This window comes from Capsicum annuum, chromosome 6 (assembly GCF_002878395.1).
Source record: "Capsicum annuum cultivar UCD-10X-F1 chromosome 6, UCD10Xv1.1, whole genome shotgun sequence".
NCBI classification, from domain to species: Eukaryota; Viridiplantae; Streptophyta; class Magnoliopsida; order Solanales; family Solanaceae; genus Capsicum; species Capsicum annuum.
This window is the reverse complement of record NC_061116.1, coordinates 105,433,595-105,505,683: the sequence shown is the minus strand read 5'-3', so window position 1 is coordinate 105,505,683 and position 72,089 is coordinate 105,433,595. Positions and strand designations below refer to the sequence as shown.

At 35.4% G+C, this 72,089-nt stretch overlaps 1 protein-coding gene and 2 long non-coding RNA genes across 18 annotated transcripts; 2 read left to right on the top strand and 1 right to left on the bottom strand.

The window, feature by feature from the left end:
- Nucleotides 1-22,295: 22,295 nt before the first annotated feature.
- Nucleotides 22,296-33,595, top strand: LOC107873268 (AP3-complex subunit beta-A). Of its 3 annotated transcripts, XR_007057097.1 has the most exons (12): nt 22,310-22,657; nt 22,738-22,814; nt 22,891-23,140; nt 23,631-24,257; nt 25,428-25,601; nt 25,966-26,092; nt 26,215-26,315; nt 28,331-28,531; nt 30,452-31,458; nt 32,126-32,395; nt 32,652-32,864; nt 33,037-33,179. XR_007057097.1 is itself a non-coding variant. In XM_016720037.2 (11 exons), exons 1-11 carry the CDS (start codon nt 22,442-22,444, stop codon nt 33,392-33,394), a joined length of 3,408 nt encoding a protein of 1,135 aa, XP_016575523.1. In that variant the 5' UTR covers nt 22,296-22,441; the 3' UTR covers nt 33,395-33,595. The 3 variants fall into 3 exon arrangements, 2 of the variants coding, with proteins under 2 accessions (XP_016575523.1, XP_016575524.1); XM_016720037.2 differs by lacking the exon at nt 32,652-32,864 and having other exon boundaries at nt 22,296-22,657; nt 33,037-33,595; XM_016720038.2 differs by lacking the exons at nt 28,331-28,531; nt 32,652-32,864 and having other exon boundaries at nt 22,296-22,657; nt 33,037-33,595.
- A 1,604-nt stretch (nt 33,596-35,199) lies between these two features.
- Nucleotides 35,200-39,984, bottom strand: LOC107873267. 2 transcript variants are annotated; one of them, XR_007057111.1, is made up of 4 exons: nt 39,638-39,984; nt 38,887-38,934; nt 36,434-36,537; nt 35,200-36,330 (listed from the first exon to the last, which is right to left on the bottom strand). It is a non-coding gene; the product is annotated as an uncharacterized LOC107873267 (long non-coding RNA). The 2 variants fall into 2 exon arrangements; XR_007057112.1 differs by having other exon boundaries at nt 39,503-39,950.
- A 293-nt stretch (nt 39,985-40,277) lies between these two features.
- LOC107873265 lies at nt 40,278-48,345 on the top strand. 13 transcript variants are annotated; one of them, XR_007057110.1, is made up of 7 exons: nt 40,299-40,692; nt 41,652-43,444; nt 43,529-43,588; nt 43,673-44,158; nt 44,604-44,800; nt 44,935-44,996; nt 46,745-47,197. It is a non-coding gene; the product is annotated as an uncharacterized LOC107873265 (long non-coding RNA). The 13 variants fall into 13 exon arrangements; XR_007057109.1 differs by having other exon boundaries at nt 40,305-40,692; nt 44,604-44,657; nt 44,738-44,800; nt 44,935-47,197; XR_007057106.1 differs by adding an exon at nt 48,331-48,345 and having other exon boundaries at nt 40,278-40,692; nt 44,604-48,014.
- The last annotated feature ends 23,744 nt before the right edge of the window (nt 48,346-72,089 follow it).

The window sequence follows — 72,089 nt, the reverse complement described above, 5'->3', positions numbered from 1 at the left end:
TCTATTTTATTTTACATGTTGTTTCTGTTGTCATTTCGGGTAACCTTTTAGTAATTAGAATTCCCATAAGATTTGAAATTTATATTTCATTCTTTATGGATTTGACTCAAATACAAGTTGGACTATTGATAACGACTGCCTCACCCTTCAAATATAGGAGTGAGTTAAGCGTTATCAAAATGGCATCGTTGTTGGGGATTGGAATATAGATTTACTTGTGCGGTGTGATTATTACTTGGGAATAATCGGGGTAAATCAATAGTGTCATATTTGTGAATTGTTAATCAAAAATCGTTACAAACCAATCCCAAACTAATTCCCTCTATTTTATTTTACATGTTGTTTCTGTTGTCATTTCGGGTAACCTTTTAGTAATTAGAATTCCCATAAGATTTGAAATTTATATTTCATTCTTTATGGATTTGACTCAAATACAAGTTGGACTATTGATAACGACTGCCTCACCCTTCAAATATAGGAGTGAGTTAAGCGTTATCAAAATGGCATCGTTGTTGGGGATTGGAATATAGATTTACTTGTGCGGTGTGATTATTACTTGGGAATAATCGGGGTGGTATAATTTACTTTATTTGTTGTTTTTGAATTTTTTAAGGTGATCGAAGTGTTAACAGAATAATGAGTGATAATGCAAGAAACATGGGGCCCTTTGATGGTCCCCTAGATGATGAGGGCCAACTAAATAAAGCAGGGCAAACAATAACAATCCGTATCCCACCAACTAATGGGAACGAAGCCTTCCATGTGACTGATGGTGGGTGTATTTATGCATTCTAGCATTACTATTCTAGCTTTTTAGCCTTGTTTTAAGGATAATTCTTATGCTATATGTTTTGACAATAGTATAAATGAGCATTCATGTGTCCAAGTATGTTCTTACAATGTTTAATGGTGTTTCCACATGAGTTTTGATTCAATTTGAGCATTTAGAGTTTAACCAAGAAAACTACTGTGACTAGCTTGAGCAAGGTGTTTGTCAAGACTATTGTGTTGGGTTATAATTTGTTTTAATGAGTTACTAAGGTCGTTATTATCTATTTATATGTGAAACAACTTATTTATAATGTTCAAGGGTCAATTGGATCAAGAAAACATTCAAAACAAAGAGCTGAAAATCAAAGTAAAATTAGCCTATGGTTAGCTCGTGTTTTGAGTTCACAGTCTTGGATGTTGTGTTGTTCTGATCTATAATTTGTGGTTTTTAATGATTTAAGATGCTTTTTTAATGGATCATGATGATATATTAAGGATATAAAAGCTTCAAATCAAGTAGAAACAACTCAATAAGGCTCGAAATGGCTCAACAAAACCGAAATACAGAAATTGACTCCATTAGGAGTCCTGAAATGTATTGGACCGTGAAGGGCACGTGAGAAGTCCGATGGACTTATTTAAAACACCACTGTATTTGTAAAATTATTTAGTTTAATACCCATTTCCACGTGTAGATATTTATGGAGGGTACGGAGGCTCCATGATGCGGTGAAATCGTAGTGAAATTCTGGAAATTGACTCACTGATGGTCAAAATGGTGGACCACCAGTCTTACGACTGACCACCAGTTCGACCACCAAGTTATCATTATCATTATCTTTGTTTCATCCTTTATCATAGACTCTATACTTGAAACTCTCTGTAAGGTAGTATTTTTTTGAATTAAGCAAATCTTGTGGATCTAATCATTCCATCTCTATTGAAGATTCAAGAACAAATTCTTGTAACCTTTGTAAGTAAATCTTGAATTTATTTATGAATAATACAAAGATGATTTCTATTTCTTCTATGGATATGTGTGGCTAAGCTCTCATAACTAGGGTTATGGGAGCCTTGATATGAAAAATAGATTTTGGGTTGTGAATCCAATTGAGTTCTATGAGTAATGGATATTGTATAAACCTTTCTTCACTTTAATGACTTTTCTTGATTGTAAACTTGAAGAGTGAGCCCTTAAACATCACTTGTCCGAAAAGGAAAGTGTGTGTTGGGAAAAGAAAAGGTTTACATGAATTCTCAAGGCTCTAAACCTTAGATTAACGATGAATGCCTTAGCAGGATTGATCTACATGAGAAAATAGTTGAATAAATAATATATCCCTTGAGTTTGAGAGAATTGAGGGATAAATTACCCAATCAAGTTGAGAAACTAATGGGTAAATAATAGGAATCAACTACTCTTACAATGGAAATTGTTAATTGGAACTCATAAGTGATTCACAATCCGAATTGTTTAAGCATCTTGGTAACCATAACTCTATTTTGTTCTATATCATTGAATTACTACTTACAAAATGAATCAATAGTTTGAATACTCTTGTTTCAATTAATTAGGACATAATTCACAAATTAAAAAACCTCATTTTATCTTTTCGTATCATTTATTTGAATTCAACTTGTAGCTATAGTTTCAAATTAGTTTAATAGCCACTCATATTGTTTCCTGTGGATTCGACCCCGACTCCAAAGTTGGGTAAATATATTGACGACGACCGCCTTGCACTAAATTATCATGTAAGTTGAGCGTTATTATAAAATGGCGCCGTTGTCGGGGGAACAATTTGGCGTATTGAGTTGGTTTGGAATTTTAGCTTACTTGATTGAATTTAAACTTGTAAAAAATTATTTACTTTAATTTTTTATTTTATTTTATTTTATTTTTATTGTTCTTACACCTTTTTGCAATGTCAACCTGGATAGATGGTTTTTGGAGTGTGACGATTCGTGTGACGATTCTTGTGATTATTGTGGGGGACCACATTATGAGGCTTACTATTCATATTTTGATGGAACTGTAACTTGGTGTTTAAATTGTGGTCAAAGTGATCATTCTAAAGATATGTGTGCTGCCACGATTCAAGCGGACAAATTAATAAAACAAATTTTAGAGAATCAAGCACAATCGTGGGAAGAGCTAAAGGAGTTACCACTCCCACCATGTTTACAGTGGCTAAACAAAGAAGAATATGAGGAGGACATTAGCCAATTTAAGGATAAATCTCAAGAATTACAGTCACTTGATTGCCATCTTCATCTTGAGACTGACATTAAGAAGGTAAATAAAAGTGAGTGTGTAGTAGATAGTGTAAATTTTGAAGTAGAATTAGTTGGGCCTCACTCAAAGCATTTTTCCACATTATGTATAGATGATATCTTGTCTGTGGAATCATCTAAAATATTGGAAGAATGTGAAGATGAGGAAAAAGCATCCTATATTCTTTATTTTACACTTGATAAGCAACATAAAAATGCACCTCACTTTAAGATCGAGTTGTTTACCAAGCATCATCCATTACTCGGCTTCTTAATCTTTGTACCACCCCCTTATGAGCGAGGGAAAAAGATGGATGATAAGTTGAGTGTGAAATTTATATCCTCACGGTGGAGAAAAAAGTTGATTTGGGTCGAGCCGCGACACTAAATTAGGCGCTTCTTGAGAGGCAACCCAAGCTAAGGTATTTTTTTCAGTTTTGTGTTAGTTTTTATTTCACGTAGTTTTTGTTTTTGGTTGAGTCACAGGTTAATTTGAAGTCTGAGTACCATAAACTTGATCTAAGGAGCATGGCATCAAATAAGTGTGGAGTCATAAGGATCTCTTCGATGTGAAAATGCATCTAGCTAGGCCTAGAGGCCTCAGGGAGTATTCCTATCACTTCATTTAATAATTCACTCTGAGGACAAAGTAGGTTTTTAAGTGTGGGGTGGGGAAATTCCCAAATTTTGGCTCAACTTAAAAATTTTAGGTTGGGAATAAGTGAGATATTCTTGTTGGTGCTATTTTTGATTAGATGATGCAAGTGAGTTTGTTTGTAAAAACATGTTGAATTGTGTGAATTGCTATTTTTGAGACTCTTAGGCTCATGATGTGACTCTTGTATTTGTTGGCTTAAAAATTAAATTCATGTTGTTGTTTGGTTGAGAGTCTATGATGATCCTATTGAGTTGAACATGTGCCATGTGCGTGTAAGTTTTTTGTATATTCCTTGTTACATGTGAAGTCTAGAACTTGCCCGGTGTATGTGTTAAGCAAAATAAAGAATGTGAGTTTAGGAGATGATTTAGGCATTTCTTTGATAGCCTTGTTTTATACCTTCTTTTGCCTACACTTGTGCATTATCTTAGTTAACCCCATTGAGACTTTAGCCTTTTCTTGGAAACCCCATATGTAGCCTAATCCCTTTATTGATAGACCATAATTTGATCCAAAAAAAAAAAGCTCCTAAGTGTTTTAATTAAAAAAAATTAAATTAGCAAGGAGTTTGTGAAATTGAGGAAGGTGAAAGTGAAATTCTAAAGAAGTGTTCATTGTGTGTCCAAATTGTTATGGTTAGGAGCTATAGAAAATATGAAGGCAATTTTAGTTTTTGGTTGCCTAATTTTTGTTGCAATGAACATGTTTTGGCCCTGGTCCATTTAGGACAATGTGCACCTCAACCAAAGAGAACAGCTTTAGTTGAGGGTGGCTACTATAGGGGTGCGTAACAACAACTGTGTATGAAGATGAGCTGGGAATTGATTTATGATATAAAAGGAATGTACTCCTACCATAGTTTTTGTTAATGCATTGAACAAAATTGAGGTGAAATGATTGATGTTTGAAAGTAATGATTTGGGTTGATAGAAGGTGATTTTGAGAGGTTTGTCATGTATTAAAGCGCTTCGGAGAGGTTAGTCACTATTTTTGGCCAAAATAGTTCCTACTCGTTCCTTAGCCTACGTTTCAACCAGGAAAAGACCTAATTGATCATAAGCTTTACATTCGACTATTAGTAGAGCATTATACTAAGGGCAAGCCTATGGTTCATTATGTGTAACTTGTGAATTCTTCGCAAGAGTGAGCATAATTTGATTCTTGCCATTATTATAAATTGCATTATTTTGAGTGTTTATGGGTACCTCTCTTGTTGTGAGGGGCACATGTTTGATAAATATGGGTGATTTGTAAGATGTATTTTACTGAAAAATGAGCATGACATTGCCAACAAGGAGAGTAAATTATTGAGGCTAGGATGTCTTGGAAATAGGATTCATGAGCTTTCCATTATGTTTGTGACTTGCTAAGTGTAGAAACTTGCATTTTATGTAGTTATTGTAGTACTAGATAAATGTCTTTCATATAGTATAAGAGTAGATTTCCCAACTCGTGATACTTAGAGTGAAGAGTTGTTCGAGGATGAACAAGGTTTTAAGTGTGGGGTGTTGATGTTGGGTGTATTTATACATTCTAGCATTACTATTCTAGCCTTTTTGGCCTTATTTTAAGGATAATTCTTATTCTATATGTGTTGATAATAATATAAATGAGCATTCATGTGTCCAAGTATGTTCTTACAATGTTTAATGGTGTTTTCACATGATTTTTGATTCAGTTTGAGCATTTAGAGTTTAACCAAGAAAACTAGTGTGACTAGCTTGAGCTAGGTGTTTGTCTAGTCTATTGTGTTTGGTTATAATGTGTTTTAATGAGTTATTAAGGTTGTTATTATATATTTATATGTGAAACAACTTATTTATAATGTTCAAGGGTCAATTGGATCAAGAAAACATTCAAAACAAAGAGCTGAAAATCAAAGTAAAATTAGCCTATGCTTAGCTCGTGTTTTGAGTTCACCGTCTTGGATGTTGTGTTATTTTGAACTCTAATTTGTGGTTTTTAATGATTTAGGATGCTTTATTAATGGATCGTGATGATATATGAAGGATATACAATCTTCAAATCAAGTAGAAACAACTCAATAAGGCTTGAAATGGCTCAACGAAATCGAAATGCAGAAATTGACTCCATTTGGAGTCCTGAAATGTATTGGACCATGAAGGACGTGTGATAAGTTCAATGGATTTATGTAAAATATCAATGGATTTGTAAAAGTATGTATTTTAATACCCATTGGCATGTGTAGATATTTATGGAGGGTACGGAGGCTCCATGATGCGGTGAAATCGCAGTGAAATTCTGGAAATTGACTCACTGGTGGTCAAAATGGTGGACCACCAGTCTTGCGACTGATCACTAGTTCGACCACCAAGTTAAAACAGAACTCAGTATTTCAGTAAACTCAGTGAAGGTCAAAATGGTGAACCAGCAGCTTTGCGACTGACCACCAAACTGACCACCAGATTTAAGATTTCAGAAAACTCACTATTGGCCAAAATGGTGGACCACCAGTTTTGCGACTGACCACCAGACCTAAAATAGAAGTCCAGATTTTAGCGTATCTAGTGAAGGTCAAAATGGTGGACCACCAGTTTTGCGGTGGACCACCAACTTGGACGAAATTTTTCTGAATGCAAATTTTATTTCTTTTTTACTTGGGAACATATAAATACTAGTTTTAGGTTTTATTAGATTATCATTATCATTATCTTTGTTTCATCCTTTATCATAGCCTCTATACTTGAAACTCTCTGTAAGGTAGTATTTTTTTGAATTAAGCAAATCTTGTGGATCTAATCATTCCATCTCTATTGAAGATTCAAGAACAAATTCTTGTAACCTTTGTAAGTAAATTTTGAATTTATTTATGAATAATACAAAGATGATTTCTATTTCTTCTATGGATATGTGTGGCTAAGCTCCCATAACTAGGGTTATGGGAGCCTTGATGTGAAAAATGGATTTTGGGTTGTGAATCCAATTGAGTTCTATGAGTAATGGACATTGTATAAACCTTTCTTCACTTTAATGACTTTTCTTTGTTGCAAACTTGAAGAGTGATCCCTTAAACATCACTTGTCCGAAAAGGAAAGTGTGTGTTGGGAGAAGAAAAGGTTTACATGAATTCTCAAGGCTCTAAACCTTAGATTAACGATAAATGCCTTAGCAGGATTGATCTACATGAGAAAATAGTTGAATAAATAATATATCTTTTGAGTTTGAGAGAATTGAGGGATAAATTACCCAATCAAGTTGAGAAACTAATGGGTAAATAATAGGAATCAACTACTCTTACAATGGAAATTGTTAATTGGAACTCATAAGTGATTCACAACCCTAATTGTTTAAGCATCTTGGTAACCATAACTCTGGTTTGTTCAATATCATTGAATTACTACTTACAAAATGAATCAATCGTTGGAATACTCTTGTTACAATTAATTAGGACATAATTCACAAATTAAAAAACCCCATTTTATCTTCTTGTATCATTTATTTGAATTCAACTTGTAGCTATAGTTTCAAATTAGTTTAATCGCCACTCACATTGTTCCCTGTGGATTTGACCCCGACTCCAAAGTTGGGTAAATATATTGACGATGACTGCCTTGCACTAAATTGACATGTAAGTTGAGCGTTATCAGTGACTAGCATCATAATTCACATGTTGCAACTGAAAGGATTGTACGAGGGTCAATCCTTTGAGGACCCAAATATGCATTTGAGGAATTTTGTGGAAGTATGTGCGCCATTTAATATAGCACACATTACTTAAAAATCCATTCAGCTTCGCCTGTTCCTATTCTCACTAACGGGTGAGGCGGTTTTATGGCTCTGCTCACTTCCACCCGGCTCAATTACAGCTTGGGACGAGCTTACTATGGTGTTTCTTGATAGATACTTCCCTCCATCTAAAATGCTTCAAAAATGAGATGAGATTGTGAATATTCAGCAAATGAATGGAGAGTTATTGTTTGAAGCTTGGGAATGATTTAATGGAAAATTAGCCCAATATCAAAATCATGAAGTCCCAGAGAAGATGGTTCTTGAGGTTTTCTATCGTGACCTTGATCCATTAAACAAAATGGTGGTGGATAATGCGGCGGGTGGCTCCATAGTGAAGATGCACCACCATGCCGTCTTTTTATTGATAGAAGAAGTGTCCAAGCAAAATTGGGTTTGGCATACTCGAGATACCAAAGTTCCCAATATCCCTTCCACTACTTCTATGGTAATGAACAAATAAAGCGGAATGAAGAGAAAGACGAGACCATGGCAAAAATGATGACCCAACTTGAACTCTTGACAAAGTATATTGTGGGTGCAACTGTGAAAGCGGTAATCACCATAGCATCAAAATCTTATGAAGATGATGAAGAAACATAGAAGTCGGATGAGGAAATCCGATATTTCGCTAACTACTCGGGGGGTCCCACCGCACCTATCAAAGGCAATGTAGGAATCAAGGTTGGATGAACCGCCAGCAGGATAGAGACTGGAGAGATAGGGAGCGTGATAATGACAATTATGTTCCCCCTCATGATTGAGCTAATACCAAGGAGTCAAGTGCCACTGACTCCAAAAAATTCAAGATCGAGGATGTGTCAACAAGAATATTGAATAGAGTGGAAGATATGGACAAAAGGTCCATGATTTGAAAGGTGACTTCTGTCAACTATCTCAAACCGTGGTGTATCAGTCCACCGCTATCAAGTAATTGGAAACCCAAATTAGGATAATCTCCATGCAATTAGATGTTTGGTCTAGAGGTGGATCCCTAGAGACACGATTGCTAATCCAAAAGAATGAGCCTCAAGTTCTAGCAATTATCACAAGGAGTGGAAAGAAACTTAATGAACCCTCTAAAGGAGACTTGAGTAAGAAAATGCCCAAAGCTAAAGCAAAGAAAGAATTACCTTAAAGTCAAGAAGAAACTGGTGAGAAGGAAATTGATGAAAGTGATGAAAAAGTGAATGAGGTTAAAAATCCACAAAGTAATGCAAGGCCCACAATCCAAGTTATTCCCCCATTCCCTCAATGATCGCATAAAAAAAGAGGAAGGTGACAAATTGAGGAAGTTCATGGCAAAACTTAGAAATCTATCAATAAACATCCTATTGCTTGAGGCAATCAAAGAGATCCTGGGATACGCTAAGCTAATGAAAAAGTTGATGTCCAAAAATAAAATTGTTGAAGGTGACACCATTGTGGTTACTCATGGGTGTAGTGAAATCATGGATAGTAAGGTTGTGGAAATAAAAGATGACCCCAGAGTGTTCACCATTCCTTGCACAATCAGGATGCATGAGTTTACAAAATCTCTGTTTGACCTTGGTGCGAGCATTAACTTAATACCTTTTATCATCTACAATAAGATTGGATTGGATGCCCCTACACCGACCTCTTTACAACTCTTAATGGCAACCGGTCCATTAAAAGGCTGGTGGGAATTTTGTTTGATGTTCTTGTTAAAGTGGACAAGTTTATACTCCCAACGGATTTTGTGGTGTTGGATTATGAAATGGACCAAGAGGTACCTATCATCCTTAGTTGTCCTTTCTTGGCCATCGGAAGAGCCATCATTGATTTGGAGATGGGGTAAATGAAGTTTAGGATACAAGAGGATGAGGTCTCTTTCAAAAAATATAAGATAAAGAAGCAAACCGCGAAGCTCCAAGTTGTTTTCGTGGTGGATGTGGAGAGTAAGAGGGTGAATGAGGAGGGTCTTGAGGACCCAAATTGAATATGGATATAGAATAGGAGAGCAGAACTGCTCTCAGTTATCGCAATCACGATCCCCAAGCGCGATTTTGGTCACCTGCATATCTGTGTTGTGGTCACCTGACCGTGGTCCAGTCATTTCACACACTCCCTTTCAAGTTTCTCTCTAATTGGGCTAAATTCTGGCAAAATTATGAGCTCTCCAATAGCATCCTTGCATCCCTCTTGCATCATAAAACAGGTATGTATCATAAATCCATTCTCTTGTTTTTGTAAATATGCCCTAGAATACATTATTCAGAGAGGACCTAAAGTTGTAACGCCTCTAAATCTCATCTCGAGACGTCACACGGTGCTTAAGGCTACAAGTAGCTCTAAGTTAACCCTTTGAGCCTGTTACTAATTCTAACACCTGCTTTAGGATAAATTAGCTAAACAATGATGACTTACTGTGCCAACTATAATCCAAAATAACTGGAAACAATGCTGGATAGCAAAAATACTGATAGTCTAGAGCACAACTTCAACTGATAATCTAGTCTGACAAAGCCTCTACTACTCAACTGAAGAGACATTGGGACAGACCCCCAACTAACTTGTAATTATCTAAAAGTAAAACTCAAAACACTATAAAAATGGGAAAGTTACAAATATAGGTCCTCGAACCATGAGGACTCACCAACTGTGGCATGTAAGTAAAGGCACTCAGAAATCGCGATCACTGCTATGATTGAGCACCTGAACCTACATTATAAGACAATGTAGCACACAGACGTATATGTGGATCAGCACTTTGGGAATGTACTGAGTATATAGAGGTGCATGCATTTACATAAAATAATATCAATACTCTTTAGTAAGATCATGCATGCAAATAGGAATGACTCACATAGCTTGAATATGTCTAAAATGCAAAACTCATGAATCATGAACAGTGAAGTATGTAACACAAATCTCATGAGTCATTATACTTAACTTTAAAATCTATACTCTCATCTTATTCTCAGTACTTGAAGGCTAAAGGAATCTTTAAACAATACTTTCAAACTCATGCTTTTATCTCATGGAGACTAAAACTTCTTTAAAACTTAAGGACTCAGAACTTTTAGGAATTTTTAGCACTTGGGAACTCTAGAACTCCTTTAGACTTAGGACACTTGGAACTCGAGAGTTTCTTCTAATCGACATAAACCATGTGAGATACATGGAGTGTCCACATTAGGGAGAGTTATTCTATCCTTTCCATCGGAGTAGAACCTCATCTTTAGTGATCACTACTCAGCCTTGGGACCATAAATCTCGAACTTACAGTGGCACATAGTTCTGGGGTATGAGACCTTAGAATCAAACCCAACTTGATGCCAAATACTACTTCCATACTTAGCTCAGAACTCTTAGGAAATCCACCTCAAAATAACTCAAGGGTCTATAATGAAGACCAAAATGTATTTCTATTAGCTTTAAATCATAATCAATGTGGATTTCAATTCTACTATGACCAAAAGACCAAATCTTTCTCAACAATATCAAAGTACTCAATTCATGGGTGCATATAGCACAAAAGTTCATAAAATTGCAAATCTCAAGTAAGGCTTAATGACCCATAATCAAATCTCAAGTTAAGACTCATCAAAATGCATACTAGATGTCATAAAGATTCATAAATCATATAGAAAATCTGGAATTTTCAACATTTTGCCCTAAAATCTCAACATACTCATTTACTTCAATTTCTAGAACCTTGGAACTATTAAAATCTCAAGGAGTAACATAGGGTATAATACCATACTTCAATTTCATAAGAAACATAGAAAATTATATATTCTCTTAATAAAAATAACTTTTGGGCACAAGGACGAAAGAAGTGTCCTTCTTCAAACCCTACATACCTTTGATTATGACTTGGATGAACAAACTTATTTAAGACTCTTCTTTTTACTCTTAAGAGAGGGTTCTTGAAGCCTTTGACTTGGGAACCTTGAATCTTAACTCAATTTATAAAACCTATGGTAGGATCTTGTAGTCCTTAGAGAAGGAATTTGTTTTTGTTCTTGATGGAGAAACCCTAGCTTTGAGATGTTTGGATGAATAATAAATCCCTTAGCTTCGTTCTGGATATATCTGAGTGTTAAAGGGGTGTGAAAAGACCAAAAAGTCCTTTTTAAAGATGACTTAAAATCACTAGACAGGATATACGATGGTGGGGTGCGACGGTCCATCATTGGGTCGAAGGTCTGTCGGTCCTGACCGTCGCACCTAGGCCTGATTTGGACTTTCTGCCTTGCCTTTGACGGTTGGGTTGATGGTCTGTCGCTGGATCGATGGTCCATCGTCCTTACCATTGTGCCTTACCAGAATAAGGTCTCACTACATCCTCTGCGATAGTTTGGGTGATGATCCATCGCAAGCTCGACGGTCCATCGACCCTATCCATCGCACTTGGGCGATTTTACTACTTTCTGTAAAATAGCCATATATTTCTCTTTCGATGATGAATTTTGACAAAATGGGTATCGTTGGAAAGATAATTTAATTTTCCACACAATAAAAAGTCATTTTTAGGAAAATTCAACAAGGTTAAAACACTTAATCACTTTGGAAGTCACTCCTTAATCTTTTAGGGCCGGAATTACACTAAACTTGACATTCTCTAAAGGCTCAAACTATGAGGGAACTTTGCAGGGTCTTACAAAAGTCTTGATTGTTATGCTTTCCATGTTGTCATACTTGGTATTAGTGTGGTAATGTCTACTTGAGTAAGGTATGCACACAAGTCAGACAATCTTGAGTGCCCAAAAATATGTGAAAATATAGAAAAATAAGGTGTGCCTACCAAGTGTTTGACACATTACCCAAAGGAACTTTCAATTATGATATTTGTATTTTAAAGGGCACATTCAGACACTTATTAGCATTGTTCAATTGGTGTTCATGTGAATCCATATTGTAGATCATGCTAGTGGCTTATAAATTTGGAAGAAATTTAAACACAGAGAGATAGCATGAAACCAGCCTCAAGTATCATAATCGTGGTAATGCGATCGCGGTCATGGCTCGTGATCGTGGTAATCGGGGCCAATTTCCTGCCATGCGAAAAATGTTGCACTTCAAATTTTTATCCTAACACTACCAAGCGCCCATTCCAATGAGCTTTAGTGAATAATAAGGTATAATTTGCATGATAAGATGTCATTGATTGATATAATGTGTGCCTAGTGATTTTAGGACAACTTCTTGAACAAGAACGATCACATTCGATTCATGGCACTCGAGTACCACACTCACTACTACAGTGATCTTCTAAGGATAAAGTTGCTCCCAAAAATTGGTATTTGCTTGGAGAATGTGCTGGAGAAACTATTGGCATTTCATGAAAAAGCTGAAGCCACATGGTGAATGTGCTTTACCCCAGATCCCTTTATTTTAAATGAATAATGGTTTCGTGAATTTTATGCTAACATTAGTGAAATGTCCTTCTAGAACCCATTCAATGTGACTATTAAGATTCGGGGCAAATCGGTAAAAATTGGGGCTAAGCAAATCAATGATGTTATGGTCTCCAATATGCTGACATGGGTAAATTCAAAGAAAAGGGGTGTAAATCGGGGAGTTGGTTGGTGAAAAGGCTATGCCCCAAAAAGAAAGTCTTTTGGCAAAAGACTAAAAGCAACATCTCCATGAGAGACTTTATTTTTGAGGCTCAAATATAGTTTCACATTATTTGTAGACGAGTCTCTCCTTGCACCCACATGATAGTAGTCCCAGATCTGCATGCTCGAATTGTTGCTTACATTCTAGACGACATCCTTTTGGATATTGGTCAACTTGTGGTCAATGAAATGGATCACTTCAAGAACCAAAGTGGTACACATCTATTTTTCCCCTCTTTGATAACTGAGATTTGTAGGAGAGTGGGGGTTGAAGAGTATGCTAGTAATACATAGGTGCGTCTTGGTGCTCTCATATACCCCCTTGAGGATTCGAGGAGAGGGCGCACCTGAAAGAGGAAAAAAGATAAAGATCAACTTGGAAAAGTCGGTATGTATTGAGTCTGAGTCTCGTAGGCCAACCACTACCGAACCTTTGATAAGATAGGAGTTGATATTACAGCTATCAGGGAGCTTGTGTCTAGTTTTATACAAAGACCGGGAGAGATTTCCACCACCCATCATTCATATGTGTCACATGCTAATTATGAGAAGTACAGAGAGGACCAAACGAAGCAAGAAGCTACCATTGATAAGCTTGAGAAAGCCTACTCCTCTTTAGCAGAGTCACACCGCGACCTCTGTATTAAACATAAGAAAAATAATTACAAGAGAGAAAAAGATGGATGAGTAGTTTATTAAGATTTGGAAAGGGATGAAGGGTATATGGAAAGTCCTAAAACTCCGAAATAGACTTGCTTCCTATTAGGTGAAGAGTGATGATGAGGCCCTAGCCTAGCGGATTGTTTTTTAGGAGAATGGTGATGATGCAGAGTCTAAGAGTGAAAATAGCCCTTGATATGATTTAGGGGAGCAACCTTATCTCTTTTATCCTTGATTATTTATGTAGTGGGACACTGCTACCTTTTCAGTTGGGGATATCTCCTTATTTATTTGATTTGGGCTTGTATTATTGATATTTATTCATATTTTTCTACTCTTTTCGATGATTCTTATTTTTATTTGGGTTGTAATATTTGATCACTCTGATGGTGGCCACATTTGCATGTATTAGTTACATTGTTCTTAGTTTATTATTTTAGTTTAGTTTTACCTCGATGAGTTTTTCCCTATCATAGATTGAGTGATGACATTTTTAAGGGAAAAGCATCATGGTTGGGTTTTTAGACATGAATACAAGGGAAGTCTAAGTACCCGTGGCATCAGTGTCATAAATGTAAGAGAAGTCTGAGTACTCATGGCATCAAGGTTATAAATGCAAGGAAAGTCTGAGTACATGTGGCATTGATGAATTGGGATCGTATTCATACCCATTAGAGAAGTTGAGTAGCCATGTGGGTGGTTCTCCAATATTAGAGTCATAATGTGAGACAATAACTTAGGTTGTTGCTATGATTAGCAAATTATGCATTGTTTGGATATGAAACAAACAACCCCCTCTATTTAAAAATTTTGTGAAATTCAAGGGCATGGATGTGAGCAACCTTGTGATAAAACTTTTCCTCTTTCTATGACTCCAAAAATTAAATTCTAAAGAACAATGAATAATCCATCTTTGTCTCAGGCGGAAGGAACAATTGAACCCTTTTGATGAAATTCGTATGCCATGTGTGTGAGCTTATTTGTCTACATCTCATGTGTACTTGTATCATGTGGAAATTTCCCCATTAGTCTTTCAAAGCTAAATTTTGATTGTTCTTGGTTGGTAAAATGATCATGGGACATCTTGTGACATTGACAGCCCACTTTAGCCTAAAAAGCCTACCAATACATAGGAATTACCCCTATTCACCCTCTTTGAGCCTTTGGACTTTTCTTTGGCAAACACATTACAGGCCATGAACCTTCTATTTTTCCTCTTTTGAACCCTACCCTCCTTGAACTTAAGAGTACAAATTGAGGCTAAAAGCCTAAGTTGGGAGTAGTAGAAATGGAAAAAGGTGTAGTTGGGCCATTAAATCATAAGAAAATATCTACAAGATTTTGTTAATAAAGTAATATGGTTAGAAGAAAGAAAATATCTAACAAACAAAATAAAGGCATGATTTATGCAAAAAAAAAAAGAGAAAGAGAAAAGTGGGAAAACCAAGAAAAGGCAAAGTAGGCAAAATAGTAAAGAAAAGGAAGTGTCCCAATAGCAAAAAGTGATGAGAGTATGATGTAGAAGTTCAAGGAGGGTTTAGCCTTATTTTCCTAAGTTGATATCCTACCCTACACTACCATACTAAACCTACATTACAAGCTCAAAAAGTTCTTTGTAATTCCCAACCAAGTATGGTCATTGTCGTGGCGATTGAAAATAGGGGCAAGACTATGGCATGGTACTTGTTAGCATGAAGGATTTCTTGAGAGAGAGAGTGTTTGCACTTAAAATTCCTTGTTGAATGTTTGGTAACTAGGTGTGTGAAATTTTCTTTCTTGTGAGGAGGCATGTGAACAAGTTGAGGCAGGTGATTTTTTCATCTTCCGCACAATGAGATAAAAGGAAGTATAACATGGTTGTGGTCCGCAAGTGAGTCATTTCTAGAGTGTTAGTAGTTGTTACATGGTTGCTCCCTAAAGTCTAATGCTTCTTTCGAATATTTCATTTTATGTTGAGGGGTGCAGTTGAAACCATTTTGCCCATGTGTGAACAACTTTTTATGGTAATAAACAAGTTGGAGTCGTTATGATATTAGGTAATCTAGTGTGGGCATACATGTGAAGTTGTCTCATAGAAAAGGGTAGAGTTGCTTGATGACAAGCAAGGTTTTAAGTTGGGGGTGTTGATGAGTGTTGATTTTATCACTCATTTGCACAAAGCATTTGTGCACACTACTATGTTTTGTATAATAAAATGATACATTATCATGATTTAAATGCACTAATATCCATATTTTCTAGGTATAAGGTTGAAAGGGTGAAAAGATGTGGATAGGAGCTAAAAAGGGATCAAATGGAAGTAAAAGAAGTGTAGCTGGAGACTTGGAGAAGTTCAGCCTCAGATATCGCAACCACGGTCCCCAGCATGTGGTCACGGTCAGTCAAGATGGTCAGCATAATGCGATCAAGGAGCACAATAGTGGTAACGTAGCCGCAATTGCGTAGCCGCAATTGCGTAGCCGCGATCGCGGTCGAACCTACATAATTGTGGTTCAACTCGATATAACCTATGGCAGTTTTGCAAAATTTCATAGATGAATCCCAAACCTCATATAGGCAAAAAACATTTCTTCTTTCGGTATTATTGACCTCATAGAAATTCTTTTTTGATTTGAAATCAAGAAACTCTATTTGGGAAAGTGTATAACTAATTTTGGAGGCTTGATTTCTTAAGTATGTTTTGGATAATCTTTATGGTATATCTCTCCTTACTTTCTTCATGAATAGCTAAGTAATTTAGTCTTGGGATTATGTTGAACTAAAGTATAATTGTGTGTGGGTGTTATTCTGTTTGCATGAGTTTTAGTTGTTGAGTATGGATTCCACTATTACTTGAGTTTATTAGTTGGAATTTGTGGGTGAAAACCTCAAATCTCCAAATGGGTTTGATAGTTGAATACTCCAAACTCTAGAAACCCTTCACCATCCTTGAAAGAGGGATGAAGGTGAACATATGGTAACCTATAACATCTTTGAAAGAGGGTTGTAGAGAGACAAGGCAAAGGTGGACAATTAAGCCTATGATTTACTAAATTTTTCAATCTTAGAAATAAGTGTAATTGGAGTGTAAATCATGTCATTATCATCCTAGAAATAAAGATGCTTGATTGAGGTTTTGGGTGCCAGTAGAGTTTGAACTAATACTCAATTTTTTTATCAAATCAATTCTTCACCGAGTTTCTTATCAAGAGAGGAAATACGTTCTCCTAAGACTTTCACATATAAGCTCAATATTATTTTTGAGAAATCGAATTATTAATTTCTGCAACAGTTACCTTAGAAACTTCATTATCAATGAATTTTTGAAATACAGAAAATGTAATACCCTTATTATTAGGCAAAATAAAAAGAGTTTAAGGAGGGTAAACAGTTTTAACAATATTACCACTATTATCCTGATATGATCTTTCAAGCACCTTAACATATAATGGCAAGTATGTGGTTATAAACCATGACACAAAACACATAATTTGATTATGCAATGCACATGTTTCATAGGATTCTTGAGAAATATTATTCATCTCACCGGGACTATAAGTCTCAAAAAATCAAGTTCTAAATTGGTTCTATTTTTTTAATCAAAAAATTCCTTTTTACTATAATTTCTCGCCTGGGATCCAGGACTAAGATTAATTTGGTGTAGAATCATTAAATATCATTTGGATCAAAGTTCATTTCAAAAGCAGTAGGAATATCTGTATCAGATATATTGTCGCTAACTTGAACAATATTTGTTAGAGAATTGACTTTCACTTTCTCTACGAATCTTGTAGAGGCTGAGTCAATTGTGTGCAAAGAAGCTGTACGGCTTCTAGCTGGACCATATGATGGTTCTACAGGAGAAATATGATGCATAGCTGACAATAATTTAGGCATAGAAAATGAATGTCTATTATAAATAGTAGATCTGTCATCGAATTGAATACAAATCCTACTATCCGGACTTTAATTCACATGCGATAATTCACTATTAGTTAAATCATCAATGACTTGATTCTAAGATATAACCAAATTTAAGGTCCAAGTAATGGGAAAAACAATCTCATCCCATTTAATAAGCCTCCTTGTGGTGACCTTAGACCTTGCAAAATTAGTCTCGACTAATATAGTCTGATCTGATGTATCGTATAACCTACATCGAGGATTTAACGTAGTTAATAATCTATAATAAATTCTGTATGACAGATAAATAAGTTCAGATCCAGGCGCATTATTATAACCATGCATTTTTACATTTAATGTTAAAACATCAAGTATATTTGCATCAGTCAAAAATAATTGTAAATTTGACTGAGTATTGAAATAAATTGGACCATAGGCCATAATGGATTCAATCGAACCCACTAAGGACTATCTAAAATTTAGATTTCTAGCATCTCTGAGAGCTGCTAAGAAAGTTTCTGGTAACCCTTTAAGAGTTAATGGTTTAAAAATAATTTGAACTATTCCAATATGCATAAAGTTATAATGATTTTTATATATATCAATATCGTGTTTATTTAATAAACGAATTGTCTGTTCTGACGAATTTAATGCCAAAGACTGTTTAGTCGTCTTTATTATCTGTTTAGAAAAAACTTTATCAAGCCAACCATAATAATAAATGATTTTAATATCAACCTTTGGAATAGTCCACTTGTTTAACAAGTCCAGATTTTGAGGTATATCTACCTCTTCAAGTCGAGTACTCTTAGTACTCACATCTCACATTTCCATGAGTAGGAAAAATCATATATATGCTTAATAGTTCAGATCTATTATATAATAACCACGAAATCCCTAGGCTCTGATACCATTTACAAGATTTAAAAGATATGGAATTTAATTATTATATTAATATAATAATATTTATTTTTATTTTGTAAATAAACAGTAGTATCGCATTTAGTGTACATCAATAGTTATTTTTAAACAAATTAATCTCCTATCGTGTTATATAGTTGATGTGATGTACAGGTGCAAAACACGTACACTTAAGTGGTATATATATATATGTATGTATGTAATGCCCAAAGAACCTATCCCGAGACGTCACACGGTGCTTAAGGCCACACACAGCCTTAAACTAACCCTCTGAGCCCGTTTTTACTCCTATAATTCACTATGACAATAATCGAGCGGTAATAAGGAAGAATAATCATGCATGAACATACTGAGATACTAAGTAATACTGTCTTGTACAATCAAAGTACTAACGTTCTGTACATACTGGTACTTTAGTCTGACAAAGCCTCTACTACATAAGACTGAAGAGCCATTGGGACAGATCCCCAATTGACTCATACTGAACGAAAAAATAACAACCATCAATTAGCAAGACAAAAACCATGAACATAGGTCCTCGAACCATGAGGACTCACCAACCGCAGAAATGAAGATGAAGGTACTCAAAAATCACTGTCGCTGCTGAGACTGAGCACTTGATCTTATATCACGAGGAAATATAGAATACAAAAGAGTATGAGAGTCAGTACTTGGGAATATACTGAGTATGTGGGGGTGGATACAACATTTTAAATAATATCATAAATTTATAAGAAAACCATGCATGCTGACAGTAATAACTCTCTTCGCTTGAATTATCTGAAACACTATTTCCATAAATCATCAGTAATAACACGTGCTTCATAAATCTCATAAATCATTCAGCTCAACTCCAAAAGCTTTGACTCATGACTTAGAGAGACTCGATAATTCAAGGTATTTAGATCATTAGGGGTTCGGGAGTTTCTTATAACCGACATAACTACTCCATGTGAGCCGCATAGAGTTTAATGTTTTACCCTCCTAAGGAGAGAACCCCACATTGTCAGGGGTGTCATACTCTTGCCAGGGAGTACAACCTCAATCTCATCATCACAATCTCATACTCGGGCTTTTGGCCCACAATTATCAACATCAATCCTATGGTGGCACGTAGTTCTGGGAAAATACCAAATTTCCCGCTCGGTGCTAAATACTCCTCCCAGACTCAGCTCAGAACACGTTAGGAAATCCACCTCAATCAATGTCAACTCATGGGTCTATCATGATGACCAAAACAATAGTATATCTCATCGGTAAATCATATACGACTGTGGATTCCTAACTCGACTCAAATTCAAACAATTTTTCTCAACATCAAGTACATTTGCTTATCAAATCATTTCAAATATCAAAAATTTTCAAGGAAATATCATAGGACTCATTCTTGACTCTCAAGTTCAATATCAATATGTATTCAATAATCAACTTCTCATGGAAGTCTTAAATCATGACACTTATCTCAACTTATTCGAAAATCATCAATACGTAATGATAATATATAACTCATGGAATAAATTCTCAATTTAAGAAACATGATGGTGAAATAATCATAATTATCAAACTTATTCAACTCAAATCTCTTAAATCATAAATAAAGAAATTTGGGTGTAAACCCATTTGCAAAATCATGTAAATCAGTAATAGAAAGTAAATCTTAAGGCACAAGAATGAAAGAAGTGTTCTTGTTCTAACCCCACATACCTTGGATTTTGATTTGAAGATGTAGAAACTTGTTTGGAACTATTCTCACACTTTTAGGCCAAGATTATTGATGCCTTTAACTTGAGAAACTTAGTTCTTGAACAACTTGGAGAAAGTCATGGAAGTTTCTTTGAATTTCTTGGAAGAGGATTTGGATTTTGGAACTTGTAGAAACCCTAGTTTCTAGGAGATTCTTGGAAGATTGGAAGAGAAAGTAGAAGGAAATGAGTGGCTCTTCTCCACTATATATATATATATATATATATATATATATAAGACCACATGGGGAGGAAATAACCCAAATGTTCTTTTTGAAAATGCTGAAATTTGCTGATCGGGACCTGTGACGGTCGACCTGACGGTCCACTAATTCGTCCGTCACTTGAACGCCAAAACTGGAACGTTCTGTCTCAACGTGATGGTTGAAGTGATGGTCCGTCAGAAAACTGACGGTCCACCAACTCGTCCGTTACTTGAGGGCCAGAAATGAGACATTTTGTCTCGACCTGACGGACCCCTTGATGGTTCGTCAACTTTTCAACGGTCCACCAACTTGGCCGTCGCACGATGGCCTGAAAAAAGAGTCACTGCCTCGGCTTGACGGGGCACTTGACGGTCCACCAGGTCGACTGTCAAACCTGGGCGATCCGATACCGTTGAGTAAAACGGCCATAACTCACTCATCCGATGTCGGATTTTGATGAAATTGGTATTGATGGAAAGCTTATTCAATGCTGTACATGACAAAAAGTAGAAATTAGAGAAATACAACATGGTTTAAACATCAATCACTTTGGAAGTCATATATATCCACTCAAAAGACGGATTTAGGCTTAAGAAACGATTGGGGTATTACAATATATATATATATATATATATATATATATATATGTATATAGGCATCGTTTCCACCTCAAATTATACAAGAAAAGAAGCCACACCTAAACTATACTAGTGACCTATTACACACCTAAACTATAAGAAAATGATACTTTTTACCCCGTAGATCTGACGTGAAAAAATATAATTATTTAAATGAAATATAGCGCATCTGATAGTAAAACTAACACAAAAAAATAAAAAAAACCCCCCACTCCCAAACCACCTTCTTCTTCATCACCCCCACCCCAAACCATCTTTTTCTTCATCAATCCCACCCCAAACTCTAACCCTACCCCAAAAACATCTTCTTCTTCATCACCCCCACCCCTAAACTCCAACCCCACCCCAACTAACACATCTTCATCATCATCCCCACCCCCAAACTCCAACCCCACGCTCAAATAGCACAATTTCTTCACACCCCATCCTCCACGTTCATCGAATCAACTTCACACCCCATCCTCCACGTTCATCGAATCAATGTCAATTTCACAATGAACAAAATCAAATTGTATTTGATTTTAAATGGGCAAAACCAAATTTTATATTAAAAAAGAATACAAAATCTAAAATCAGAATCCAAATTGAATTTGTTGTTTTCAATTCACCGGCATTTTGACAAACTCAAACGGTGATGAATATCGAAGGATAGGTCAAGAATACTGTAGCAAGGACGTTTTTCGGTGAGTTCTCGTCGGAAAAGTCGGATTCACCATCTGCTTTCTCCTCTCTGCCTGTTAACTATTAATTCATCAAAAAATGGAGCTTGCCACCAATTTTTTTTTTTTAAATTATAGCTGAAAAATAAATAGAAAAAGTAAGGAAATGTCGTTGGTCATTATACTGAAGCATAGAGGCCAACAATCGAGTGACCATTTTATGAAATAATAATGACAGGTTGGCCATTTAAGTAAAAAAAGAAAAAGTGGTATATGTGTGCATATGTTTAAATTTAAAAACAAATTATGAAAATAATAAATTTATTATTTTTTTCGTATTATGCTGACATGGTGCTGATGTGGCAGGCGTGGGTGCAACACCACACCACATGCAAGTGGTATAATAATTTACAGGATATAAAAAATATTATTTTTTTATAATTTAACTATATAATAGGTCACCAATATAATTTAGGTGTCACTTCAATTTTTATTATTTGGGATTGAAAAGATACATTTTCCATATATATATATATATATATATATATTATATTGATAGCATAGCCCTTGATGCAACTTCTTTTTTCCTTCAGTAATTCTAAACCCCGAATGCCAAACGCATCCCCGGCTAAACTCCGCTAGTCCGACATCAATCGCTGAACCCCGGATCGGGGACGCAGAGGCAATTGTAGAATATGTTCACACAGTTTGGGGCGACGGCGGATTCACTGAGCAAAGCATCAACTTTGGTATTCCGCATCGGCACGGACGCCCACCTCTATGATGATCCTGATGACGTCAACATTACTCCTCTTCTTGACAGCAAATTCGACTCTGAAAAATGTGAAGCCCTCAAGAGGTTACTTGCTCTCATTGCCCAAGGCTGCGACGTCTCCAGTTTCTTCCCTCAGGTCCATTTCGTTTACCATTTTCCCTTCTTTTTTCTATCAGGAGAATTTTAATGTTTTGTTTGTTTGTTTGACTAGTGCAGGTAGTGAAAAATGTGGCTTCACAATCAATGGAAGTGAAGAAGCTGGTGTACTTGTACCTCCTGCATTATGCTGAAAAGTATGACACCAATTTCAATGAGATGAGAATAACATGAAAAAAAGCTTACTAGTCTATTCTCTTATTTATGTTTTAGGCGTCCAGATGAAGCATTGCTTTCAATAAACTGTTTCCAGAAGGATTTGGGAGATCCTAATCCATTGGTGCGGGCGTGGGCACTCCGTACAATGGCAGGAATTCGCCTTCATGTGATTGCACCCCTTGTTTTGGCGGCAGTTGGAAAATGTGCAAGAGATCCATCAGTCTATGTTAGGAAGTGTGCTGCTAATGCACTCCCGAAGTTGTATGATTTGCGTTTGGAGGAGAATATTACTACTATTCAAGAGGTAGGTTTTCTAGCTTTGAGGCCAGGGATGTTGGTCATAACTTAAAGTAATCATGTCTAGTTTTACTTATACAGGAAAGAACTGCTCCAATGTACCAATAATTTATCTAAAACTTAAATCAGATCTCTTGCTAAGCAAGGGCCTTCCTAAAAATTAGACTTCTGACGTATTCAATAGCCAAAGCTGCTTAACTTTTATTTCGTTTCACTTTGCTCTTTTGACAGTGGTTCAGGATTTCTCTTTTCACAAAAAAAAAATAACCTTACTCAACTTAGTTTTTCATATTTTCTTCCATGTTGCCATATATGTTTTCTACAACTAAGCTGCATTCATGGCCTCAATCATGCTCGTGTCATACAAGTAAACCAAAAATCTCCCCTTCAAGCAAAGCTCCTACACAACAACAGCAACAACAACAAAGCTCCTATATGAATTGAATTTCATGTTTGCTACATTTGACTTCTACTGCATCTACTATTATGTTTTGCAGCTTGTTGGAATTCTTCTGAATGACAACTCTACTGGAGTAGTTGGAGCTGCTGCTGCTGCATTTGCTTCTATATGTCCTAATGATTTTTCTCTAATTGCGAAAAATTATAGAAGACTGTGTGAGACTCTCCCTGATGTGGAAGAATGGGGTCAGATAGTTTTGATTGGGATCCTTATACGGTATATTATTGCTAGGCATGGGCTCGTGAAAGAATCCTTGATGGGAGCTTCTCATTCTCCAGAGAATTCTAATTCAGAAAAGGAAGGATCTGAATCCTATTTTGGAATCAACGAGAAGACCAATGACATTGGGGGTGTAGTTTGTGAATCTGAGATAGCAGAAATGGTATCCAGGAGTTATCTTGAAGGACCAGATAAATATTTGTCCCAACCATGTTCCAAAATAGCTTCTTCTGTCAAGGACTTTTCAGACTTTACATCCGCAAAAAGTAATGATGATGTGAAGATCCTACTACAGTGTACTTTACCTCTACTGTGGAGTCAAAATAGTGCAGTAGTACTTGCTGCTGCTGGGGTGCACTGGATTATGGCACCGAAAGATGAAATTAAAAGAATTGTTAAGCCTTTGTTGTTTCTGTTGAGATCATCCGATGCCTCAAAATATGTGGTAATTCTGTCTCCCAATAGTTTGAGTCAAACTGATTCTTATTTTCATGATAAGACGAATCAGGAGTCATTCAACTTTTTAGGTTACAGTGATGGACAATGAACATTGAGAGGTGGCGTTCTAGTTAAAACAACATTACATTCATCCTCCGTGTTAACTTCTTGTACAGTTCCAGTAGGAGTTTGTCACCTGCAATGCATATGACCTTCTATGGGAACTCAAACTTTGCGGAGTTTGTATTCAGTTGTAATGGTATTGTAGATTTAAAAAAAAAAACATGGCAATATAAATTGCTCTAGGGGTTAAAACATTGGACAGTCCTCTCAATTCTCTTTCTTGTAATGGCTGGTCATCTTGTACTCTGTTATAGCCTGTCAATGGGGCAAAGACACATGTAGATATATTTTGACCATCTACACTGCTTAATTTCACAATTTGCTGCTAGAGTTTTTTGCTCTCAAAAAAAAAAAAAAAGAGTGAGAAAAGAAACAATACCATTCTGTTGCTGGTAGAGTGTGACTTAGAGGTTGAAGGAAAAGGAATATGGGTTGGGGAAGGGAGGATTACCACTCAAGGCAGAGAGTTGCCCGCCACAAAATGTAAAAGAAGACTTGAACCAAGTAAACTAACTGTCCAGTAAATTTCAGGGCAAAGAAATTGATTGGCAAATGTTAGTTTTCTTGCTGAACTTAGGAAAGCTGCAACTTGACCATCAATACTTCTTTTAAACAAGTCAGTGACTGTCACTACTATTTAACTGATCCAATGTGGACATTCAGCTAGAAATATCAGTCTAAACAACAATAAATCTGGGTCCTTCAATGAGTTTCTCCAAAGTTTAGGTTGTGCAAAAAGTGTTTTTTGGAACTAGATTCGAACTCTCCTTCTACAGGATTTTTCACAAGTTAAAACAGATTTTTGGCCATGGTTCAAGAAAATTTGAATTCTCCAGTAACTTGCTAGTTAGTGAGATGAGATCGTTCAGACCTTTAGGGACTGTTCTTTAGGACTTTGTCTTCCTGAAAACACTGGCCACATTGTTTTTGCTGCAGTCAAGCATACATCCATTAGTAGAACTTTGTTTTTGTGAAGACCCTATAACCCAACTTTGCTGCCATCTACAATACATTCCCTACTTTTGGTGTATATGTAATTCGTTGGTTGATGCAGGTGCTCTGTAACATTCAAGTTTTTGCGAAAGCAATGCCTACCTTGTTTGTTTCCCATTTTGAAGACTTCTTCGTGAGCTCTACTGATCCATATCAAGTGAAAGCTCTGAAGCTTGACATACTATCTTTAATTGCGACAGATTCATCAATTTCACCTATTTTTAATGAGTTCCAGGTACTCTTTCTCGTCATAACTTTACCTATATGTACATTTTCAAACCATAATGCTTGTCGTGATCTAATTATTTTAGATACTATATACTAGCCAAACTCGGCTTGATATGTTCATGAATCCTTTTATAGCACCTTTATCTCCTTTTTATATGCCACTGAATGTAATGTTTGATTTAATCTTTGTCAACAAAAAGGGAGTATGTGTATTTCAATTTTCTTAATTGTTGCAATTTAGCTGCTTGCACATTGGGGTTCCTAATCTCTTTACAGCCATGTAATATCCTCAGCATCATTAAATTCTTTTTCTCTTTGTTGTTGTGGAATTAGTCATGCAAGTTGGTGCTAATTTGTTAGTTAATTTCTAGGATTATATTAAAGATCCAGACAGAAGGTTTGCTGCAGATGCTGTTGCTGCTATTGGTTTGTGTGCCCAACGACTTCCAAATATAGCAAGCACTTGTCTGGAAGGGCTGTTGGTTTTGACTTCATATGGTAAAAATATCTTCTGTCTATGGAATCTATAGGAGAGCTTTTGTTTTTTGTGATTCTGAGCTTCATTTTTTATTTATTTAGTTCCAGTTAATTATGTGACCACGGACATGCTGAAATTTCAGATGTGGACATAGCATCAATGGATGAAGAAGCAGTTATTCTGATTCAAGCAATTAATTCCATCAAAACAATCATAAAACATGAACCCTCAAGTCATGACAAAGTGAGTTGCTTTACTAACTCAGCAAATTTGCTGCACATTTAGCAACTTCTAGCCAATAACTATCATTTTGTTTAGCTGTTAATTAATGATGACATCGTACACAAGATTTCTAAGACACCCTTATGGCCCTAATAGAGGACTGCCCTTTTAGGATTTTTCCTGGTCTGGTAGCAAGTACTTCTTCCGTGAAGTTTACATGACGCTATTTCTTTCCTTGCCCATTCCAAAAAGGATGTGACATTTTATATTTCAAAAATCTAACAATGAACTTCCCATTTTTTCCCATAATGAGAAGTTTTTATAGCCACACAAATGTTATGGCATGTTTAAAGCCACAAGTTTTAGAATTCTGATAGCCACACAAATGTAATGGCATGTTTAAGACCACAAATTTCAGAAGTCTCCCCTTTTTTACTTAAAATCCACAAGGAGTCGAATTATGTCACAAATTGAGACGGGGGAGTATATACAGTGTTTCATTAATTTTGCTTCAGGTACAATTCTACTAGATAGACTGCTTATCATCGTAGGAGTCTTTTAACGGGTAATGTTGAATGTTCACAATCCCTTAGGAGAAGATGCCATGCCAATGTGTCTTGCCTCGTCTCTTATGTGGACTTCAGAAGATGTTTTACATGTTGCAGAAATTTAATACACTGTTAAAGTTTTTCTGACATGGAACTTTTGAATCTGAGCTCTAATTGTAACATAGACACAGTTATTAAACAAAAAGTTTCGAGTTAAGAGAAGAACTCCAGTAAAGGAGCCTATAGTGACTAGTGCGGCCGGTAATGTGGAAATCTGTGCTTTAGCTGAGCCACAAGTTAATACTTTACATGTAAAATCTATATTACTTTTATTTTGAGATGGCAACATGAGCTATCAATTAACTTCATCCTGATTTTTGCCCTTAATAGGAAGGTGTGGAGGACGCGGATTAGGATAGAGGCTTAGTAGGTAGGAGTGCGTCCTTACTAGGAGGGAGGAGTGCTTTGTTTGTCGATATAACTGTAGTCATAGTGTTATGCATGTGTCATTTCTTATTCGTGGTGTTTTGGTGATGTTTGTGATTTCGGATAGATAGTTCATAGTATTACTCGGTGGTTGTCTTGTGTCTTTTATTATCTAGTGGTGTGTTACCCCATTTTTTTTTTTGATATTTTTTGCTTGTTACACTGTTATTTTTCATGAGTCGGGGGTCTATCAGAAACATCCTCGCTACTTTATCTGAGGTAGTGGTATGAACTGCGTATTACCCTGCCCGGACCCCACTTTGTGGGAATACACTCGGCATGTTGTAATACACTCGGTATGTTGGTGTTGGTGTTGTTGTTTGCCAATGAAGTGAGGTGTTTCATTAGTGGCGTCAAACAGATGTGAAGAGTACAAAAGTAAAGCTTTGCTCCATTGCATGATTTTATGCTCGACCCGGGATGCTAACAAAAAACCAAAAAAAATGTGGGGAAGCACGTAAACATGTGGCCAAGTCAAGGATAGAGAAATAGACAGTTACCATTCTTTTTCCCTAATTGTCAGATTCTATTTTTTGTTTCTGAAGCAAGAAATCCATTTGAATTGCAAGTTATTCAAATTCAACTTCTTTTGACTTGAGTAGACCATCGCGTGTCAAAGTCCACTTGCTGGCACAAACATCAACTTTTGAAATGCGTGATTACTTGACTGTTCAGTTAGGGTTGAGCAGGAACTGAATCCTAATGCAATACATCACTAAGCAACCTGTGGATGTATTGCAGGTTATCAAAATTCTGGGCTATAATTGATACATCCCTAATGCAATATTTGCAGAAATGTCATTTTAATAAGAACTGTTTCTGGTACAAAAGCTGTAACAATTTACTTACACCTTGCTTATGATGGGTGCTACATGTATTCTTTTATATCCTCCCTGCATATAACGATTAACATACTTGTCAAAAACCCAAAAAGGAAAAAAGAAGAAATATATATATCTAATCTTTGACGCGGAACTCACTCTCTCGCTTCTTTTGACAAAGGTAATTGTACATTTGGCTCTTAAGCTGGATTCTATCCGAGTACCAAGTGCACGTGCAATGATTATTTGGATGTTGGGCGAGTATAACTCCACGGGACATATAATTCCAAAAGTGTTACCCACAGTTCTCAAATATCTTGCTTGGAGTTTTTCTTCAGAAGCACTTGTAATGAAGCTCCAGATTCTTAATTCCATGGTCAAGGTAGAACGCTACAAATGTATTTTGTTTTTCCTCAATGAACCTCTTGCTCAAATGTTTAGATGGAAATTTTTGCACTTATCTTAATTGCATTGCTTTTTAACTGTGGAAAGTCTTCTTTTCTCATAATTATATCCGAGCATTTCCCGGTCTTGACAGGGTTGCACCATGGATTTACTCTTAGTCCGTTTTTATTCACCTTGGTAATGGATGTGTTGACGCGGAGTATTCAAGGAGAGGTGCCTTGGTGTATGCTTTTTGCGGACGATGTAGTTTTGATTGATGAGTCGCGGCCGGGTGTTAATGATAAGCTGGAGGTTTGGAGACAAACCCTGAAGTCTAAAGGATTTAGGTTGAGTAGGACCAAGACGGAGTACTTGGAGTGCAAGTTTAGTGACTCGACGAAAGAGGATGAGGTGGTAGTGAAGTTAGATTTGGGTCTATGATTCAGGGGAATGGGGAGATTAATGAGGATGTCTCTCACCGTATTGGGGCAGGTTGGATGAAATGGAGGCTCGCTTCGAGAAATTTATGCGATAAGAAGGTGCCCCCTAAGCTTAAAGGCAAATTCTATAGAGTTGTAGTCCGGCCGGCTATGTTGTATGGAGCGGAGTGTTGGCCGGTTAAGAATTCTCACATCCAAAAGTTGAAGGTGGCGGAAATGAGGATGTAGCGTTGGATGTGTGGATTTACAAGGGCTGACAGGGTTAGGAATGAGATTATTCGGGAGAAGGTGGGAGTGGTGTCGGTGGAGGATAAAATGCGGGAAGTGAGGTTGAGGTGGTTTGGTCATGTGATGAGGAGGGGCATGGATGCCCCCGTTCGTAGGTGTGAGAGGTTGACCTTGGATGGTTTCAAGCGGGGTAGGGGTAGACCGAAGAAATACTAGAGAGAAGTGATTAGACGTGACATGGGGCAGTTACAGCTTATTGAGGACATGACCCTTGATAGGAAGGTATGGAGGAAAAGCATTAGGATAGATGGCTAAGGTGTGTGGATGAGTTGTAGTCAGTAGCTAGGAAGGCTTTGGTGCGGCTGTTAGTTTTAGGGTTGGGGGGAGGGGGTGTCCTTTGTTTGATAATGTACAATATTTTTGTTGATGTCGTACCTCTGTTATTTTTATCATGTTTCATGCTTTTGATGTTTTTGTCTATTGTCCTTTGTCTTGAGCCGGGGGTCTATTGGAAATAGCCTCTCTACTTCTTCGGAGGTAGTGGTATGGACTGCGTACATTTTACCCTCCCCAAACCCCACTATGTGGGAATATACTGGGTTTGTTGTTGTTGTTGTTGACGTTCTTGGCTTAAGTGGAATTATTTGCCTATGGCTGTACTTTGTGTTGTTAAGACAAAAATTGAATTCTATAATCGAACAGTAGAGAAGGTGAGCTAACTGTTTAATGGCATATTAAGAAGCACAACCTGAGACTATAGGAGCATCCGCTCCACTAACTGCAATGATTTAGTTACTCCATTTTCTATTGAGGAAGTAGCTTGACACGGAATGCGAATCTTGTTAAATACAAAACGCGTTGTGGTGTTTGTTTATCTACATAAGCATCCACAAAAATCAATAATGACATGTATCGTTTTGACTAACTAAATATGATTATTAGAGTATCTTTATTATGAGGAGTGCTTGGCTGTACATTCAAGCTCTCCATAGTTTGATTAAATCTGCCCGAGTTTACATATTGAACTTATACTGTCCTTAGATCTGGCATAAGGCTTCTGGAAAGTACAAGGTTAGATGTTGCAGACTCCTGTTTTCTTTGAGAAAGAGATTCTATCCAAATATGCAATTGATTTGGTTCTTTTATGAAATAATTTCCTTTGATTAATCATTGGCTGAATTTCACAAACCTCGAGTTGATAGTTCAGCAACCTTGTATCATTTAATCAACACTAGGCTTGTATATTTCAGGTTTTATTACATGCAGAAGGGGAAGCACTATCAACCTTCAAGATGCTCTTAAACTATGTACTTGAACTAACTAAATGTGACTTGAACTATGATATCCGTGACCGTGGACGTCTTCTACAGAAACTCTTATCCCACTATATAGGCACTCATGAGTTGGAAGAATCAGCTCCTGACAGCACTTTGCATGTACTTGCAGGACACTTATTTGAGACAGAAACAAAACCCATTCCTTCAGAACCATTAGCTTATCGGTTTTATCTTCCTGGATCTCTTTCACAGATGGTTCTTCATGCTGCTCCAGGATATGAACCTCTCCCACAGCCATTAAGTTTGATTTGCAATGACACTAAATATGAATCCAATATGGTAAAAGATATGAAACAGCCAAGGAATGAAGCCACTCAAAGTGAATCGTATGAAACTGATGATGCTGACTCGGTATCTGGATCATTAAATGAAGAAAGCACATCTGGTTACAATTCTCAGGATTCTAAAACTGGTTCAAGTGGAACTCGGGGCAGCCATGAGAGTGGGTCTACGAGTAATGATGATGAGCATGCTGTTCCACTGATTCATCTTTCTGACAGTGGCAATGCTCATGGGAATCAGTTGGGACCAAGTTTTAATCAAAACCCTGATTCCAATGTTCTTGGGGAATTAATGTTTATAAGAGATCTGGAATCCTGGTTGGATGACAGTCCTGGATCTACCCACAATTCGGTAGAATTGAATAATGTCTGTCAATCATTGGCCAGAATTTCAATTGGAGATATTAGTAGCAGAGTTAAACCTAAATCCTACACTTTGTTAGATCCTGCAAATGGAAACGGCTTGAGTGTGGAATACATATTTTCTTCAGAGGTGTCAAGCATATCCCCTCTGTTTGTTTGTATTCAGGTTACATTTAGCAACAGTTCGGTAGAAGCTATGTCAAATTTACTGTTGGTTGAAGAGGATTCTGTCATGAGGGTAGAATCTTCAGATCAAGTGCTGACATCAGATGAGAGGTTATTGTTGTGCTTTGCAATTTTCAATGTCTACTTTGTTGGTCAAAATAACAGTGATTCTTATGGTGAATTATGCTGTTTTGAGAACATGCCCTTTTGAATATCTTTTCTGTCAGTCGACCTTTTCCTAGATATAAAAGACGAAATAGATGTAATGGTAAGATAGTTCTCCCTGTTTTTTGTGAAGGTACTCTCTTTCTCATCTAGAAAACCTTTTTTTCAGTTCCTCTTGTTGCTTTATGAACTAGTGGCCAGGAGTTCATTGTTTTTCACTAGTCTTCAGGCCTTCGGTCAAATGCTCAACGAGAAAAGTAGATATCATCATAGAGCTGTCATATACCATTGCAGAAATGTAAATACATAATTCATCTCTAGTCACTTAACTGGATAATTGGTTAGATATCAATACCTGATTTCCAGGTTCCTGAATGGTCTGTTATTCATATAATATGATTGATAGTTTAGAGGGTGCATCTCAATTTTAGTTAATTTCTTATTCTTCTCTGCTGCTATAAAATGCTCTGCTCTGTTTACCTGATATCGTTGTCTTTGATTTTTAGTAGTCTGAGAACTAATAGCATTAAGATCCTTCTGTTTAGTCATGCTATGACATCTTTACTCTTTCAAGTTGGTGAGGGATCCTGCACTTATTCATCTCTGTTTGTAGTTCCAAGATGTCTGTTAATGATGTACCGACTCTGGTTCCAATGGAAGAAATTACTAAGCTGGAGCGAGGTCAGGTTATGCAGAGAACCCTTCAGGTTCAGTTCCACCATCATCTGTTGCCCCTTAAGCTGCTTTTATGGTGCAATGGCAAGAAGTACCCTGTGAAGTTGAGACCGGATATTGGGTATTTTGTAAAACCTCTTTCAATGGAAATTGATATGTTCTCAATCAAGGAATCTCAGCTGCCTGGAATGTTTGAATACATAAGGAGGTCAGTTATTGTTTTATTCATCTTCTATGAAGTGTATGAGTCGATCAATCTTCTGTGAAGTGTATGAGTCAATTATTTGTGACCTTGAACCCTTGAAATTTGGTTTGTTATTGTTTGGCGTCTCATGTCTGTTGAGAGTCCAAGAAATTGTTGCTTTTATCAAATGACATCGACAAATCCAATTACGTTATTTGCGGTCTGCTGATATTTAATTAGGGTAAGTCAACTGAGATATGCCATTTTGCTGTTCTTTCAGAAAATGATGACAATTCTCTGATCTTGAATTATGTATGGGTCCCCAGTTCTGGAACCTTACAAATGGGAAAAGAAAGTAAAAATCCTCTATTAACCGCAAAGAAGACATCTGAGAGATCTCGGTTTTAAGTTGGATGTGTAAATGAAAGTTTGTGAGCCGGGGGTCTATCGGAAACAACCTCTCTACTTCTTTGGAGGTAGCAGTATGGACTGCGTACGTTCTACCCTCCCCAGACCCCACTTTGTGGGAATACACTGGGTTTTTTGTTGTTGTTGTGTTGTTGTGTAAATGAAAGTTTGAAGTTCTCCGCAACTTATTGTTTTGTGGGCTTTACACTAGTTGTTCTAGGATTCTCTTGTGACCATTTTCCTATAATTTGCTGCAGGTGTACTTTCATTGATCATATTGAAGAACTCAACAAGCTTGAGAACCCCTTAGCAAAGGACAACTTCCTTGTAATCTGTGAGACTTTGGCTTTAAAGGTGCTTAGTAATGCCAATCTTTTTCTTCTATCTGTGGACATGCCTGTTGGTACCAACCTTGATGATGCTTCAGGTTTGCGGCTTAGGTTCAGTGGTGAGATATTAAGCAATTCAATCCCATGTTTAATTACTATTACTGTTGAAGGTAGATGCTCCGAACCGTTGGACACTTCAGTAAAAGTTAACTGCGAAGAGACTGTTTTTGGCTTGAACTTTCTGAACAGGGTTGTGAATTTTTTGACTGAGCCTGCTCGTTTATGATGAGAATCTAGTTTAATAGATTGAGCTGATCATTGGATTATTTTGTCCACGAGGTGTTAAATTACGTACATTTTCCTTGTATCATTGTACTATTGGTGTCCTTTTCAATGGTTGTTTCTTCATATGGGAAGTCAAGTTGTTGTAGATGTAAATCTGGACACCACTGTCTGTTCATATAGATGATTTGTTGCTTTGCTTGTATTCATGCATTGGTATTACATATTGATTCCTAAAAGAATAAGAAAAGGAACGGGAATAATGCTTTGGAAGAACACTCCAAATTTAACTTGTCACTGAACAAAAAGGCTCTCAACCTTAACCCGATAATACAAAGGTCTAGTGGATAATGTTCTTTACACTGGTGGCCTCTTTTCTTTCTTTCTCTTGGATGACTTGATTGGGAGTTGCAGAGTAAGAGGTTGTGACTTGTGAAACGATGTATAATGGAAATTAACTTCAAATTAAAGGTTTTTTTTGACGTGACGTAGAAGCAGAATTTAATAATTTTTTTGGGGATAACAGAAAGATATTTTATTTTGCTTTAGTTCTTGCATTTCAATATTAAGATTTTTTATTCGTTGCGTAAAGTAAATATATTCATTTCATTTATTTTCATCTCTTGGTTTTAACCCACAAAGAAAGGAGATTTGATCGAACCGAATTCATTTAGCTTTAATCCCTTTTTTATAATCTAACTTCGTCTGTTTGTGTCCTCACCATTTTTCAGGCACACACTCTTTTAAGGTGAACACTCGGTATTCCGCTCCTCGTTTCAAGTTACGTACTACTACAAGTTGTCCGGAAACAACACGCAAGAATAAAATAATTTAGTTTCACTTTATTTTATTTAAATAAAATTTATTGAAAACTCCAGATAAAAGTTTACTTGAATGTTAACTTGTGAAATGAGGTGAATCTGTTATCATAACTATTATATCATAATTATCGAGTGGTTAAGTGCTCGTTCTCTTATCATAACTATCTTTGTTCCATCAATCTATATGTATCTATATTTATATTTATATTATACTAAATAGCAAGAAAGTCTTGCCTCTACCAAGTGATAACCTATAATTACATCATGCGTTATTTATTAGGACAACTTAGCTAAGTTAGGTAATGGTTAATTAATGATTATTATATTTTAATTTAAATTAAATTAATGAACACTTATACTTTTTAATACAGTATTTCATTTTAGATCTACAACTCAAAAAGATTTTGGTACAATACGCCACTTTTTTAAAACTAAAGATTTGAAATTCGAAATGAAAAAACTTTTCACTCGCACAAAAATAAAATTAACTACACTAAATTATAATCTATTGAAAATACAAAATAATTAAAAAAAAAATGTAAACTCAAACAAAAAATATTTTTCTAACTATTGTTTGAATAAATCGTAATAAGAATTATAAATTGTAATAACTGATTTTTGCTGTAGCTTATTCATATCAATTACTATAAAAAGAGTTTTGAAAGGAACAAGTAATTTTATGTTTTTCAATTTTTTTTTTCAATTTGAATAAAGAAACGAATTTTAATAAATTTGTAACAAACGCTCTAATGCATGATTTGATTTGAAAGAGTAAATTAAGATTAAAAAAATAAAACTATCCATTCTTAAACCACCTGCACCACCTAATTTCCTCTTTTTCCACCACGTCCTCACCCAAGCACACCCACTAACCCCTCCATTACTCCCACTAATTGTTACAAAAACACATGCACGATTATAAAATTAACTAGATGGTCCAGGCCCGTGCCAATGTTTTGCGTTAAAAGTTACATATGGCTGAATTCTATACGTCAACACACACAGCACTTATAGAAATTAGCTTATCAAGATTTGGCAATAATATTACATCGATCTATAAACGTAAAATACTTTGTAGACAGCAAACAAGCTCCTAACTCAACGATATCCAGGTAAACGTAAAACACTTTGTAGACAGCAAACAAGCTCCTAACTCAACGATATCCAGGTCTAAACACTAAGTCGACACCATTTTCATTGAGAACAGGACATGGTACAAGTCATTTCTTTTCTCTGCTGTTGTAGCTATTAATTTCAGCGTCTGCTAGTTCGGTTTCAATGCCTTACCATCCATTTGCTGCCTCCATGGAAACAAACAACAACAGGCCCAGGGTATTTCCTCAAAGTGAGGTCTGGGGAGGGTAAGATGTACGCAGTCCATACCACTACCTCCGAAGAAGTAGAGAGGCCGTTTCCGATAAGACCCCCGGCTCAGAATCTCGAATAATACACCAAGATCGTATTGGAACATGTAACAGGAAAGGTTGACATGCAGACATAAGAAATAATAGAAATAAATATCAGTGAAGTACGAAATAAGAGCAATACGAAATAAGAAATAAGAACTAGGACACCCACTTACCCACCCCACCCGAACTCACTTGGCTAAAGGCTCCTACTCAAGGACACAGGCCTGGGATTATTGCCCGGATACACACTCGCTCTCCTAACACCTAGCCACAATCCATACACTCGCCCTAACCTTCTACCCTAATCCGCGACCTCCACACCTTCCTGTCTAGGGTCATGTCCTCAGTGAGCTGAGGCTGCTTCAGCTGCTTCATGACATGTCTAATCACCTCCCTCCAGTATTTCTTTGGCCTACCTCTACTCCTCCTAAAGCCAGCCTCTCACACCTCCGAACTGGGGACATCCATGCCCCCTCCTCATCACATGCCCAAACCATCTCAACCTTCCAGTTCATCCGTGCCCCTCCTCATCACATACCCAAACCATCTCAACCTTCCTTCTCGCATCTTATGCTGCCTCCACGGAAAGACTGGTCATTTTGTTTGTATCATTTGCTATTTTATGGTTTGATTGGTTATTCAACTTTGTGTGCACAAGATTGAATTGCAGATTTCATTTCCTCTTTAGTCAATGACGTTTCAATTATCATCTGCACAAAACAATGTCCAGATAGCACCAATGAGTATTGGCATAAAAATAGACTTGCCTAAAGGAAAAAAAAAAGACCATCTTACAAAAGAAAAGACACCCACCGCCTGTGTAGGTAAGAGTTGATCAATCCAAATATGAAATTGTTTACTCTTATTGTCCCTATGACACTTTTTCAATGGAAGTGCAGAAAAATACCAGATGGTCTCTGCAGCAACAAAAGAGTTGGGAAAAAAAAATCAGAAATCCAAGTCCAAAAAAAAGGCATGAGGGAATAATTTAAACTCAAGTTAACAGAGCCAATATCCAAACCATAAATCAGCAGAAAACACCACTACAGTAGGTAAAGGATACACATACACAAACGGACTTTATGTTCGACAAGTAAAGGTCAGAATTCCCAACCTCTCCACGCCTCTAATTCTCAAAAAAAATAAAATTTGACGACTTCATAAGTAGGAACAAAGTTCTGCATCCTACAGTCTGACATATCTATAAAGTCTCTAGGAGAGATGCTACTTTTGGATTATTAATCACATTTGTAGGATGCCATTGTAATAAATGATTAATAATTCCTCCAGTGTATTCTCTACCCGCAAAATGAATCTAGATTATAGAGCAGTTCTGAACTCAAACCACAAAATATAAATGAGAGAAACAGAAACTATTAGTTCTTGCCAAAAAGTACAAAGATAGAATATGTTTGAGATTCATGGAATCCCAATTGCACCTATCAATCAAGTCGAATTGAACATTACTTACGCCAATTAGTTTAGGACTAAGGTGTGATAGCAATAGTTTCTATGTTTTCTTATTAACTTGTTTTTAAACGTCAGTTTAACCAAATGGAGGGCCAAGTGCTCTCACTCTCCTCTAACCTTCTGATTACATCAAAAAGTAGCTCTGGAGGAAGATTGGCCCAACAACTGTCTTGGATAATAGGAGGATGATCACTTAAGTCATAAAATGAACCATGTGATTTGTCCACGTGGCCAGACAACCTTAAATCGAAGCTTCGCCTCGATAAGCTACCAAAACTATATCTTACATCACAAACTATACAGCAGAAAGACAACTGAACTTGAAACTGATAGGTCGAAGTCCAAACACCACAAATAAATGTTACTGGCCTATTTACTGTTTCTTATCAAGTAAGCTTCCAGAAACTTAAAGAAAGCTTGACAAATAGTTACAGCTGCAAAAGAACAGAAAATAAGTCATGCTTCAGTAACAGGAATAGATTTCTTAAGAAAAATGAAGAGGAAAGAGCAAGAAAGGCATTTAAAGAGAAAAGAAGGGAAATGGAAAAGAACAGAACAGAAAAGAAAAGAGCATAAAGAGACATCTTCACGTGGGGACCTAAGTAAAGTAAATCAAATTATTTTTATCAGATACAACTTCTTTAGATTCTTAAGGTGATGCTTCATGCCAATTGTCCTAGCTTAGTTGCAACAAAATGAGTATAAAAGATAATAATTTCAAATGTCATCAATCTTTCAGAGAATCCCATTAATAGTGAATAAAGCTACTCGACAAAAAGAGGTAAACTCGCTAATGTTGACGCTGCAAAATTGGCACCAACAGGGATACCTAGCAGTTCAAAACCAGATTTCAGTTCAAGAAAGGAAGGTTCAACTCTACGTCCGGTTATCACTCAATGTCCAGATTCAAGTCAGGAAGTTACAAATTCATTTCTAATAGAATAAAATACTGTATCTCAAGCTTTGTGTAGAGTTCCTTATCAGGTTAGCTTCCAGAAACCTAAAGAAAGCTTGACAAATAGTTACAGCTACAAAAGAACAGAAAATAAGCCATGCTTCCACAACAGGAATAGATTTCTTAAGAAAAATGAAGAGGAAAGAGCAAGAAAGGCATTTAAAGAGAAAAAAGGGAAAGGGAAAAGAACAGAAAAGAAAAGAAAGAGAGCATAAAGAGACATCTTCACATGGGAACGTAAGTAAATCACATGATTTTTATCAGATACAACTTCTTTAGATTCTTAAGGTGATGCTTCATGCCAGTTATCCTAGCTTAGTTGCAACCAAAAAAGTACAAAAGATAATTACTTTCGAATGTCATCAATCTTTCAGAGAATCCCATTAATAGTGAATAAAGCTACTCGACAAAAAGAGGTAAACTTGCTAATGTTGACGCTGCAAAATTGGCCCCAACAGGGATACCAAGCAGTTCAAAACCAGATTTCAGTTCAAGAAAGGAAGGTTCAACTCTATGTCAGGTTATCACTCAATGTCCAGAGATTCAAGTCAGGAAGTTACAAATTCATTTTTAATAGAATAAAATATTGTATCTCAAGCTATATACTACACATATTATACATCTCCGTAAACAACCTAAAAAACAACCGGAATCTATGAAAACTGTGCATAGCCTTTCAAGTATCAATTTCATTTTTATCTACTTATGAACAAAAAGAATACATTTTTTCCCTTTTAACTTTTTCTAATTACGAAACACAGATGCTTCAGTCAAAAAAAACCCTATAAAACACAACATATACAGATTGAGGTACATATAAAGAGTCCAGATGATAACAAACCTGCAGAGTATTATAGGTTAATTAAAGTTCCATAACTTCTTGAAATACCTAAGAAAAACAAAGACAAGAATATAAATTTCTCAGCAAAAACAAAAATTGAACCTCCAAATTCTCCAAAAGACAAACTTTATATCACTTAAACATCAATAAAATCAAAGAACAAACCATTCCTCTCCCCCCAACAACAAAAAAACACTTCAATATGAAGACAAACATAAGCAGATAAGATTTTTACCGAAAGGGTTAATTTAGCCTCACACCAGAAAACACCGGAAAAAATTAAAACTCAAAAAGTACATAACCCAAGAATATCTCCACATTTTCATAAGAGCAAATACATAGTACAAAGAAATAAAATCTTACAAATTACCAATAAAAAAGGCAGTCGAGTTTTTCTATCATACTGTTTTGTGATAGAGGATTTTCATCAAACACCTTACATGCACTGTGAACATATCACCAAGCCACTTGAAACTAATAATATTACAAAGGAATATATGGCGGTAACAGATTGAAACTCACCTCAGATGAAAAAGATGATGAAAGAAAGCAAGGAAGAATTTAAAATCGATTTGCATATCCAATGAAGAAAATTCCAAAAGTAACAAAAACTAACATTATATAAACCTCTGGAAACACCAAAACCAAATGGTTTTCCCTGTTAGAACTCTTGAAAAACACATCCGTTGTGTCAGACGCAGTTAAACTTCAATTTCCTTTTTTCTTTTTGTTTGAACAAAACCATACTTACCTACTGTTTCATATACAGCCACAGACATAGAGCAAAGCTATGCAGACAGTCAAACTTGGAGACAGAGAACAACGACTAAGAAATCAAGCACCTGCCTTAGTAGAATCACATAAATTGGCAGCAGAGAATAAAGAGAGAATGCAAGTGGACTGTAAATTGGAAAGAAATTTAGGTGAAGACAGTATTTATGATAAGGTTTAGACGTGTAAGAATTTGGCTGAAGAGTGATTTGACGTGTAACGTTATCAGTGAATTGAGAAATGCAAATACTACGAAGTTGAATCATGGAAAGACTATATTATCCTTTGTCAAATGACAAAAATTTTCTTGGCAGAACACAATCTTCACCAGCTTTCCCACAACACTTTTATATATTAGTAAACGTGTAAGAATTTGACTGAAGAGGAATTTAACGTGTTACGTTTTCAGTGAATTGAGAAAAACAAATACTATAAAGTTGAATCATAAAATACCTATATTATCCCTTACCAAATAATTAAAATGTCTGGGAAGCTGGCCGGACAACCCTCACCAGCTTCCCCAGAACACTTCTATATATTAGTAAAGTAATTCAATTGTATAGGATAAGTTTTGCATTTTGAATCATTAAAATATTAATTCAATAAATAAAATATTATTCAAATTTTAGAAAATAAATATATCATCATTGAAAGAAAAAAGATTTTAATATCAATTTGAATATTACTACTATGTAGAATTGTGATAAAGGCTGAATGTAGGGATATTTACGTCTTTTCATCGATTCTTTTATTTATTGTTTCTACTGATATTTATCCTTTCTCCATCGTTCTTACCCCCGTAATCAAGTCGGTAGCTCCGCCTCCCCCGGCAAGGATTTTTTGTAAACATGTCCAACAAGATTCAAAATCTGAACCTCAACTTGTTGAATATGTTCCTTCGTTTCACAAATTCGTAAGTGTTTTGTCCAGCACATGAAACCCTTTAAAAATCAAATTCCAGAACTTCCAACTCCGCTAAACCCAAGTGCGAATTTGGAAGCTTTTCGCTCTTCCTTGGTTACAGAGATTCGCATGGTGAGTTCTTCTGGTTTGAATTTATGCTTCTGCTGAACGATTAATTTGGATGGTTAGAAATTATTATCAATTTATGTCATCCTACACACTTTGCTTGGGTATATGAAGTTCTTTATGTGCTTGATTATAATTTCTTTGAGATGACTTTCACTTTATTAAGTGAGAAAAAAATTTGTGTGTCATTCTTCATTTTCTATGTTTCTGTTTCAAATGGTGGGATTCATCTACTGCAAAATCTTGTGGGAACTTTCTATTTTTACAAACCCCTTTTGTACTTTTTTTGGAATTATGCTGATTTTTGGTAATATTAATTTTGGGGTTCTTGGAATTCAGTTACCAGTTTCAACAAAAGAAAAACATTGTTCTTTTTTGATTTTATATTATTTTCCAAGATTATTTACACTTTTGCTGGTGGGAGGTAGCATGTATCCCATAGATTCAGCCGAGGTGCATGAAAGCTGTCCTGGATACCACGACACTGTATGTGTTGTTGTAAGAGCTTTTTCTTTTTACTATGTGGATATTATAATGTTTCTTGTTTTTGCTAAATGTCACTCCTTTGTGATTTTACTCAGTGAGTTTGATGTCATTGGATTGTATTGTAGCTTGAATCTGGAAATGATTTTGTTTTTTGTACTTTTTGGTTGTTACAGTTTGATGTAATTGGATTGTATTGTAGGTTGAATGTGGAAATGATTTTCTTTTTTTGTTTTTGGTTGTTGTTATACTGTTGATTGTTTCCTTGTTTATTGACACTTTATAACTGCTTGAGCAGTTGTATTTTTTTAAGAATATGCTGGATATGTTGTTGTTGTTATTGTTAAAATTTAGATATTTAAAAACTGTATAAGTAGTACTACTACTTTTTTTGCATCAATTTATTTGTTTTTTTTAGTTCGTTTACGAAAAATCTGTCCTTTTTATTGGCATCTCTTTACTTTCAAATCAACCTTTTGTAGAAATGTAAGATAAGTCTAAAGGATCTTGCGGTGGAAGAATAGGATATCAAAGTCTCTGGTTGTACCGGTACATCAAACTCTGGTTTTGTAATATTAGGCTTATAAAGTTGCCTAAACTTTATCTATACCATATAGGCCATTTTTCAGTTGGAGCTCCACATAACATATTTATCCATCATTGCTTTTCTCCACAATTGTATATTACTGTAATACTAATACATTTGAGATCCTTTGTTGGAAACCTCATAGTAGTTGCACCCCTGTCACTAATTTGAATGTAACTATCAATTTTGACCTGTTTCATTCAACAAACAATAACTTGAATTCTGTAACACCACCTCACAATTTCTACTAACATTATTTTTGGAGCTTTGGAGACAGACCTTGGAGTCAATGGATTAAAGTTAAGCAGGACCAAGACAAAATACTTGAAGAGTAAGTTCAGTGATATAATGTATGACAATGACACAGAAGTGAATCTTGATACACAAATCATCAAATAGAGGAAGTTCAACTATCTTGGGTTTGAAATAATGAGACTTGCATCCAGGTATTCTGTGGTAAGAAGATGCAATCAAGATAAAGTCAGGTTATATAAAGTGGTGGTTAGACCAACTATGTTGTATATGATAGAGTATTGGCTAATCAGTATTGGCTAATCAAGAATTCTCATGTTCGGAAGATAAAAGCTGAGCTAAGTGAGAATGTTGCTATGGATAAATGAGAATAATCATTAACACAAAATACAACATGGGATCAAATCAAACTATCCACCTTCAGTATTATTTATATGACAGAGAATTACTTGATTAATCAAATGCTGCTAATTTTCATGTTGTGAATTAATTATTTCAATCATGTCTCATGGAGTTCACTCCCTGAATACTTTCCTGACTAAGCTCTTTTGGCTGTTCAAAACTCATCTCCTGCGTGCTTTTAAACGGAGAATGGTAACTTTTTTGTGCCACGTTTATTGGAGAGTTCATAATACTACTCACTATTGCACCCACTTGAGTTGATTGTTGTAACAATATTGTTGCTGTTTTGCCTAAGCGAGACAATGAAGATGATTAATCTGTTACCTTACCATTATATTCTTTTCACAGATTTCTTTACTTGTGGTGATCGACTTATCTTTTACAGTACAAATTTGTTGTACTAACTGCATATATTTTCAACAATAACTATGTCTCCCGAGTAAAAAGATCACCAGTCCAGCTGCTTGCTTACCGAAAAAGAGCTGCCAATATTCTACAGATAAAACTTCTGCTATCAACAAAAGGCGACGTGACCTATACAGACAATTGTCGTCTGATAGAAAAGAAACGCTTCTTCTGCAACGGTGTACAAGATATTAAGAATCAAACATCCCAAACCTTCTGAGTAATGCCCTTGTTTCATCACCTACTGGTCGACCCCAATTAAGTGTGCAAACAGCATCACTACCACAGAGATATTACCCACCGTAAAACACATTTGCTGAATAGAAAAAATAAATGCAGAGTGCTTTGTCTCTGCCTACACATAATTCTGCTATACTCATCCAAACATACCATGTTACTTGTTCTATCAGGCAATGCGCTTTGCGATAACTCTTCCATAGTTGGACCAAGCAACGGGAAAGATATAATTGGCTGCTTTTTGAAGTCGGTGTGTACCATGTACACACTTCGGATATTTACACTTCCAAAAAAGGCATTGTTTGTATTAATTACAACTCTCTCTGTCAGGCTCAACATCAACTCTACCCACTGTACAACATAACCAAGATGCAACAACTATCGGCGCTACAGGTTCATTTGTTTATTTTTTCATTTACACAAAATTTAGAATTACATCAACTCTTTCCATATTATTTGAAATCATATCTACATTAGGTTTGGCAATATTTACACATCAATGGCATATTCGAAAGACAATACGTCCTAAAACCAAAGGTTTGTCTTACTGTAAACTTATAACTGTATTGATTGTTCAATTCTTCTTCGAGCTTATATTTCATTCTCTGATAATTAATTCAGAACGAGATAGAAAATACAAAAGAGGCACCAAGATTATTCATGCTAAAATGATACAAGGTCAGGTAAATCTAGCTCTTCTGTAATTTATTATTCATACTTTTCATCCTAATATATCTTTCTAATATCGGTCTGGGTGTATGGTTCATTTGGCTTGTTGATTCAGGTTTAGGGTTATCTTATGTTCTTGTGTAGACAGGCACATGTTTACACGTGTACATCTGTATGTTTTTCTTAGTGCTGTTTAGAGCTGAAATTCAATTCAGAGTTTTTGGCTGATGCGGAAGATGGTATCTTTGTTTAATAAGCCATCTTGATAAAGATATTTCTGTTGCTGTTTTCATGTATGGGGATCACTAGGAAGAACCAGTAATGCTGGAGACGAAGAGTGGCAGAATGTACTATGAAAGGCATATCTGTTTAATGCCTCAGAATCTTCTAAGTAAAAGAAAAAAAAAGAGGCACTCTATAGAGACTCAATAACTTCAGGTATTGTTATTGTTGTCAAGTTCCAGTAAATGCATCTATGACATTCTAAATTCCACGATATCTCTCTATTTTAATAATTTACTTTCCTATGGTTTTGAAATTTAAAATAGATTTAACCCCCTTACTGGCTGATTGCATTAGTTGTCAAAATCAACTTTGAAGACCAAAACATCATTATATTTCTTTCTGCTTCTTTACACCTTACATCTTTCCTTCTCCATTTCCCCTCTTTCTTTATTTTTTTCTTCTTTTTTTTTTTCAAGTGAACTATTTCCCATTGGATCAATTAGGAAGGGTTCTGATATTTTGTAAAATGCAAAAAGCTGATGGGAACTTGATAAAATCATGGTGTGCTGACTCAGACGAAGAACAATGAACTACTCACTGAATTACATGCCCTCTACTTTCTAGAATTTGATTTGGTGTATCAATGTTGTGAGACCAGGTTAAAGAAGGATGGCTTCCACCTTGGCTTGTTGTTTATCTTGTACATTTTTAGGTGATTAGACGTACTTTTTTTGCATATTATAAGGGAGTCTCTCTTTTATCCTTTTTTCTTGACTTATCGTGATTGTGCAGTCGATTGTTATGACTTATTAGAGTGAGCAAGGAAGACCAGCTTTGGATAGGACCAAAAAAAAGGTCATGTTCTTCTGCTGATGCTTCTAATTAATTAGTACTTCATTTAGGTCAAATTATGCTCTGTTCTTTATAGTATTCTTGAGGTATCTATTCTGCATTATAGATGTCAATCTTGTTAACAATGATTTCTTCAGGCCCTGGAGATCAAATCTGAAGTAGTAAAGATGGCGGAGCCTCATATTCACTCATTTAAAATGTTAAGCCATTCCCTTTTATTTCTCCTTTTGATATACCCTCTTAAATATTATTACAGCTATACAATCTCGGATTTTACAAAAAACTAGGGGAAGTTGCTGATTTAGAGTGAAACTTATCCTAACTAAATCAAATGTATCACAAATGAAAAATCTCCAAAAGTACCCTTCTGCACATGGTCTTTGAAAAATCTCCAAAAGTACCCTTCTTTTTAATGCTTCTGCCAAAACTCTTCCACTGCTTATCTTTCTTCAACTTAGTTTTCTGATATAGTTATTGAAGTTACATGTCTTAAAGCTTATTTAGAGTTTTTGGCGGATGCACAAAATGGTATCCTTGTTTGATACACTATCTTGATAAAGATACGTCTGTTGCTGTTTCCATGTTTGAATCACTAGGAATTTGCAAATGCGTTAAAAATCAGTTTTTGTCACAGAATGAATTCAGTTTTCAGTGTCGGCTAAACTGGGGAAAGTATTTAATACTCTTTAAGATTTAATACTCTATAGGGTGGTAGTCCGTCCGGCCTTGCTGTATGGAGCGGAGTGTTGGCCAGTTAAGAACTCCCACATCCAAAAAATGAAGGTGGCAGAAATGCGGATGTTGCGCTGGATGTGTGGACTGACTCGAGGGGATAGAGTTCGGAATGAGACTATCCGGGAGAAGGTTGGTGTGACTTCAGTGGAGTGTAAGATGCGGGAAGCACGATTGAGATGGTTCGGACACGTGAAGAGGAGGGGCATGGATGCCCCGGTCCGTAGGTGTGAGAGGCTAGCGTTGGATGGTTTTAGGCGGGGTAGGGGTAGGCCGAAGAAGTACTGGGGTGAGGTGATTAGGCGGGACATGGAACAGTTACAGCTCACCGAGGACATGACCCTAGATAGGAAGGTCTGGAAGACGCGAATTACGGCAGAAGAGTAGGGCCAGATTGGGTCGCTAGTGTAGGGAATTACTTGGTGGGGTTTTTTTTTATTTTTTATTTTTTATTCCCGTTATGATTTCGTATTCAGTGTTCCATGCTTATTACGAATCAGTGTGCTTTCCTCTGCTTTCCTCTGTTTTATATTCCTTATGGGTGCCGTATTTATGTTATGTCATCTGCTTCTGTGCTTTACTATGTGTTTGTGTGATATCTTGTGCCTTGAGCCGGGGGTCTTTCGGAAACAGCCTTTCTACTTCATCAGAGGTAGAGGTATGGACTGCGTACATCTTACCCCCCAGACCCCACTAAGTGGGAATACACTGGGTTTGTTGTTGTTGTTGTTGTTATTCTGTAGTTATCAGGAGTGTAGGAACATTTATTATATTGTCTGTTCCTAGGGCTATAGAGCCTACTACTACTTACACCGTGAGTTTAGTTTAATGCTTATTATTATCTCTTTTGCCTGTTAAGATATTGTCTTCATTGATATGATCTATGCCACGATGGAGTTTAATGACTTCATTCATTGTACACTTTACGTTTCCTTTTAATAGCTAACTATATATTTTACATTGTAATATTTTATATGCATGAGTTCAGTGGACTTGAATTGCTACTTGTGAAATCTGCTTTCCTATTTATGATGGATTTTTTATTAAGCATCTGAGGTTTTCTTTGAAATGCATGAATATAAATTATCTTCAGGTGATTGATATCACGGTGAATAGGTAGTTGATAGAGTTTAAAAGAAGTTGATACTATTATTACAAATTTATAGTCGTATACATAATGACACCATTGAGCTCATAAGTGACATCATTACTCAGGGCTTTTAGCATTCAATTCTTCGGAAGGGACGCTCAGAATAGATCGTCATGGAAATGGACAGCCTCCAAGGCCGGCTCTGCTAACCAAATAGCAGAGCCATCTCCTGCAGTTTCAGCTGCCACAATTCAATCTCCTTAAGCTGTTGGTCTTTCTCCTCCTTCAGCTCTTTGGCTCATCAGCACATTCATCAACAGTAGCAACGTCTTTCTTGGCAAATCAATATCAAGAAATCGACCATGTTGGGATCAACAAAATCAAGAAAGCCAATGAGGATGTTGCAATAATATCTGCAGAAACACCGGTTGTATTTGCTCATATACTGCATCCATAGAGCCACACACAATATTTTACCTGCTACCTCAATTTTGTCGATGTAACTGAAACATGTCATAACTAAACGATCAAATCATCATAATTTTAGTGCTCTTTTGAAATGCACCTCATCATCAAAAGTGGTTTCTTCACTAGCTATTGCTATAACACAGTTGCCTAGGCCAATGCTAAAGCTTCAATGTTGGGCCCGCGCTACATCTAGTATAATTCTAAAATTAGAAGACACATTTCTATACACCGCTGAAAGTGGAGACAACATTTTGTGTAATCATTGACTCAATAAATATTTTTTCTCTTTCAATGTATTTGTTTATTTTAAATTAATAAATTTTTAAAAATGTAGAATAAAATTTTAAAATTTTGTGATTTTAAATTAAAAATATATTAGATGTATCAAAATGTCATTTGATCTTATCATATTAAATATGTCCTAGAAAAAACTGTAATTAAAAAATTGCTAAAGTGAGCAACAAATTTTTTTTTGACAAATCTATCTTTGAGATTTGACAGATCTTGTGGTCATTACAATCAAGCTGCAAAAGTCAGGGAAGGATCAAATTATACCAGATCGTTATTCAGAAGTGTGCTATAGTTATTACTTACTTGGCTTATAAAATGAGAAAATAAATAACATTCACTCTAACAACATATAGAAATCATAGTATTCAAAAGAGAAGTATCACAACTTGAAGTATCTTCGAAATCATATTATTTAGAAGAGAAGTATCACAAATTTATGTACCTTTTCTTTTAAATAATTTTGGTTGAGGATTTTACTTTTATAATTTTATACAGTGATAAAATTATACGCTAGATGATGAAAATCAGATTTCAACATCGATTTAGGAAGTTATATCAGTTTCGGTTTCGTGTATGATTACTTGTGATGTCATGTGATCGGGAGGGAATTGGCTTAAGCCGTGAAAAAATGCAAAGGTAATTTTGCGTACAGATCCTTGTGGTTTGACCCTTTCCTGGCCCCTCGCATAGCTGGAGCTTTAATTCACTGGACTGTCCTTTTTAAATTTTGATTACTTCTGATTTGACTTTGTATTTACCTTTATTCTCTTCTCTTCTTTTCTTATTCGTGTTTTTTCATTAGCTACAGAACTAATTAATAAACACGAATAGGTCAGAGTCCAGTGAAGATTAGTGGAATACGCAATTCCAGAGATGACTACATGTGGTTTTTTCTTTCAATATGAATTCAACTTAAACATATACCAACTCTAACCTAGGATTTTGATTGCAGGTCTAATACAGATGCTAAATTTATTCCCAAAGGAGTTGAGAATGCAGTTGGTGATGTAACTTAGAATTAGCTTTTGGAACCTTTGTTAGTTCTTCCTCAGCTATTGCATAATTTCTTTGACGATTTCGTTTTTCAAAAAATGATTCACAGAGAAAAGAAAATATTGTTTATGAGGGGAATGAGATTATTTAATTTGAAGTTGTAATTCTCTTAACAATTTGCTATATGATTATTGTGAAATAAAAGACTTATGGAAAAAAGTCGAGAGGACTTTCATCTTTCTCATTTCTTAGGAAATGTTTGCATTATTTAAATGTATATCTCTTTAGGTAGTTAGAGTTAAATGTTGTGCAGAAAGTATTACTATCATTTAGTTGGTCAACTAATGCCATGGAAATGAATTCCTATTACACTACAAGTTAAAGGTCACAAAAAGATAAAACTAGATAGCTATGAACTTAGTGATTGAAGCGAGCTGATTTTATATTTTTATTGTGGCTAAAATGTTACTCAATATATGAATAAGAATTGATTGTACGTTTTTTGTTTCTGAAAAGTCAGGTATTATGTATGTATGTATGTATGTATGTATGTATGTATGTTTCAAATAATTTAAGACACATCTGGTTTAGCCAAGTAGCAAAAACTAATAAACATTTTAAACATAATTTTATTTTCTTTAGAACCATCGAGCAGTTTTAAATTTATTGTATGACAGTTTTTTGGTTGAATGTGTATCAAATAAAAAACGAAAAAGGCTCAAAAATACCCCTGAACTATCCGAAATAACTCAAAAATGCCCTTCGTTAGATTTTTGGCTTAAAAATACCCCTCCGTTAAATATTTGGCTCAAAAATACCCCTCCCTCTAACGGAATTCAGAAAAGGATCAAAACTACCCCTGAACTATCTAAAATGGGTAAAAAATACCCCTCTGCTAAATATTTGGCTCAAAAATACCCCTCCCTTAACGAAATTAAATTATTTCGATTATTTCATTAATTTATATAAAGTTCATCATTTAATATATATTTCGTTAATTTCTTTAAGTGAAGATTTATATTTCGTTAATTTTGTTAATTTTGTTAATTTATATTTCTTTAATTTCTTTAAAGATTAAAAAGATGTAAAGTGAAAATACCTTTTTAGAATAAATGTATGTTTATTTTTCAAATCAAATTCAACCAATTTATATTATAATTCAAATACTTTTTTTCATTATCTTATTTGTAAAATTAAAAAAATACTTTGATGTAAAAAAATTAACGTATTAGAGTTAAAAGTTAAAGTTAGGGTTTAATTCAATCGAAATAATTTAATTTCGTTAAGGAGAGGGGTATTTTTTAGCCAAATATTTCACAGAGGGGTATTTTTGACCCATTTCAGATAGTTTAGGGGTATTTTTGATCCTTTTTCGAATTCCGTTAGAGGGAGGGGTATTTTTGAGTCAAATATTTAATGGAGAGGTATTTTTGAGCCAAAAATCTAACGAGGGGTATTTTTGAGCTATTTCAGATAATCCAGGAGTATTTTTAAGTCTTTTTCGAATAAAAAATAATAATTGAAGAAGATTTGAAAGCAACCACCACTTCTCCATTTTCTCTAAGTTTCTATTTAGATGTGTGACACCTATGCTACTTAAATATCAAAGGTCTAAATTAATTAATTTTCTTAACCAAAGAAGTATACTAATTAACCATGATTAAAAGAAGAGATGTTGGTATTTAAGTTTTTCGATTTTGGTAAGAAAATATCCATTTTTCAAAATTTTGACACCAAGTGAAATTGTTTTAATTAAACAACATTAAACTTTTGATATAAAATGATTTCTTCCACAATTTTATTACAATGAGTTACGACTTACTGTTTAGACCTAGAAATGATTTTTCTTTTTTTAAGATAAAATATTCTATCTATTTTTTTTGAAAATTTTTATCTAACAAAGATAATTAGTCTCTTTTACTTTGATATTTTTGATGGCAAAGTAATTTTGAATACTTTTTATTTAATATCGAAATGCTGAAAATGTTATTTTATGATTTACAATTTATTTTCGTAAAATAACTTATTTAAATGTTTCTTGAATCGGAAAAAATTTAGTCTATAAAGAAATTTAAAAAAAAGAGAAGAAGTTATGAATACAAAAAAAATTATTGTATAACTAACGAAATCGTTTATTGTGATGCTAAGAAATTGTGAGATGTTTTTTTTAATAGCTAAATGGGGATAAATTTAAAGAGAGTTAAATGACAGTAGTATATATCTTTTTAACCATGATTAAGACACTTGATTGCTTAATATGTACCATTTCTTAATCTATAAATACCATTTAGATTTTTTTATATACTAGAGAGGCTACATATTGAGAGATAAGCCCTTGGAGGATACTATATACCCTTATTGTTCTTGGTTTGTTATTCAATTTAAGACTTTGAAATTTCTTCTTTTATTATTGTGAGATTGATTTTATAATTTTGTCTGTGGATTCCATGATTGATCTCATAACTATGAGCGGCTAATTCTCTTAGCTAGAGTTGTGGGAACCCTGATGGATTAACAAAATAGAGAAAGTGCCAAGTTATTCTAGATAAATATTCTTGCATGTATTGGATTTTCTTTGATCTGATTGATTTCTTAATGGTGGACAACGTTAAGATCCCGCCTATATTCACTACTTGCTTCTCAATAGAGTTAGAGAGTAGGAAACGAAGATCTTAACAGTAATTTGGAGATTAATTGTTGATCTAGGCTAATCAATATCATCTACGTAAGATGGTTATTTTTTATCTAATAACTTGAGACTCAAAAGGTGATAGTTAATTGGGATCTAGAATAAGGGTTAGTAAAGCGACACCTAAGACTCAAAAGGTAAAGGGTGAATTCCATCAACGAGTCCACAAGACAGTTAATGGTACATAACTTATTAGATTAGACATGCAAGGTATTGAAATTATTCGACATTGTACGATAAATCTGTGGAGTTAGAAGCCAGGGGGAATATAAATCCTAGTGTTCGTCTTAGATTGTTTACAACCAAAAGCATTTAAGTATTGTAACTTCTCGCTAGTTATAATAAATCTCCCTTTTTTACCTTTTCACACTGCCTGGTGATTTCAACAAGTTCAAGCAAGATATCTGATGTATTCCCTGTGGGATCGATCCAAACCTAGTTGGGTTACTTTACTTGACAACGACCACTATATTCTTCTACAGAGGGGGTAGTTTCAGCGTTATCAAATTTTGGTGCCGTTGTTAGGAAATACGATTGTAGTTGACTGATTAGAATTGTTGAAGTTGTCAGATTTTTCTTTTCTATTCTTCTTCGGGCATACGCTAGTGTATGCCTACTCTTCTTGATATGACAACTTGTCCAGAGGAAGTATGAAGTGATGAAAACTTCTTAATTATTGATCTTTATTCTTTTGATATGGTGCGTTATTGTAGGAGTGTGGCTGATATAGTGTGTGAACACAAGGATAGCCTGTTGGAAACTGTCATCCCCAAGTTTTTATTTTCTGAGCCTTCCAAGAAATAGCCTATGAGGTTAGCTTTCCAATGCATCAAGCCACGTCTCAGTCTGAGGTCATGGCAAAAAGTAGTGGAAATTCTTACTTGAGACCCTGGAAAGATTGCCATGGTTATGACTCAAGGTAATGAATCATTACCACTTGGGATAAGTCGTCACGAGTGAGCCGTAACCACTCCAGCGAATCCCTTTGCCCTGAGCCCAGTGACTACTATACCTCAATATAACTCATAATCAGTGCTTACAAGTCATATGGAGTGACTCGTAGTTATATTAGTGTGTGTAGCCAAAAACCCTCTCTAGTGGTTACGAGTCCAGCATATGACTCGTAACTAGACCTTATGAGTCTTTTCATGGACCCATAACCTGAACAGTGTGTGATCCAAGGCCTCAACTTCTAACTATATCCTCATCCTACGACTCATAATCAGTCATGATGAGTAGTTAGGTGGCAAGTCTTTTCCCACTTCCTTAAAAATCAAACCCATGTCGTTTTGGCTTCACAAGGGGTGGTATAAACGAGCCCAAAAGCCCCAAATTACGACATAATCCTCAATTTCACCAAAGAGAGTCAAGGGGGACGATTTTCTCTTATTCCTCAAGCAATTAGGGTTTCTTAAGAACAAGATAAATTTTAAGGATTTCCCCAAAGCTTCTACTTCAGGTTTGTGGAGTATTCATCAATGGATTCCTTTCACCTATTGAGCCCAAAAATCTTCTTTTTGGTTCAAGTATGAATTTTACTCTAGTTATGATCAAGTTTAATGTAAATTATGCAGTTCATCAATGTTTCCTCATTAGTTTTATATTCAAGGCATGTTAATAGTTTAACTCTATGATAATCATACTCTTACATGCTTGAAGTTCCAAAACCTCATGTCATATTCAGTCAATACTATGTCGAATTCTCAAATTATGCTTTAAACTGTATAAATATGATATTTTTCCAAGGTTAACTCATTTCATGTTTACGTTCATAAAATTTATCAGACTATTGAAATGTCTCATGTTTGGGTCTTTGAATTATGAATTTATTTTAGTGCTGATGGGTTATGAACACCCGATACCTATATGTTTACTTACATTTCATACTTTTAAATAATAGGTCAGTCAACTCATGATTTTATTGTTATACCCAATATTATTTTATGTCAAATTATCAGTTTTACATGTTCATGATTTCTTTAGAATAGGCATGCACTGTCAGTTTTAAAATACCTTACGTGAGCAAATCAGTTATCAATGTATGCATTAGTTAGTATTTCAGTGTTTTTTTAGTTGGAAGTATATTTTAGCATCGAGAGAAAAGTGTGGGTTTAGTACATCCTACTTCCAAAAAACTATATGCCATCCTGAAGCATCCCAGTTTTGGACCCTTAGAAAATTTCTAGGAATCTCGTTCTTCGGACCCATTACGACTCATTATACGAGCCATAAATTGGGGTACGAGTGGTGAAGACTTATCGTAAGATGATAAGTGTTAGTTGATGGGATGGTCTTGGACACTGGAATGGATACTACTTGAGGGTATCAGTCGTAAGGCATGGGTATGAGTGTATAGGTGACTCATAAGGTGGTTAGTATTTGATCCTCCTGGTGTTTCATTCTGTCAGGGATACAGATCATAGGTACGGATTATATGCTGAGGTTATGACTTAGTTGGATGAGTTGTATACTGGACAGTGTTTGATCCATGGTTGAGGATTGGTTACGATTGGGTAGGTATCAGCCGTAAGCTAGGTTACGAATTGTAAGGAGGTTAGTCGTAACCCTGTGTCGGGTTTTTATGGGATTTAAGTGGGGGTATGCTGGATATTTCCCAACTTACCCTAATAAGGACCCACGACTTCTAATACATTTAGGAGGTTATTTACCTTTTTATTTTATTTTTAAACACTTAGAATCTCTTCCAAAACATATCATAATTCTCTCAAGAGCTTTTGGGGCAAAGATCTAGGGTTTCAACTAAGGGATTACTTTGGGGGGCTTGTCTTAGTAATTCTTTCCATAAATCTTCGTGGCTTAATGCATGATTCTCTTTCTTACTTGCAATTTTAATTAAAGGAATAATTATATGGTTGATTTCATGGTTTTTACTTTTGTATGGTTTTGATTTTCAATCATTGATTTGAGGGTTTTGATGTTAAAGGCTTAGTTATGATTTCTTATGGTTTTAATTATGCTTTCTATGCATTAATGATGGTTTTGGATAATGGAATTACATAGTAATGGTTTAATGGTAATGGAATTTAGTTTTAGTTATACTATTCCCCCAAGGTGTTTGATTAAATGCTTATAAAGATATATTTATTACATTGACTCTCTTAAGAGGGAACTCTTGCTTGTTTTCAGCTTATGCATGAAACTGCAAATGGTTTAGATGGTTTACAAATGTTAAAGGTTAATTGGTTATGCTTGTAGAGAACATGGTAGTCTTCCAAGAGGTTAATATGGTAAACAAAAAGGGCACCGAGAGTCCCCTTAATCTAAATGGTTTAGCTATGGATAATGCTTGCAAGTATGGTGGTATGACGATACCACTGGTTTATCAAATAGCCTTGGTTAATAAATGGATAATTGGATTATTTGGACTTGGTTTTAATTGGGTATTAATGACGGTGAGTGCGAGCTAAGTCGTGGAAGGTGGCGATCCCGGGGGGACCAAAACCAAAAAATCATATTTGCCAATATGAGGGGTCTTCGATGGCCACGTGCGAGTGTCATGTTTATATTGGAGGGATGTACTAGTTATTCCAGGATTATTTCCTGGTCGTGTGGCTACACATAGTGGGACTCTTTCAGTAGGGGGAGTTGAACCCATATGGCCCGTGGGTAGTAAGACGGCTAAGCTACATGACCCAGGTTAAGTTTTTAAATGGCATGCTAAACTTAGTCCCTTATATCATCACTTATATATATGTATGGTTGTTTGCATTGGATGGTTTTCACTTGGTTTTGATAAATATCATTACTTTATCCTTATCCCGAGATTCATGCTAGTGTTCACCCACTAACCCGTCTACTGACGGCTGCATACCCACACTATGTAGGAACCAGATGTTCGACTCCTCTTTTATAGTACTTGATTCGGGGATAACTTATTGGAATGATGTGGTGAGCATCCATCTTTTAGGAAGACATCATTTCATGTTGGACATTCTTAGACTTTTTTTTTCAAATATTGGTTTTGGCCATGGTTGGGGGCATGTCCCAATCGGATATTTGTATTCTTTTGGATAGAGGATTTATGGTACTTTTGGGGATTGGAATGGGCGAGATTGTTATTGGTGTCAGCCTTGGCATTGGAATAATCTGGGAGGCTGGCATCAACGGACATAATTTCTCACTGTTCCATCGTATTACATTTTGGGTTTGACTTACATATTCTCTTTGGTTTGGTATGGTATGGATGGTTGGTTTGGTACAAACAGACTTGGTTGGATCATTCATAGTTGTGACCCTATCCAAAGTCTTCATGAGAGCATTGTACAATCTTTTTATAAGCTTGAAGTTCAGCTTATCTAAGGCTGTATAAGGTGGTTGGGTTGGGTTTAGGGGGTGGTCCTCGGTCCTAGGTGGACTTGAGATGCCCATTACGAAAAGGCCCCGGTCCGGGCTTCATCACATCCAAACCTGAAAAAGAGTGCAAGAAGAAGGAAACACATGTCTACATTCTTGATTTTTTTGAGCTAGAATCAAAAAATTACGTCCCTCACGTTAGGGAAAAGAAGTAAACACGCCACATATATTTTTGGGTCATTTATTTTTATACCTCCACCTCATGAGCATAATGTGAAACCAAATAAATAATTAGGGTGAAATTCATAAGTTCAAAATATAAAAAGAAAATCGGAGGCCAACTCTTGGGTTACCTTTATGAAGTCTGAGTAATCAAGGTTTCCATGGGGTTTGTTGGTGAAGTCTAAGTAACCAACATAGCCAATTCATTCCGCGATGTTAAATCAGGCATTGCTTGGGAGACAACCTAAGGCATTTTGTTATTTGTACATGTTATTATGATTGTTGTGCAATCTTGGCACCTATGGTGCCGCAGGTATGTTTCTAACTCTCTTGCTCTGTAGCGGCCTAATGCATTAGGGGAAAATATATGATCTTAAGTTGAGGGTGGGGATATTTGTGAGTCTAGATGTCTTTTTGGGTTATTTGTTGTCATACCTCTTTTCCCAGAGTCCTGTTCCTAGTAAAACCAACATATTTAGGCATATTGTATTTTTTTTGAGATGTTTTATGTTTAACTAGAAGAAAAATGAGTATCTAGGCCAGTTGACATGTTTTTATTGATTCTTGAGAAAATAATACCCCTTCAATAGTTTGTTTTGAATTGTGTGATATGTATATATGTGATTATTGTGAATCTTGTTATGGCATTAGGATTAGGGACATGATAATAATTGTTAACTTGTGCATGTGCTGGATAGGTAGTAGCTTACAATGTGAGCATGTGCAATAGGTGTGTGAGATGCTACTTAGTTTCCTTTGTGTGCTAAATCTAGAACTTGCTTAAATCTAGAACTTGCTTAGTTAGTTTTGCTAAGATTGTAGGATAGTCGGTTAGGAAAGATCATAGGTCGTTCTTGAACTTAATCCAATTTTAGCCTAAATGACCTTCCCAATGTGCATAAGTATCCCTTGATACCTGTCTTTGAGCCTGTATAGCCTATTTTTTTTTTTAATTTTTACCTCTTATTTAGTTACAATGAACCTATTTTAGCCCTGTTCCTTCTTGAATATTGTGCACCTCAATGCAGGAAAATTACCTAAGTTGAGAGTGGCTATTATAGGGGTGCATAATGTGAAGTTGGTATAAGAGAGAAATAAAAGAAAAAGAAAGTAGGGTTGGGTATGGGTAAAGAAGAAAAAGAAATAATAAAAGAAATCCCACCTAACCTGAATGTGCAATAAGATAAAAAGGGAGAAATAATGGTGGAATAAAAAGAAAGTTGGTTAAAGTGTGGACCCCAAAGTTAGTGTATTTCCAAGGAGTCTTAGTCACTTTATATATCCATATGTGCCATACCAACTCCCAAGCCTTCATTATAAGACGAGTCCTATAGTGTTCCTAACTTGACTGTTTGAAAATTAAGGTAAAGAAAATAAGGGCAAGCCTATGGTATTTGATGCACATTATTGGAACTTCTCTTGTGAGTGTGAGTGTCTCTTAATATATCCCTACATTGACATGTATGATTTTATATAAGTGATTTGGGACTTCTTTGTTATCAGAGCACGTGGGTTGTTTTGCTAGCTTCTTACTTGTTTGGGTAATGTAACTTGTATATATGCATGGTTGTTTGTTGTTGATATAATGCCATAACTTTATTCCCTTGTGTCATATTTTTGTGCTTTATGTATACACACAGTTGTTCTTAATGTATTGAACTTGGAGAGGGTGATGTGCTTTGAGCTAAATTTGATGATTGACTGTCATAGGTATCTTAGGTTTATATTGTTTAAGCATCATCGTATATTTTGTTGTGTTTTTGTTGCCTGAGTACATACAACGTTCTAAGTTGAGGGTCTTGATGTGCTATGGATTCATAGCACTTACGATGCTTAAACTTGGAGAATATGCATGTACTTAAGGCTATTTTGTTGTATTTGATATGTTTATAGAGTGATTATGCAGAAAACTAGGTTTTCAATGCTAAACAAAAGAAAAAGATGGTTTTAGATGCTAAATGGAAGAAAAACATAAAAATTGCAGATTTTGGCTACTGAGGCAATTTTGGGCATATGTGCCTCTTACCGGGCGTAAGTGACCTAAATAGGTGTTAGAACTTGCAGTCCAGAGGTTCAGGAGTAGGAAAAGGGAGGTCTGTTACTTACTAAAAACCACATATGGTTCGTATATAGTAAATACGGTCCGTATGTGACCTTAGTAAGTGGTCACCGACTTTAATTTTTTTGAATCATTTTGAAATTGTTTCCTAGGGTTTCCATGTAACCGACATACACCATATGATGTTTTTAGTCCTTATTATGTTCGTTTAGGTAGGTATTCCTATTTTAGTTAGGATTTAATTTATAGGGTTTCTTGTAATCTATAAATACCTTTTAGATTTTGTTATATACTAGAGATGCTACATATTGAGAGATAGGCCCTTGGGGGCTACCATATACTCTTATTGTTCTTGGTTTGTTATTTAATTTAAGAATTTGGGATTTCTTCTTTCATTATTGTGATATTTATTTTATAATTTTATCAGTGGATTTCATTATTGATATCATAACTATGAGTGGCTAATTCCCTTAGCTAGTATTGTGGGAACCCTGGCGGATTAACAAAGTAGAGGAAGTGCCAAGTCATTCTAGATAAAGATTTTTATATGTATTGGCTTTTCTTCGGTTTGATTGATTTCTTAGCGGTGGCCAATGTTAAGATCCCACCTATATTCACTACTTGCTTCATAAGAGAGGTAGAGAGTAGGAAAAGAAGACCACAACAGTAATTTGGAGATTAATTGTCGATCTAGGCTAATCAGTATAATCTACGTAAGACAATTATCTTTTATCTAATAACTTGAAACTTAAAAGGTGATAGTTAACTGGGATCCAGGATAAGGGTTAGTAAAGCGACACCCTGAGACTCAAAAGGTAAAGGGTGAAATCCGTCAATGAGTCCATAAGATAGTTGATGGTACATAACTTATCAGATTCTGCATGCAAGGTATTGGAATAGTTTGATGTTGCACGATAAATCTACGAAGTTAGAAGCTAGGGGGAACACAAACCCTAGTGTTCGTCTTAGATTGTTTATGACCAAAAGCATCCAATTCTTGTTACTTCTTGCTAGTTACTACAAATCCCCCCCTTTTACTTTTCCGCACTGCTTGGTGATTTTAACAAGTTCAAGTAAGATATCTAACGTATACCCTGTGGGATCGACCCTACCGAGGGGTAGTTTGGGCGTTATAAAAGTCCTTCTAAGGAGGGGTAGTTTGGGCGTTATAAAAGTCCTCCAAAAGTGAGAAGTAAACACATAACCTCGATCTAAAATGATAGACACTGGCACACCATGGAATCGCACAATCTCACGAATATAACTATGGGCTAGCCTCTCAGCGCTGAAAGAGACCTATACAGGAATGAAATGCACAGACTTGGTCAATCGATATATGATGACCCAAACACTATTAGATCCATGGGAAGTGTGACGCACCCTGTCACAAACTCCATAGTGATCTGTTCACACTTTTTCTTGTTGGCACTTTCGCACTCCACGGGAATGGATAATCTTTGAAGCAATCCACCAGGTCTTAAATGTTGGAATTTCACTTGTCGGCAACAAAGTCAACGAGCTACAAAATCTGCTACATCCTTCCTCATACCACCTCACAAGTAATTCTGCCTCAACTCATGATACATCTTAGTCACTCCTGGATGGATGGAATACCTGGAATAATGGGCCTCCTCCAAGATAAATCTAATCCAATAACCAACTCCCAGCATACAAACTCGACCCCCAATCCTCAAAACTCCATATGAATCAAATGAGGCTTCTTTAGCCTCACCACTCAATACCTTATCACGTATCACCCTCACTCAACACCTTATCACGTATCACCAATCGTGATCGTGATAGATGTATGCAATCATAGGTGCACCAGATAATTGGTGTATGTAACGCCCCGAGACTGCCTCCTGGACGTCACACGATGCTTAGAACTATAAGTGATCCTAAGCTAACCCATGATAGTAGAATTATTTGTGAGAAGCTGAATAAATACTTACAAACTGAAAGAAATAAGTGGAAGAGATGTCATTAGATAAACTTGTTCAATACAAATCTATTGAAAAACATACAACATTATTTATACAAAGGAAACTGAAACTAAATACATCAACTTTAACTGACTATCTATGAAGCCTTTACTAATGCTGACTATAGGTGGCCGGGACATCACTCCCATCCATCCCTAATCAATATGACTGAATAAAAATATAATACTAGAACGAGAGTTGACTCGAGTCCTCGAATCAAGAGGACTCATCACTTATTGGCGGAAGTTGTGTGATGTCTGAACATGGTGTTGTGGACTACAACTAGTACCTTTATTATTAAATAATGTAGCCACACAGACATATATGTGGTCAGTACTTTTGGAATATATCGAGTATGTAGGGGTAATATAAAAGGACTCACCTTGATTATGATAAAACTGAAAACTAAAATATCATAAAGCATGAAAAATAAAGCACAATTTGATAAGCTTAGTGAGTCATAACACCTTAGTTTCTATAAGCTTTACTTTTACTTTCTTGGTGGGAGATTCTTATAACTGATATAAACCATGTGAGCTATCATGGAGTCCAATGTCTTACCCATGTTGAGGAGAGTTGTTCTATTCTTTCCATCAAAATAGAACCTTAACTTAAAGTGATCACTATACTTATCCCATATTGGGTATATGAGGGGATACTCTCTGGAGAGGCCCGTAAACATAAACCTACAGTGGTACGTAGTTTCTGGAGATAGGACGTGCTGAACCCATATTTCTCTCAGTGCTAAATACTACTCCCAAAATATATAATTATATGCTCATACTTATGAAATCCACATTAAAATAGCATATGGGTTTATAAACTAAAAAACATTTATTCTTCTCTTACTTAAATCATATTCATGAGGAAATTTGTAGATTTCATGTCTTATCTTAGATCATAGGATCAAGATGAACTATAATCATGCTGTAATACTTGTAGCTTGAGTTTATAGGCTTAAAGTTCTTGTAAACATAGTAACTTATGCTTAAACTTGAAATCATTCATCATCTCATAGAATCTTCTCATTAAATATATCAAACTTTATGTAAAAATAATGAAATTCATCTTATAATAGCAATCATCCAAGTAAAAGCATGTGTAAAGGTAAAATCTTATGCAAGGATGAAAGAGTATCCTTGTTCAAACCCCACATACCTGAATTTCTTGGCTCTTTTAAGGGAACTTGAATTTGAAACCTTGGGAGGCGAATTCTTGGAAGAAATCCTTTCTTGGTGTTCTTGAGAATTTAGGAGGAAAGGGATCATGTATTTGGGTTTGTGGGATGATAAAATCACATTTATATCAATCATAGGATAGTTTAGGACATAAATGACTTGTTTACCCTTGAAAAACTAAAGAGAAACATGGGTTTTAGCATTTCTAAATATAGGTCTGTGCCATGGAGAAATTGTGGTGCACAAGATCCATACCACGTTGAAATCGTTGATCCTCACAAAAATGCTCATGACTTTTATCTCAGGTGTTAGATTAAGGAAAAAATCAGATGCGTTGGAAAGAGGACAAATTTATATATAATTTGGTGGGTCTTTATCTCAAAAATTCTATATATTCCAGAAGTTATACACGTTCAAAGCTGACCCTTGTAGGATCGAATACAAATATTTGGTTGAATCAAAAGCGCTTAACTCAACTTTGCTCTAAGTGTTTCCTATGACCATTTTTCACCTCTAAAGCTCTCTTCACACTAGGAAATTTATGACACTTATATTTGCATAGGTATCATTGGTTTCAAGTTTATACATGTAGGAATAAATGTCACGACCCGGCCCGAGGCCCTGGCTGCGACGGGCATCCCAAACCACACAGGCCCGAGATACCCCTGTCTTCACCCAATCCACTAGTGATATTGTTTGCTCTGGGCCCAGGCCCGCACTACTTTAAAACACGTCACTAGGGAGTAAGGATTTTTCACTTATATACCCAGCATCCCTCCTATGTTTTGCCTATGTGGGACTCCTTCCTAAGTTGGGGTATCGCATATACCCCCCTTATGGACTCAGCATCCTCGCTGAGGTTTGCCCCACCGAATGAGATTTTCCTATACTCAGGACTGAGGTTTGCCCCGCCTTTACCAGGATTCGCCTATACTCAGTTTGAACTCTAGCCCACATCGACAAGGACGACACATGAGCGACTTTGATATCATTCTGTCACGACCCAGCTCGAGGCCCTGGCCGCGATGGGCATTCCGAACCACATAGGACCGAGATACCTCTATCTCCACCCAATCCACTAATAATACTGTCCGCTCTGGGCCCAGGCCCGCACGGCTTTAAAACGCGTTACTAGAGAGTAAGACTTTCTCACTTATATACCCAATATCCCTCCTGTGTTTTGCTGATGTGGGACTCCTTCCTAAGTTGGGGTGTCACAATAATGGTTCGAATTCTAGCCTAAAAATATAGGGTGTTATAGTGCACCAGTTGGGGACTTGGTATCCAAGTCTCTATGGGACCCTCAAGATTCATCTAAAATCCCTTGAATGCAAACCAACTATGTTACCCTATCAAATTTGATGCTCCAGACTGAATGGAAATATCATATTTTTTTTAAAAATATCATTTTTACAAAGTTGACCCCCAAAACTCAAAATTACAACTTTTCAAATCGAGGGACGAAATGATATTTAAAAGCCATGAAACCATACCAATTATGTTACCACCCTAAAATCGATGTTCTGAATCTAATGCTGTAATTTGTTTTGCCATCCATCACACGAATCAAAAGATATTAACTGAAACTAATTATAAGGCTCTCAAAGCCTTCAAAAACCATAAAATCACATAAATGACACCAAAATGCATTGAGAACCATGCCAATCTCCCCCACACTCCAAAAATACCACAATACAACTATGAAAGGAAAAAAATAGTCAAATCAAACAAAAACACATTTTCATATAATTCATCAAAATTTAGATTGTTATAATTCACTTTCTATGTAAGAGAGTATTCAAAAGGTCCTAAAAGTAATTCATCTTCATTTGGATACACTTTACCTTACTCATATGGATCTAATTCATCTATATTTGTTCATTCTTAATTCTTGAAAATAAATACTCTGAGAAATAAACTTCACATGAAGGAAAAGTTAAAAGATTGTTGTAGTAATGGAGGTAATAAATCAGAGTTACATAAAAACCTTGGTGAAGACTAAGAGCCTCTGCCTAATCTTGGATGCAAATCAAAACCTGAGGATTTTGATATCTAAAATTTGTAGAAAGTTAATTCTCCTAGCTTTTCTGTCCTTTCACAGTTGGCTCGTGATGTATTGGCTATTCCAATGTCAAGTGTGTCATCGGAATGTGCATTTAGTATCTTTAGTCATATTCTTGATGCATTTAGAAGTTCATTGACTTACAAATATATGCAATGCTTTATTTATGTTCAATATTAGCTTAGACAAGAGACTAGTCCTATTTGAGTTGAAGAAATTTAGTGTTTCTTGAGAAAATTGAACTTGGTAGGAATTTATATTTTTATATATTCTTCAAAAAAATTAAAATACTTATTCGTGTTGTAGTTTAATATATTTATTTAAATTATTTTTAGAGATGACAAACAGTGGACGAGACTCTTGCATTGTTGATGTGTGATTGTGATTTTCTAGTACTTAGTAGTAGTGATGATTGGTGAGCTTAATACTTTATTTATTTGGTTATATCATTTTATCTTATAAATTGTAAGTTATATTCTAACTTTTGATTTTATGTTGAAGGGTCAAGTGATGCCTCCTAAACCTAAAGTGTACTCAACTAATTGGGAATACTATGACATGGTTCAAAATAATAAAAAAGTGCACAAAGCAAGATGCTTGAAATATGGTTTAATCCTTAATTATTATCCGAAAACATGTGGCACATGTTCTTTTTGTAAGAATTTGAAGAAGTGTGTTATGAGAGATGAGAAGAAGTTGATTTGTATTTAAACATTTGAGATGATTCACCCTTATCGTATTTTAACTTTTAAGACATGTTGTTGGCTTGTGGCTACTACTTTTTTTAATTTGTGGGATTCTATTGTTTTAGCCTTTTATTGGTGTATTTATGGTTGCTTTTAAAGTGCACATTTATGGTTGTTTTTTGTCAAGTATTAGTATATTATTTTTGTGGGTTTTTGCTTTGCATGTATTTGTTCTACTTCTTGTTTAGTTAGTTCACCATTCCATCCAAGGGATAGATATTGTTATTGAAGTTCGGCCACAAAAATGTTGTCCCTTGGATCTTACCATGTAGCTGGTACAATATCCTATGTAACTTGGCATCTTGTTCTTTCCCTGCTATCTTGTTTGTACTCTTTAAAGCTATTTAGTTTCTAGGTTCAATTTTATTTTTTCTGGAGACATCATGGAATGTAAAAGTGGTTTACTTACTTTACATAGACTCTTGGCTCTAATAAAGAGTATACAGGCATGCCCAGACTGTGTGTTTGTCTCCAAAAAGGCTTCGTTATTAGTTGTTCTTCTATCTGTCCTATTAAAAGTTTTTCGTTGATAACTTCTTTATTGAAATGAGCTTTATGGTTTGTAGAGTAATGTTAAAACCCAAGGAGATATATTTCAGATGACTACAAATTCATGTGATTCATTATGTCGTATACTAGAATTAGGCCACTTTCTTGGCTGTAAACGTTTACTTTAAATACTAGTGTCTTGATACAGGGCTTTGCTTTTGTTACTATATGTGTATTTGGTGCTTCTGTTTTATTTTATCCTTGTTTTTTTTTCATATACAAATGGTTTTTTTAATTTGAGCAAATATTGGTGCGTTTCACATCCATGTTGGCTGGCAAATGTTTCTTGTTGCCAAGAAACATTGATGGACAGGTAACTGTTTCTTTGTACATTGAATTTGTATGCCTACAAGATGGGGCAACCTAGAACAATTAAAGGTTTTAGTATGCCATCTCAAGCATTTCTCATCACTGAGAGAATCTAAAATAAGAACTTAGCACTGTATAGAATGAGCTTTGGCAGGAAAGTGGGTCAGTCTACGTTACAACTTTCTTTGTCAAAAAGGTTGGTTGGTTAGATTTCAAACCTTATGAAATCAGAAAACTATGATTTGTGAACATAGACTCTTGGCTCAAGCAAAGAATATCATACAAGTAGTATTTAGATGCTAAAATTGGATGTAATCATGAAAAGACGTGTGGAAAACAGATGCAATATCATGATTAGCGTAGCAAATGATCCTGGAAACTCAATCTATTTAAGAGAAGGTTTACTTGTACAAATATTTTGATCTCAGGCTTCTTGGACAATATAGGACTTTGCTGCTTCCTTAAACAACTAAAGATATATTGGGAAAAAGAGTAGTGATATAGAAACTTGGACAAAAAAGGGACATGCACCAGCAGAAAATTGAACCCTGGTCTGATTTTGGTTTATGGCTTTGTGCTGACATCTAACAGGTATCATGGAGATTGGAGACTATGTGTTTGGACAATATTTGGTTTAAGTTGATGAACAAAATTTTTAATCTTAAAAAATAATCTAATTTATTAATAGAATTTAGCCTAGGCCCAAAATAAAAAAATTGAAACTATATTACCGAAATCGAACCGAACCAAACCAAACCTAATCCTGTTTGGTTTTTGGTATGTATAATTTCAACACCAAAAATTAAAAAAATAAAAAAAAAGTCTAAAACCGAACCAAAATACCAGACGCCTCCTATTATATATATATATATATATATAAAGGAGAGTTTGAAAAAAAATTAATATGGCACCCCTCTACGATCTCCATTCCTATTTAATTTTTTCCTTATTTTTTTGATATTTATTCTATTTTTTCTCAATTATATGCTATATTTAAAACCTCAAAAGCCATACTTTTAACTCTTTTAATTATATTAAGTATGTCACCTTTGATATTGACTCTAACAATTTCTCATGCACTTAACTAATACTCCCTCCGTTTAAAAAAAAATGACCTACTTTGACTTGACACAAAGTTTAAGAAAATAAAGAAGACTTTTGAATCTTGTGGCCTTCAATTAAAGTTGTGTCAAATGTACCACAATTCCCTTTAATCTTGTGGTCCTAAACATGCCATGCGGAAAGTTGAAATTAAAGTATTGCCAAAAAAGGAAAGGGATCATTCTTTTCGAAACATACTAAAAGGAAAGTAGGTCATTCTTTTTGAAATGGAGGGAGGAGTAGTTAATCAATATTTACTACCCCATTTAGTATATATCATTATTATATATTTCTAAAAGAATTACTCATACAATACCATAATTACACTCAAAATTAATCAACAATTTTAATTAATTATCTATTTTATATATATATATAAAGGACAATTAAAAAAATATTGATGTGGCACTCTTCTATGGTCTCCATTTCTATTTCATTTTTTCCTTATTTTTATGAGATTTTTTCTATTTTTCTCAGTTATATGTTATATTTAAAACCTCAAAAGTCATACTTTTAACTTTCTTAATTATATTATATATGTTACCTTCGATATTGACTTACGATTTCCCATGCACGTAACTCATAACAGTTAATCAATATTTACTACCCCATTTGGTATATATCATTATTATTGATATTCAGAGGGGTGGGTGATGGTGGGGGGGGGGGGGTTAAGTGAAAATTTCTGTGAGTCGACTGTTCACTCCTCAAAGTTGAGAAATCTGCATCTTCAAAATCTGGAGGTTGTTTGACAGACTTTTTTCTTCAAATTTTCATTTAAAAATCACTTTTAATAGCCATTTGGAAGAACTTAAACCCCATATAGGCAAAAAAACAATAAGAATCCTGATAACCTTTATCCTTCATACAGGAGAAAATGTCTCATCATAATCAATTCCTTCCTCGCAAATCAATACACTTCACAAAGCATATTAGATTTAAGATAAATAACCAAGTAAATAATGGAATTTAAAGTAAAGATACGAAGATTTATCCTAATTCAGAACACCAATGTGGTGCCTACTTTCAGCCCCTTGGGTTTCAATATTTCCTTAGATCTTTCAATATCGGGCTTGAGTACAATGCTGAGAAATAAGTTTCAAAGACTTATTTTGTTCTTCAGATCTTGTAACACAGCTTCAGTTTATATTACAAAGTTGACTCAATATTATTCTTTACAGAACTGTCGTAAAATAAGAATTACAAAGCTTTGTGAGACTAAGATTGAGACATTTTTGAGATTTTTCTTGAAGTTGCATGAGTGCTTCAGCCTTTTGTCTTTTCTTTTATAGTCTCCAGCTTCTTCAGCCTTTGTTCTTGTAAGGAAACCCAAATGATTTCTTCTTAACCAAGGATTTGAATTGATTCTTTAATTGAGGGGTGGCACCATAAAGTATGTCTATATCAGATATGTCCATACGTGGTGCAACTTCCACAGCTATGCATATCCATATCAGATTTATCCATGTAGAGGCTGTGGACTTCTTTTTTTTTCTTTTGGTCTTGATTGATTTGATTTGCTATGAATCGGGGGCTGTGATGTTTCTTCCTTTTGTTCTTGTTTTTGATTGATTTACTTGCCACAATTCTTAGATGCCGTAGATCTCCATGATTTGATGTTCTTTGATTTTTGGAGTCGGCTCTCTTGCTTGCTTCCATACCGAATTAACTTTCTTTGATCCTCATATCTTTGTGTGAGATATCCTTTCATAATTAGAGATCTTTCAATATCCTACAATGGTCCATTTATTAGTTTTCTATTATTAAAACTTAAATAAATAGGAGGCTAATGATCTCCCCTTTTTTTGATAATGGTAAATAATCATTTAAACATTAGTTGATTTCCCTGTCTGTCATAGTATTCGGGTTGCTCCCTCTGATTTGTAAACTATTTTGCTATTCCAAGTTTCTAGAGTATCAGTCGACTCATATTTATTGATAGTCAACTTGCTCCCCCTGACTTTTAGGCACTTCTGATGTTCCTGTATTTCTTGTCTCTTTCCCTCTTTTGGTATAATAAAAAAGACCCATAGAGCAGAAAAAGAGCAAAAGACATATAGTAGAGATTTAATCTATTAACTAACAAGTACTAGGAAAACAAAAAGTGTGATAGACAGTGTGTTAAATATCATCTTACAACCCAAAAAAATAAAGGGCCAGGACCCCCTTTTGAATAAAAAGTCATCATTCACCGCTTTTTCAGAAAGTATGTCAGGGTATTTGGGCATATTATGGCAGAAAGTGTCATATGATTTTTCAATGTTTTTAAAGAAGGAGGATTAGGAGTTTTAAATGAAAATAGATAAATCATCATTAGAGGAGTGGATGACAGCGCTCAAGCATACACACAAGTGTAAGTGGTCTACCAAGTAATATAGTGGCCTTCAAGAAAGTGGATATCGACTCTACAGGGACTTGTTTCAATGACTATTCAATTCTTGTTCACAATTTAGATTAATTGATGCAAGCATAACAAACAAAGAGTTTTTAATGTTTGTAAACTAAGGTATAGTAAACAATGTATAAAATAAAGGTCTTGATACAACCAATAGGAGAAAGCCCAGGGTTAAAGCACTTCGAACAATCATACTATATCGTTGAACTTAATTCTTTAACTCGCTTATTTTGGTTGTTGATTCGTAGGGTTAATTGTATGATCATGGTCTCCCGGCCTCTAATAGCTTACCTAACTTGAATATTACAACTACGCCGTTTAGTGGGAATGTAATAATTTAATTAGATGCATGAAGCTATCATCCTACATGTGAACCAAGCAAGGCTTCTAGGTATATCCCTGTCCTAGATGCTAATTCAAATTCCTTATTTTATAAAAGAATATGAACCTTACTTTGACTATCCCCACATTCTATCTCCCTATTCCCTCTCTCGAGATCAAAATATCAATAATATGTATATTCTAAGGTTAGCTACTCCTTAAAATAATTAAAATAAGGTTAATTAAACAACCAAATATGATAAACAAATCAACAAACTTGATTCAAAATGATAGTAGTCATGTTCTTGGCTTTAACCCCAGAAAGGAAGATTTTAGCCACTCATAGTCATAATCATCATCCAAATAATTGTATGAATGATCAAAACTATTAAGAAGCTAAATTAAGGAATGTAAAACCTAGAAAAAAGGTTGTATCAGTCTCCTCAATTGTCCAACACGTCAAAAAGTATCTAACAGAGAGAGTACAAGTTCTATTTATAGTGGTAGACAATTGGCCCTATGTCGACTTGAGCTCCCAAAGCGAGTTGTGCAAAGGGGGACTAGAGATCAAGACATGATCTGGGTAAAGGTGATATCGAGCATTCATTTCACTTGATGGGATGGAGAAATGCAGCTCGCATCGTACTCTTATCGCGAGTGCTCTCTGCAAAGTTCAACTTCACGTTCAACGTTATCTTGTGCCTTGTCTTTGGTCATATTGCTTGTGGTATTATTTTGGATTTATTTAGATCTTGTTACATGTCCATATATCATCATAATAAAATCATCAAGCTTCCTACATCATCATACACCACGGATTAGAGCTCAAAATAAAAAACATTAATAACGATGAACTAAAAACACTAGCTAAGACTAGGCTTACCTACATTGATCATTAATTCGTATTTTGAATCTTGTCTTAATTCAATTAACCATTGAAAATTATAAATAAGTTGTTCCATATATAAATTCACTATTAAACCATTTGGAACTCATTTAACACATTAGAATCCATCGAGATAGACTACAACTGCACCTAGCTCAAGCTAGTAAAATTAGTTTTCTCGTCTAGACTCTAAATGATCCTTTTAAACCCAAAATTATTTGAAAACACTTCTAAACCGCACACTTAGATGCTTATTTATATCATCATAAAAACATTAAGCAGATGAATTATCCTTAAAACAAGGCAAACTAAGCTTGAATAATGACACCAAAGTGTATAACCACCTTAGAGCATCACCCCATACTTAAACCCTTATTCGTCCCCGAACAAATCTTCACTCTAAGCATCATAAGATGAGGAGACTTTTCACTTATACTACTACAAAGACACTCAAGCTAATACTACAATGAATGTACAGAATGCAAGTTTCTTCACGAAGCATATTACATACAATCGAAAGCTCATGAACACTACTCTAAAACATCCTAGCCTCAAGAATTGAATCAAAAAATGGCAAAATTATGCATATTTCTCAATATATGACATCATACAAATCACCCACGTTCATTAAACATGTGTCCTACAACAACAGAGTTACCCACAATCACTCATATAAATGCAATTTATAACACCATGGTTACAAAAATCATGTTATGCTCATTATCTCAAGGAATTCACAAGTTACGCATAATGAACCATAGGCTTTACCTTAGTGTAGTACTCCACTAATATCATAATAATGAAGGTTAGGATCAAATAGGTCTTTAAAGGTTGGACAAAAATAGTGACTATCTTCCCTAAGTGCTTTAATACATCACCTTATACATTTAAACCAATCTTTGACAACCCATGTATTCCACTTGCATCTACCATATTTTCTGTTTTCCCTATCTCTTTAAGTTCGTTCACATATATTATGGTGGGAGTATACTATGTACATATCATTCAATTTTTCTCTTTTTCACACCCATTATACGTTACACACCCCTATGATAGCCACCCTTAACTTAAGAGATATGCCTTAGTTGAGGTGCACAATGTCCAAGGAGGACTAGGGCCAAAACAGGTTCATTGTAACACAACTGGGCAAAAAATGGAAACTTTTTTTTCTTTTTCTTAAAGCATAAACTTCTCTAACTCCCAACCATAACACAAAAATTTTCACACACCAATAACTATCACTTTGGGGCTTCAATTTCACCTTTTCTCCTCTTATTTTTCAACTCCTCAACTCAATTAATTTTTTATGAAGTGCTTAAGATCTTTTGAATCAAATTCATGTCTATCAAAGAAGGGGATTAGTCTACAAATGAAGCTACTAAAGAAAAAGTTAAAGGCTCAATATGGTTTACTAGGATTATATACAAGGGTAGGTCAAATAAAAAGTATAAAACAAGGCTATTTAAGAAATGCCTATATCATCTCCTCAACCCACACTCTTTATTTTTATTTGCATACACACCAGGAAAGTTCTAGACATCAGATACAAAAGGAATATACAAATACCTTAATGAACATGGCACATGATCAACTCAGTAGGATTATCATAGACTCTCAACCAAACTATAGCATGAATTCAACTTTAAGCAACAAGTAAATGAGTCATAAACATGAGCCTGGGTGGCTCAACAGTTGTAATTCACACAATCAACATGCTTTTTACAAACAAACCCACTTGCACTATGCAGTCAAATATAGCAACAACAATAATATCTCACTTATTCCTAACACAAAAAATATTTAAAATTAAATTTACCGTAAAAATGGGAATTCCCCCACCCCACAATTAAAAATCTAATTTATTCCCAAAGTATACTTAAAAGTAGAGATAAAAATACTCCCTGAGGCCGCTAGGCCTAGCTAGTAGCATCTTTAAACAGCAAGAGGGTCTGGGAACCCCACACTTAGTCTTTTCCATGCTCCTTAGCTCAAGTTTTTGGTACTCAGCCTTTCCATAAACCTGCGACTCAATTAAAACAAAAACTATGTGAAGAAAAAATTATAAATACTTAAAATAAAACATTCCTACTTAACTTGGATTGCCTCCTAAGCAGCGCTGATTTAATGTTGTGGCACAGTGCAACTTACTCAACCAAATTCCTTTATACTTTCCTTACACTTGGAGGCCATCTTCTTATTCATTTCTGATCTTTTGAGTTTGAACTCTCAAGGTCAATAACTTTTTCAACAATAGCCTTTTTAGGCTCATCAATCTACATCATACTGGGCTTAGGTGGTTGTGGCTTAAGCTGCTCAATGAGGAAATCTGAAGAGGTCTTTTGTGGAATAGAATCTGCCACTCCACACTTATTCCCTTCAATTAAAGTAATCATGCGCAAATCTTTATAGTGGGATAGTGTGTTGAGCGGTTTGTACACTTTAAAACTGGTTTTTCATCCTCCAATCTCATTATTAGCGTGCCTTCTTGCACATTAATTAAAGCTTCCCCCATCATTAAAAATGGATGCCCCAAGATGATTAATACCTATTTTTCTGCCTGAAAATCTAGAATTATAAAGACAACAGGAATAATAAATTCACCAACTTTTTTAAGAACATCTTCTATCACTCCTTTAGGATGGGCTATGGTCCCGTTTACTAGCTGCAGTAGCACAGAGCTTGGTATAGGATTTCTCAAGCCCAATGTGTTGAACAAATATAGGGGTATCAAGTTGATACTTTCCCCTAAATCACTAAGTGCCTGAACCACCTCGCTATTGCCAATCTGAATGGAAAGAGTGAACTTCCCAGGGTCCTTAAGATTTTTGGGTATCTTTTGATTCATAACCAGGATACACTCCTCAGTGAGTGCTACCACCTCTACATCCTGTAAATTAACTTTGTT

Bases quoted from the DNA above. Each gene is read 5' to 3' on its own strand.
- LOC107873268 (XM_016720037.2), top strand. From the start codon at position 22,442: ATGTTCACACAGTTTGGGGCGACGGCGGATTCACTGAGCAAAGCATCA. The intron at 25,602-25,965 runs GTACTCTTTCTC...GTTAATTTCTAG, and splicing joins CTATTTTTAATGAGTTCCAG to GATTATATTAAAGATCCAGA. The intron at 31,459-32,125 runs GTTATTGTTGTG...CTCTGTTTGTAG, and splicing joins GTGCTGACATCAGATGAGAG to TTCCAAGATGTCTGTTAATG.